At 36.1% G+C, this 72,089-nt stretch overlaps 1 protein-coding gene across 1 annotated transcript; it reads right to left on the bottom strand.

Annotated features, from left to right (window-relative positions):
- Nucleotides 1–20,309: 20,309 nt before the first annotated feature.
- On the bottom strand, nucleotides 20,310–57,481 carry LOC128046804 (platelet glycoprotein 4-like). The gene is given in 15 exon segments (XM_052639014.1): nucleotides 20,310–20,430; nucleotides 22,899–23,063; nucleotides 23,887–23,941; nucleotides 24,514–24,587; nucleotides 25,747–25,865; nucleotides 26,869–27,056; nucleotides 29,884–29,953; nucleotides 33,613–33,659; nucleotides 35,405–35,496; nucleotides 40,004–40,183; nucleotides 40,605–40,752; nucleotides 43,723–43,883; nucleotides 50,860–50,997; nucleotides 51,505–51,570; nucleotides 57,353–57,481. Coding segments are annotated over 14 exon segments (1,632 nt in total). The 3' UTR covers nucleotides 20,310–20,430.
- Nucleotides 57,482–72,089: the final 14,608 nt, after the last annotated feature.

Raw genomic sequence — 72,089 nt, forward strand, 5'->3', positions numbered from 1 at the left:
GTTGGCAGACCTAAACTTCTCTTGAACTTTTGCAAAGCTGACTTAACTCTCTAAGAGAAGAGGGGGAGAAGTCATTTTTATGATCTAGTATTTATACAAGGCTTCCCTGGTGGCTCAGATGGTAAAGAATCTGCCTGCAGTGCAGGAGACGGGTTCAATCCCTGGGTCAGGAAGATCCCCTGAAAAGGGAATGGCAACCCACTCCAGTATTCTTGCCTGGAAAATCCCATGGACAGAGGACCTGGAGGGCTGCAGTCCATTGGGTCGCAAAGAGTTGGACACGACTGAGTGACTGATACCTTCACTTCACTTCAATCTTTATACACATCCATATGTAAACTAACACTCAAGTATACATCCTTGTATATACATGCAAACTTGTGTGAATGCAGTTTATATTTTTGTGTGTTGCACCTTGTGATCACTTGCTTCAAAATTTTTATATGTAAAGGAAATTTTTGTCTTGACTGACAAGTTTCTGGTGCTTTAGGCACCCTCTCTGACTGTTCCCATTTGGAGCTTCACTGTTGCCAGCTGAAGTTGCGGCTTATCCTCAATAATTTGCATCCAGTTACTTTGGAGTAAAGAGGCTTCTTTTTTGAGCCAACATGTAACTTCTTTATCTTCCTTATATTGTACCCATTGGTCTGGAGCTTCTGAAATATATGAAATATGCAAAAATAAAATATAGAAAAGAAGTACTTAATGTTTTTCTGTATTGACTTTCTCATATTGGAATTCTATAAGTTACTACCCAAAATATTTTTAAATATTTTATGTTTTTCTGATGAGACTTAAACATTCTACATTTACATACAATTAAAATATCTTATTTTGTTATACAGTTTGATGCATTTCTTAAGCATTCATAAAAAAGGTTCTTGTAACCTTCTCTGCAAACAGCGTGCAGAAAATCAGCAGCACCAGTGTAATTTCCTTGTACCATCAGCCACCCACTTGCCCCAGTGCTAACCTGGTAAATGACTGATCAGTTCTCTGTGCCTTGCTCTTTTGCCTTTTGTAGAATGTCATATGGTAACTAAAGAGCCTCTTGATGAAAGTGTAAGAGGAGAGTGAAAAAGTTGGCTTGAAACTCAACATTCAGAAAACTAAGATCATGGCATCCGGTTCCATCACTTCATAGCAAGTAGATAAGAAACAATGGAAACAGTGACAGACTTTATTTGGGGAAGCTCCAAAGTGACTACAGATGATGACTGCAGACATGACACTAAAAGACACTTGCTGCTTGGAAGAAAAGTTATGGCCAACCTAGACAGCATATTGAAAAGCAGACTTTACTTTGCCAACAAAGGTCCCATCTAGTCAAAGCTATGATTTTTCCAATGGTCATGTTGGATGTGAAAGTTGGACTACAAAAAAAGCTGAGTGCTGAAGAATTGGAGGAAACTCTTGAGAGTCCCTTGGACTGAGAGGAGATCCAACCAGTCCATCCAAAAGGAAATCAGTTTAGTTCAGTTCAGTTCAGTCACTCAGTCATGTCCACCTCTTTGCGACCCCATGGACTGCAGCATGCCAGGCCTCCCTGTCCATCACTAACTCCTGGAGTTTACCCAAACTCATGTTCATTGAGTCAGTGATGCCATCCAACCATCTCATCTGTTGTCCCCTTTTCCTCCCACTTTCAATCTTTCCAAGCATCAGGGTCTTTTCCGATGAGTCAGTTCTTCATATCAGGTGGCCGAAGTACTGGAGTTTCAGCTTCAGCATCAGTCCTTCCAAAGAACATCCAGGACTGATCTCCTTTAGAATGGACTGGTTGGATCTCCTTGCAGTCCAAGGGACTCTCAAGAGTCTTCTCCAACACCACAAAAGCATCAATTCTTCGGTGCTCAGCTTTCTTTATAGTCCAAAACTCACATCCATACATGACCATTGGAAAAACCATAGCTTTGACTAGATGGATCTTTGTTGGCAAAGTAATGTCTCTACTTTTTAATATGCTGTCTAGGTTGGACATAACTTTAGGTCCTGAATATTCATTGGAAGGACTGATGCTGAAACTCCAATATTTTGACCACCTGATGCGAAGAGCTGACTCATTGGAAAAGACCCTGATCCTGGGAAAGATTCAAGGTGGGAGGAGAAGGGAACGACAGAGGATGGATGGTTGGATAGCATCACCAACTCGATGGACATGAATTTGAGTAAGCTCCAGGAGTTGGTGATGGACAAGGAAGCCTGGCGTCCTGCAGTCCATGGGGTTGCAAAGAGTTGGACATGACTGAGCAACTGAACTGAAGTGAACTGAGAATGTCATACAAGTGGATATTGTCATACAATATGTGGGCTTTTGAGAATGAGATTTTTCACTTAGCATAACACATTTAAAGTGTACCCATGTTGTTGGGTGTATCAGCATTTTCTTTCTTTGCTGAGTGCTGTTTCATTGTCTAGTTAAACCATGGTTGGGTTATGCACAGAATGAAAAAGAATACATTTGTATATTCTTTTTTAGATTCTTGTCCATTGTGTATTTTTACAAGATACTGAGTATAGTTCCCTGTGCTATATTGTAGGTCCCTATGTTTATCTATTTTATTTATAGTAGTGTATATGTTTTAATCTCAGATTCCTAATTTGTCTCTTTCAATTTGGTAATCATAAGTTTGTTTTCTGAATCTGTAAGTCTATTTCAGTTTTGCAAATAAGTTAATTTGTGTCAATTTTTCATATTTCACACATAATCAATGTCAGGTGAAGCTTGTCTTTCTCTTGTCTGACTTACTTTACTTAGTATTATAATCTCTTGGTCCATCTATGTTGCTGAAAATGGCATTATTTCATTCTTTTTATGTCTGAGTAATACTCCATTATGATTTTATATCACATGTTCTTTATGCATTCATATGTTGATGAACATTTAGGGGGCTTACATGTCTTGGCTATTGTAAATAATCCTGCTATGAATATTAGGATGCTTGGGTCTTTTTAATTATAGTTTTCTCTGGGTATAACCCCAGCAATGGGGTCACTGGATATATGACAATATATTTTTTCTTTTAAGGAAACTCCATATTGTTCTCCACAGTGGCTGCATTAATTTACATTTCCATCAACAGTGTAGGAATTTTTATCCACACCTTATTCAGCATTTATTATTTTAGATGATGGACATTCTAACTGGTATGGGCTGATACCTCACTGAAGTTTTGGTTTGCATTTCTCTGAAAATTAGTGATATTGAGCATCTTTTCATCTGCCTGTTGGCCATCTATTTGTCCTCTTTGGAAAACTGTCTATTTAGATATGCTCATTTTTTGATTGGGTGTATAGTTTTGTTTTTTGATATTGAATTGAATGAGCTGTTTGTGTATATTGGAAATTAATCCCCTGTCAGTTACATCATTTGCAGATATATTCTCCCATTCATAGATTGTCTTTTTGTTTTGTTTATGGTTTATTTTGCTGTGCAACAGCTTTTACATTTAATAAGATCACAATTGCTATTTTTGTTTTTATTTCCATTACTCTAGAAAGTGTATCTAAAAGGTGTTGCTGTGATTTATGTCACAATATTCTGCCTATGTTTTCCTGTAGGAGTTTCATAGAAGCCAGTATTATATTTAGGTCTTAAGGCATTTTGACTTTATTTTTGTATATGATGTTAAAAAGTGTTCTAACTTCATTATTTTATACATAGCTGTCCAGTTTTCCCAGTACCATTTGTTATAGAGATGATCTTTTCTTCATTGTATATTCTTACCATATTTTTTGTAGATTAATTTACCGTTAATTGGATGGGTTTCTTACTGGGCTTTGTGTTCTATTTCATTGATCTAAGTATCTGTTTTTGTGCCAGTATCATACTGTTTTGATGACTATAGGTTTTTAGTATTGTCCAAAGAGTTGACTCATTGGAAAAGACTCTGATGCTGGGAGGGATTGGGGGCAGGAGGAGAAGGGGATGACAGAGGAGGAGATGGTTGGATGGCATCATTGACTCGATGGACGTGAGTCTGAGTGAACTCTGGAAGTTGGTAATGGACAGGGAGGCCTGGCGTGCTGCGATTCATGGGGTCGCAAAGAGTCGGACGCGACTGAACTGAACTGAATTGAAAGTCAGAGAGTCTGACTCTTCCATCTCTATTCTTCTTTCTCAAGAGTGCTTTTGCTATTTTGGGGTCTTTTTGTATTTCCATACAATTTTTTTAAAAATTGCTGTTTCTGTGGAAAATACCATTGATAATTTGATAGGGATTGCACTGAATCTCTAGACTGCCTTGGAGAGTACAGTCACTTTAACAATATTAATTCTTTGAATTTAAGAACAAGGGGTATCTTTCTGGTTGTGTCTTCAGTTTGTTTCATCAGAGTTGTATTGTTTTCCAAGTGCAGGTCTTTTGCCTCTTTAGCTACATTTATTTGTAGACATTTGTTCTTTGTGATGTTATGGTAAATAGGATTATTTCCTTAATCTACCTTTCTGTTATTTTGTTGTTACTGTAGAGAAATGCAACAAATTTCTGTATATTAGTTTTGTTAATGGTAATTTTACCAAATTCATTGATGCAGATGGACATGATACTGTAGATAGAAAATCCTAAAGTTGCCACCAGAAAAATACTAGACCGAGGAATATTATATTCATGGATAGATAAGAGTATTACCGTGATTTTTGTTAAAAGGTCAGTAAATAGAGGCAAGCAAAATAGCAGCAGCCAACAGTACTTTTGAAAAACTGCAATTGGTATTCTTAAATAGAAGAAACTCATGGTCATAAAACTTAGGGAAATGCTGAACAGTAAATTTTTCTTCTTGGAAATTTATAGCACATTGAGAACTTGAAAATCATTCCACGAAGAAGTCAGTTTAATATCCCTAACCAGAAGTTTATCAGATTTTTTATCATAGAGCTAAAAAGGGTAAACATAATGATAACCTGTCACACATGGCTGGGTAAGGTATGCAACTAAAGGAAATAGTGCTCTTGGGCTTAGGGTTGCTGCATATTCTGCTGGTGTGCCAGAAGGAAAGGCCCTAACTGCTCATATGTGGGCCTTTTCTTGGGCTTATGTTTTCAGTGGTGAACCTGAAAGAATGAGATAATGTCTTACTCCTGCCCCCAAACCATCAGAGGCATTGCTTACTGCTTGCTGTGAAAGTGGTGGATCCCTCAAATTTAGGCTTCATGAGTCTCACTATGTGCACGGCATCCATTTGACCCTGTTTTGTCTCCCCTGTGAGACAGACGGTCCAAGGATGTGACAGCAAGTAGGCTGATATTTATGGTTTTTATAGCTGTAACAAAACTTTTTGTCTTTGTCCCAGGAGTATCATGTGTCTTCTGCCAACATCCATCTATAGTTTAGACCAACTTATTAGCTTGTAACTAGGGTAACTTCAAATCCAAGATGTACAATATATAAGAATAAGGCAGTAATAATAAACTTACAACTCTCTGCATAAGTCAGTTAATTTGAGTAGTTTTTCCAGGGCTACCAATTTTGACAGGAGAGAAATATGAGTTACCTGACAATCAACTCACATTTACTACCTACCGAGGTTACAGCTTTCCAGGGTGTGCAGTGGTAAAGAATCTGCCTGCCAATGCATGAGATGCAAGAGACACAGGTTTGATCCTTGGGTCAGGAAGATCCCCTGGAGTAGGAAATGGCAACCCACTCCAGTCTTCTTGCCTGGTAAATTCCATGGACAGAGGAGCCTGGCAGGCTGCAGTCCATGGGGTCACAGAGAGTCAGACATGACTGAGCAAGTGGGCACCAAAGTTACTGGGTCTTAGTTAGCATTTACTTACTCTGTTTCATTCACTGTGGAAAACACTTGACATACATTATTAAATTAATCAAAGATACTCCATGGTTTAGGTATCAGAATTTTTATTTTACATGTAAGGGAACTAACACACTGGGCTTAATTAATTTTTGCAAGGTCATGAAAGTGGTAGGCCTTACCTACCAAAGTAAGTGATAGGCCTTGAATTCAAATCCCAGGCACCAAAACCAAATTTCTATCCATCACATTTAGAGAAAGAAGGTTATAGGAATTTTAAATTTATTCACAATAGAAAAAATGTTTTCACAAAAATAATAAAAACTAAATTGAAGATTTTTTTTAAATATTAAAAGCCCAAGTTTGCAAATGTTTACCATAAAAAGAAAAGCAAAATAAAATGTTATTGTCCAATAAACATAAATAATATATGAGAAGAGAGCAAAGGAGTTTTGAAGTCACTTTAGTCATGTCTGACTGTTTACAACCCTATGGACTATATGGGATTCTCTAGGCAAGAATACTGGAGTGAGTTGCCATTTCCTCCTCCAGAGGATCTTCCCAACCTAGGGATCAAACCCACGCCTCTTACACCTCCTGCGTTGACAGGCGGGTTCGTTACCACTAGCACCACCTGGGGAGTCCTAGCAAGCACTCTACCTGATATCTAACAAGTCACTTTAACTTCCACTCTTAGTTTCATGTCCTTGTTATTTATTCTATAGTAGCTGAGGTAAATACACTGAAGAATATTGTACAGTTGACATACAGCCGTGTCTTCATATCCTTGGGTTCCCTAAATGCAGGTTTTACCAGACTTGGAATTCAGTTTGTGCTTGGTTGAATCTGGAGATGTGAAGGGCAGATGCTTGGTTGAATCTGAGGATGTGAATGGCAGCTATGGAGGCCCAATTGCACTATGCCATTTTATGTAAGGAACTTGAGTCTCCTTGGATTTTGGTATTCATGGAGGTCCTGGACCAATCCTGTGCAGATACCTAGGGTATAACATAACCTTAGTTTCCGGTGTACAGCAAAGATTTGGTTTATATGCACTGTGAAATAATCACTAAAATAAGTCTAAGTAGCAACTATCACTGTAAATACAGTTCTTTATTCTTGTGATAAACACTAAAGGTTTACTGTCTTAGCAGCTTTCTAATGTGCAATACAAGATTATTTACTGAGTTGTTGTATTGTACAATATATACCAAGGGCTTAATTACTAGAAGTTTGTATCATTTTGACACATTTTGCTGACTCATCTACCCCCACTCCTTGCCTCTGGCAATGAGCAATTTGTTTTCTGTATATCTGAGCTTGACTTTTTTTTCTTTTGTATTCCACATATAAATGAAATCATACTGTATTTGTCTTTTTCTGTTTGACTTACTTTACTTATGGTCCTCAAGGACCATCCATGGTGTCACGAAGGTCAAGATTTTACCTTTTATGGCTATATGATAGTCTGTTCTAGATAGATAAATCAATTGATCTGTTGATTGATTGATTGATCTTGGTTATTGTTAGTAATGCTGCAGCAATATCGGGAATGTAGAAATCTTTCAAAATCAAGGTTCTTGTTTTCTTCTACTACCCAGGAGTGGAATTGCTTGACCTTATTGCATTTTTAATTTTTTGAGAAACCTCCACCTGTTTTCCATCACGGCTGTTGTTCAGGCGCTCAGTCATGTCCAACTCTTTGCGACCGTATGGACTGCAGCATGTCAGGCTTCCCTGTCTTTCACTATCTCCTGGAGTTTGGTCAAACTCATGTCCATTGAGTTATGATACCATTCAGTCATTTCATCCTCTGTTGCCCCCTTCTCCTGCTGCCATCAGTCTTTCCCAGCATCAAGTTCTTTTCCAGTGAGTCAGCTCTTCACATCAAGTGGCCAAAGAATTGGAACTTCAGCTTCAGCATCAGTCCTTCCAATGAATATTCACAGTTAATTTCCCCTAGGATCAACTGGTTTGATCTCCTTGCTGTCCAAGGGACTCTCGAGTCTTCTCTAGCACTACGGTTCAAAAGCATCAATTCTTGGGTGCTCAGCCATCCTTATGGCTCACATTCATACACAACTACTGGAAAAGCCCTAGCTTTGATTATACAGACCTTTATTGACAAAGTGAGTTCTCTGCTGTCTAGGTTTGTCATAACTTTTCATCCAAGAAGCAAGCGCCTTTTAATTCATGGCTGCAGTCACTGTCCACAGTGATTTTGGAGCCCAAGAAAATAAAATCTATCACTGCTTGCATTTTCTCCCTCTCTGTTTGCCATGAAGTGATGGGACCATATGTCATGATCTTAATTTTTTGACTGTTGAGTTTTAAGCTAGCTTTTTCACTCCTCCTTTCACCTCCATCAAGAGGCTCTTTAGTTCCTCTTTGCTTTCTGCCATTAGGGTGGTATCATCTGCATATCTGAGGTTATTGATATTTCTCCAGGCAGTCTTGATTCCAGCTTGAGCTTCATCTAGCCCGGCATTTCACATGATGTACTCCGCATGTAACTTAAATAAGCAGGGTAAAAATACACAGCCTCTACATACTCCTTTCCCAATTTTGATCCAGTCCATTATTCCATGTTGTTCCATGGTAGGTATGCCAGCGTATATTCTCAACAACAGTACACAAAAGTTTCCTTTTCTCCATATCTTTCCCAGAAGTTGTTATTACTCTACTTTTGATGACAGTCATCCTAACAAAATGTGCAGCAGTGAGATCTCATTGTAGTTTTTATTTACTTTAACCTGATGATTAGTGATATTAAATATCTTTGCACGTACCTGTTAGGCCATTCATATGTCTTCTTCGAAAATGTTTGTTCATACCTGCCAAAATTTTAATCAAATTTTTAAAGCTATTCGGTTTGAGTTCTATATTCTTTATATATTTTTCATATTAATCCCTTGTCATATATATTTGCATGTATTTTCTTCTACTTAGCATTTTGCCTTTTTATTGTTTTCCTTTGCTTTGCAGAAGCTTTCAAGTTTGATGTAGTTCTATATATTTTTTTTTGCTTTTGTTGTAAAACTTAAAAAATCATCACCAAAGTTAATATCAAGAAACTTATTGAATATGTTTTATTCCAAAAGTTGTATGTTTTGAGGCTTAATGTTCAAGGCTTTAATGCCTTTTGAGTTAATTTTTCTGTATGGTGTATGATTGTGGTCTAGTTTCATTCATTTGCATGTGACTCTCCAGTTTTTGCAGCAACATTTATTGAAGAGACTGTTCTTTCACTGTTATATATTCTCCACTACTTTGTTGTAAATTAATTGATCATATACACATAGGTTTATTGCTCCTCTCTCTGTTCTATTCCATTAATATGTGTCTTTTTATGCTAATAACAGCCTGTTTTGTTTACGGTATAATACAGTTTGGAATCAGTAAGTATGATGCCTCCAGTATTGTTCTTCCTCCTCAAAATTCCGTTGGCTATTTCAGAGTCTTTTATAGTTTGGTAGAGGTTTTAGGATGATTTGCTCTATTTACGTGAAAAATGCCATTGGAATTTTGATAGAGATTGCATTGAATCTGTAGTTTGCTGAGTAGTTTGAACATTTTAACAATATTCTTTCAATTCATGATCATGGAAGATCTTTGTGACTTATTTATTTCATCATTTCATTTTTTAGTGTGCAGAATTTAGGAGAAAGAATTTCTCTTTCACCACCTCAGTTACGTTATTCCTATGTGCATGGTTCATCTTGAACCAATTGCAAATGGGATTGTTTTCTTAGTTTTTGTGTCTGAGAGTTTTTTATTAGTGTATAGAAAGGCAACATTTTTGTACTTTGGTTTTGTATCATGCTACTTGATGGAATTTTTTTACTAGTTCTAACTGTGTTTTTCTGTTTTCTTTATTTTTTGGCAGAATCTTTAGGACTTTTTGCCTATAATATCGAGTCATCTGCAGAGACAGTCTTACCTCTTCCTTTCCAATGTAGACATCTTTCATTTCTTTTTCTTATCTGATGGATGCAGCTCAGACTTCCAGTACTATGTGGAATAACAATTGTGGGTGGTCACCCTTGTCTTGTTACTGATCTTAGAAGAAAGTTTTTCAGCTTTTCACCGTGGAATATGATGTTAGCTGTGGGTTTGTCATAAATGGCCTTTATTATGTTGAGGTACGTTTCCTGTAATTCTGTTGGAAGTTTTTAATCATAAATAAGTGTTGAATTTTGTCAAATGCTTTTTGTGTATCTATTGAGATAATCGTGACTTTTATTTTTCAGTTTGTTAGTGTGGTGTATAATATGGAATGATTTGTACATGTTGAACAATCCTTGTGTCCTTGAAATAAGTTCCACATATTCACAGTGTATAAGCATTTTAACGTGTTGTTGAATTTGCCTTGTTAATATTCTGTTGAGAATTTTGCATCTGTGTCTACCAGGGATATTGATCTATAATTTTCTTGTGCATTTCTTATGTGATGTCGGTACGATAGTTTTGCTGGACTTGTAATATGAGTTTGGCATGTTTCCTCTTCTGTTTTTGGGAAGAGTTGAGAAGAATTTATATCAATTCTTGTTTGAACATTTCATAGAAATCACCAATGAAGTTGCCAGATCCTGAACTTTTGTTTGATGAAAGGTTTTATATTTTTTAATTCAAGCTGTTTAATAGTAATTGGTGTATTCAGTTTCTCTGTTTCTTTATGATTCAGTTTTGGTAGGTTGTATGTTTCTAGGAATTTACCTTATTTCTTTTAGGTGATCAAATATATTGACATATAATTGTCAACAATAGTATCTAATTAACCTTTGTTTTTCTATGGTGTCAGGTGTAATATTTCCTCTTTCACTTGTGATTTTATCTGAATTCTTTCATTTATTTGAATTTGTTTTGGTGCATGTACCCAAGGTTTTTTTGTTTTGTTTATATTTTTGTCGAATCAGCTTTCAGTTTTGCTGATCTTATCTATGTCTTTTAGTCCCTATTTATTTCTGCTCTATTTTTATTTCTTTCTTTCTGCTAACTTTGAACCTCATTTTTTTCATTTTCTAGTTCCTCGTGGATGAGAGAAACATTGGCTTTCAGATCTAGTTGTATTGTGTGCTCATCTCTCAAGGGTAGTTACTAAATGTTAGTATGCCTGATGTGGGCCTTAGACTTTTTCCTCCTTAGGGGATGTTCCAGGTTAGATTTAACCTTGACCATTTCTTGACAATGGCAGGATTGTTTTGCAGCCTCTTCTACCTGCCCTGATGTGGAATTTTTCTCATTTGTTCTATGTGTCAGAAAACTTGCTCAGCTAGTTTTTAGTTTTTTCGGAGAAAATCGTTCTTTACATTGCTGTAGGTTCGAAGTGTCTGTAGGAGAAGGTGAGTTCAGGAATTTCCTGTGTTGCCAGCTTCAGCTGGAACCAGAGTTAAATATTCTGATAACATAAATAATGAAGCAAAATAACAGATTTCAGCAAGAAATTATTTTTAGAAAAATTTCTGAATCCTTGTCACTCAGCTGTCCGTTCAGTTGATTACTCCACTGATTCCCCTCCTGGTACTTCTCTAAACATGCTGCTCACGTGCTGGTGGCAGGGCTAGGGTGGGAAGGGAACGGGGACAAGCAGGAGGAAGTTAACTGCTAATACAGATAGGTTTCACAATCTTATGGGGCCTTTAATTTAAAAGGGTTGTTAAGATATCTGTGGAAAATATACAACATAACAGATGTTAATATTTCAAAAAAGTTTCAGAAATAAAGAAAAGTTTTAGAATCCTGCTCCCTGATCTCTATCAGAAAGTGAAAATATTTAATAATTTATCACAATCCAAATTTCCATTTTAAGAAGAAGTCGTCTTCTTAAAAGAAGAAGATTCCTATGAAGGTTCCTATGAACCTTCCATAGAAGGTTCCTATGAAGTCTCCAGCAATTAAATTCTGCTCTTTAATACTTAGGACGTGGAGTTATACCAACTACGTATTTCCAATCGTTCATGTAGGCCTGTCTTTCCATAATAAAACATAGTCCTCAACTGTGTAGCATGAATGTGGTATTAGCAGTAGTAGAACAGTAGCTGTAACTGTGGCTCTATGAGCCTAGGTAGGTCCGAGCTCGGTTCTCTCCTCTGCACTGGCCTTATTTATGCTTCTATTACTGTACAGAGGCTCATTCTTCCCTAGAAATAAGCCCTTGTCTTTGTATTCTCCTCTCTTGCCTCTAATGCTTCTTCCTCTCTAGACATTTTCTATGCATGCAATTCAGCCTACTGTTTTACCCAGAGTAAAGTTCTGTTCAGTTCAGTTCAGTCACTCAGTAGTGTCTGACTCTTTGCGACCCCATGGACTGCAGCACGACACACCACCCTGTTCATTGCCAACTCCCGGAGTTTACTCAGACTCATTTCCATTGAGTCGGTGATGCCATCCAACCATCTCATCCTCTGTCGTCCCTTTCTCCTCCGCCTTCAATCTTCCCGAGCATCAGGGTCTTTTCCAGTGAGTCAGTTCTTCGCATCAGGTGGCCTAAGTACTGGAGTTTCAGCTTCAGCATCAGTCCTTCTAATGAATATTCAGGACTGATTTCCTTTAATGGACTGGTTGGATCTCCTTGCTGTCCAAGGGACCCTCAAGAGTCTTCTCCAACACCACAATTCAAAAGCATCAATTCTTCGGCGCTCAGCTTTCTTTATAGTCCAAAACTCACATCCATACATGACTACTGGAAAAACCATAGCTTTGATTAGATGGACCTTTGTTGGCAAAGTAATGTCTCTGCTTTTGAATATGCTGGCTAGGTTGGTCATAACTTTCCTTCCAAGGAGCAAGCATCTTTTAATTTCATGGCTGCAGTCACCATCTGCAGTGATTATGGAGCCACCAAAAATAAAGTCTGACACTGTCTCCACTGTTTCCTCATGTATTTGCCATGAAGTGATGGGACTAGATGCCATGATTTAGTTTTCTGAATGTTGAGTTTTAAGCCAATTTTTTCATTCTTCTCTTTCACTTTCATCAAGAGGCTCTTTAGTTCTTCACTATATCGGAGGTCATTACTATTTCTCCCAGCAATCTTGATTCCAGCTTGTGCCTGATCCATCCCAGCAGTTCTAATGATGTACTCTGCGTATAAGTTAAAAAGCAGGGTTACAATATACAGCCTTGACATAATGCACTCCTTTTCCTATTTGGAACCAGTCTGCTGTTCCATGTCCAGTTCTAACTGTTGCTTCCTGACCTGCATACAGATTTCTCAAGGGGCAGGTCAGTTGGTCTGGTATTCCCATCTCTTGAAGAATTTTCCACAGTTTGTTGTGATCCACACAGTCAAAGGCTTTGGTGTAGTCAATAAAGTAGATGTTTTTCTGGAATTGTCTTACTTTTTCAATTATCCAACGAATGTTGGCAATTTGATCTCTAATTCCTCTGCCTTTTCTAAATCAAGCTTGAACATCTGGAAGTTCACGGTTCATGTACTGTTAAAGCCTGGCTTGGAGAATTTTGCGCATTACTTTACTAGCATGTGAGATGAGTGCAGTTGTGCGGTAGTTTGAGCATTGTTTGGCATTACCTTTTTTGGGATTGAAATGAAAACTGACCTTTTCCAGTTCTGTGACCACTGCTGAGTTTTCCAAATTTGCTGCATATTGAGTGCAGCACTTTGACAGCATCATCTTTTAGGATTTGAAATAGCTCAACTGGAATTCCATCACCTGCAATAGCTGTGTTTGCAGTGATGCTTCCTAAGGTCCTCTTGACTTCTCATTCCAGGATGTCTTCCTCTAGGTGAGTGATCATATGGTCATGAAGATCATTTTTGTATAGTTCTACTGTGTATTCTCTCCACCTCTTCTTAATATCTTTTGCTTCTGTTAGGTCCCTACCATTTCTGTCCTTTATTGTGCCCATCTTTGCATGAAATATTCCCTTGGTATTTCTAGTTTTCTTGAAGACATCTCTAGTCTTTCCCATCGTATTGTTTTCCTCTATTTCTTTGCATTGATCCCTGAAGAAGGCTTTCTTATCTCTCCTTGCTATTCTTTGGATCTCTGCATTCAAATGGGTATATCTTTCCTTTTCTCCTTTGCCTTTCGCTTCTCTTCTTTTCATAGCTATTTGTAAGGCCTCCTCAGACATTCATTTTGTCTTTTTGCATTTCTTTTCCTTGGGGATGGCCTTTATCCCTGCCTCCTATACAGTGTCACAAACCTCCATCCATAGTTCTTCAGGCACTCTGTCTATCAGAGCTAATCCATTGAATCTATTTCTCACTTCCACTGTATAATTGTAAGGGATTCGATTTAGGTCATACCTGAATGTTCTAGTGGTTTTCCCTACTTTCTTCAATTTAAGTCTGAATTTGGCAATAAGGAGTTCATGATCTGAACCATAGTAAGCTCCCAGTCTTGTTTTTGCTGACTGTATAGAACTTCTCTATCTTTGGCTGCAAAGAATATAATCACTCTGATTTCAGTATTGACTATCTGGTGATGTTCATGTTGTAGAGTCTTCTCTTGTGTTGTTGGAAGAGGATGTTTGTTATGACCAGTGCATTCTCTTGGCAAAACTCTATTAGCCTTTGCCCTGCTTCATTCTGTACTCCAAAGCAAAATTTGGCTATTACTCAAGGTATTTCTTGACTTCATACTTTTGCAATCCAGTCCTCTATAATGAAAAGGACATCTTTTTTGGGTGTTAGTTCTAGAAGGTCTTGTAGGTCTTCATGGAGCCATTCAACTTCAGCTTCTTTAGCATTACTGGTTGGGGCATAGACTTGGATTACTGTGACACTGAATGGTTTGCCTTGGAAACGAACAGAGATCATTCTGTCGTTTTTGAAATTGCATCCAAGTACTGCATTTTGGACTATGTTGATGACTTTTGTTGACTATGATGGCTACTCCATTTCTTCTAAAGGATTCTTGCCTACAATAATAGATATAATGGTCATATGAGTTAAATTCACCCATTCCAGTCCATTTTATTTCACTGATCCTAAAATGTTGACGTTCACTCTTGCCATCTCCTGTTTGACCACTTCCAATTTGCTTTGATTCATGGACTCAACATTCCAGGTTCCTATGCAATATTTCTCTTTACAGCATTGGACTTTACTTCCATCACCAGTCACATCCACTACTGGCTGTTGTTTTTGCTTTGGTTCTGTCACTTCATTCTTTCTGGAGTTATTTGTCTACTCTTCTCTAGTAGCATATTGGGCACCTACTGACCTGGGGAGTCCATCTTTCAGTGTCCTATCTTTTTGCCTTTTCCTACTATTCATGGGTTCTCAAGGCAAGAATACTGAAGTGGTCTGCCATTCCCTTCTCCAGTGGACCACATTCTGTCATAACTCTCCACTATGACCCGTCCATCTTGGGTGGCCCTACACAGCATGGCTCATAGTTTCAGTGAGTTAGACAAAGTTGTGGTCCACGTGATCAGATTGGTTAGTTTTCTGTGATTTTGGTTTTCATTCTGTCTGCGCCCCCAGTGGAGAAGGATAAGAGGCTTATAGAAGCTTCCTAATGGGAGAGACTGACTGAGGGGGAAACTGGGTCTTGTTCCTATGGGCAGGACCATGCTCAGTAAATCTTTAATCCAATTTTCCTTTGATGGGTGGGGCTGTTTTTCCTCCCTTTTATTTACCTGGAGCCAAACTATGGTGGAGGTATTGAAGATAATGGGGACCTCCTTCAAAAGGTCCCATGCAGGCACTGTTACACTCAGTGCCCCTAAGTGCAGCAGGCCACTGCCAACCCACACCTCCGCTAGAGATTCCTGGACACTCACGGTCAAGTCTAGGTCAGGCTCTTGTGGGGTCACTGCTCCTTTCTCCTGGGTTCTGGTGTACACAAGGTTCTGTTTGAGCCCTCCAAGAGTCTATTTCCCAGGTCTGTGTAAGTTCTGGCAGCTTTAGGGTTGGGCTAAAGCTCTGTGGCTATTAATATATTCCTTATAGTTTATGTGATATATAAAGCTCCAGGGTCCTCAAGAGTGCCTTTATTCCAATGCATAATTTCCATCTCAGATAAACTCTGGTGAGTATCTCCAGAGTTTAGTATCTCTGCCCTACCCGTGACCTATCTCCTACTTTACATACAGTAAACATGGATATTTGTCATGTATATTGTAAAGCAAAGCAAATAACACATTTCAGAAATCTTGAGAGTACAAAGTTACTGCCACCTCACCCTCTACTCTGCCATATAGAACCTATAAATTCCTGTTACCATCTGAATATACTCAAAGAATGCTCTACTACACAATTGTACTGATCTCACATGCTAGTAAAGTAATGCTCAAAATTCTCCAAGCCAGGCTTCAGCAATACGTGAACCATGAACTTCTAGATGTTCAAGCTGGTTTTAGAAAAGGAAGAGGAACCAGAGATCAAATTGCCAATATTTGCAGGATCATCAAAAAAGCAAGAGAGTTCCAGAAAAACATCTATTTCTGCTTTATTAACCATGCCAAAGCCTTTGACTGTGTGGATCACAATAAACCGTGGAAAATTCTGAAAGAGATGGGACCACCTAACCTGCCTCTTGAGAAATCTGTATGCAGGTCAGGAAGCAACAGAGCTGAACATAACAGCTGACAACAGACTGGTTCCAAATAGGAAAAGGAGTACGTCAAGGCTGTATATTGTCACCCTGCTTATTTAACTTATATGCAGAGTACATCATGAGAAATGCAGGGCTGGAAGAAGCACAAGCTGGAATCAAGATTGCCAGGAGAAATATCAATAACCTCAGATATGCAGATGACACCACCCTTATGGCAGAAAGTTAAAAGGAGCTAAAAAGCCTCTTGAAAGTGAAAGAGGAGAGTGACAAAGTTGGCTTAAAGCTCAACATTCAGAAAACGAAGATCATGGCATCTGGTCCCATCACTTCATGGCAAGTAGATGGGGAAACAGTGGAGACACTGACAGACTTTATTTTTTGGGCTCCAAAATCACTGCAAATGGTGACTGCAGCCATGAAATTAAAAGATGTTTACACCTTGGAAAGAAAGTTATGACCAACCTAGCCAGCATATTAAAAAGCAGACATTACTTTGCCAGCAAAGGTCTGTCTCGTCAAGGCTACGGTTCTTCTAGTAATCATGTATGGATGTGAGTTTTGGACTATAAAGAAAGCTGAGCACTGTAGAACTGATCCTTTTGAACCGTGGTGTTGGAGAAGACTCTTGAGAGTCCCTTGGACTGCAAGGACATCCAACCAGTCCATCCTAAAGGAGATCAGTCCTGGGTGTTCATTGGAAGGACTGATGCTGAAGCTGAAACTCCAATACTTTGGCTACCTGATGCGAAAAGCTGACTCATTTGAAAAGACCCTGATGCTGGGAAGACTGAAGGCAGGAGGAGAAGGGGATGACAGAGGATGTGATGGTTGGACAGCATCACCGACTCATGGATGGACAGGGAGGCGTGTCCTTTTGCAGTCCATGGGATCGCAAAGAGTTGGACATGACTGAATGACCGAACTGGACTGAATTGCACCATTTGGAAATAGCATTTACAAGCTCAACAGGCAATGGGCAAAACTTAGTGAAATATTTATAGAAAATTTTAAAGTCTGCTGGATTTCCCCTCATCTCATTATACTTCTGTAGTTTTGCTCTCTTTATCTTTTTAGTCAGTCTGGTGATAGATCAAACTATTACCGTGAACAGGTCAAATAAACCTGTGACACAGGTAATTCAGTTTCAATCTTTCTTAAATCAGGACTCTTCCAATTTCTTATATATATCTTTGGGATCCTTTGAAACTACAAGTTCTGATTCATTAGGTCTGAGTTGGCAACTGAGATTCTGCATTTTTAGCAAGTTTATAGGTAATGCTAATGTATCTGACTCGGATTTCACACAGTTGAAAAACAAGACTTTAAATAAAACATTTATGTCTGTCCTAACTATGTCACAGTTCTCTTCTTGAGAGTGTAGAATGGAGCATTTCTGAAATATTTGCATATAAGCTTACTAGCATCTGAGAACAGTTGGGAAAATAAAACAGGAGTTAATATGTCAAAACTGGTATATAGACAGAACAGCAAATATACAATTATAGTAGCATATCAAACAGTATTGAAGTAAAGCACATTTAAAATTATAAATGGAAAGCAAATCATTTTCTAATAGAGGGAGTTTTTATTTTCACAAATATTTAAAACTGCAGCTGCCTTTGAGATAGGAAAGGAAAAAGCAGAGTATGCCTGTATGTATTTGATATCAGTATTCAACACTAACTCCTTATTAGTTCATTAGTTAAGCTTACTGCAAATAATTCAGAAAAGCAAACAGGTAATCCCATTTGTATATGCAGAAATATGTAATAGACAGTGATTATTTAAGTGGAGTGGTTATTTAAAGTTGTAGATGGGCCTGAAGAGGCAGACAAAGAGAAAGCAGTCACAGTGTATCTGATATATTGAACTTCAACCTGAAACTCTGAACTGACCGTTGAAACACACCTGCAACAAACTCCAGCTCTAAATATGGTCAGTGTATAGTTCAGACGTTGATAATGGATTATGATAGACAGGTTAATACATGTGTAAAATTCCAAATGCAAATATCCAGCATTTTCACAAGAACAAATTTTCATGGATAACCAGCTTTCCTTATTACTACACCTTTTTCTCCTTTAAATTATACTACTTTTCCTGAAAACTGAAAGTCATGTAGATTGTTCTCTTTCTTCACATTCTTTTCAGCGCACACCCATTTTAAGATGCTATAGATTCCTAACTTAGGTTAACTCCTTTGCACATGCTATTCATTTTCAAACTTCAGTTTTGAGCAACTATAGTTTAATAGAGATTAAGCATACTTTAGAATGCAAATATGCCACTTTACCAAATAGTACAGATTTTCTATGGAGTAAAGAATGAAGATTCATCCATCTGTACATCTACACTTTGCCTTGGTCAAACAAGTCACATGTTTAATACATTTTCAAAAATGCCACCCCCAACTCAGCACACGCACATTCACACAGAAACATACACACATCCAAATCCATTTTTCATGTAAAAAATCTATGTCTCACGTATTAAAGGAAGTATATTTTCTATTGGGTATTTTTCATGTATTTTGCTAATGTTTGAGTATGAGTTCTTGTTCCTTTTATAAATAATATATAGAGTTTAGAGAAAACATGGTGAGGAATGATAGAGTTTAGAATATGCATGTATTTACCTATAGACACATAAGTGAAAATCATTTTCCTGGTACCTACATACAATGGTATGCATTTCATATGAAAATTTAAAAATGAATTATTGATTGGTTATGCAGTTCTGCCATGAGGTAGATATGTAATTTTCATCCACTTCTTTTGAAGAGTTTCTACTTTACAGCATCCAGTCCTACTTAGTTTAAGAAGTAAAGTTTCCTTTGTATTTCTCTTAGACTAGAATGTCCACAGATATCCTAATGCAAAGAGAGTAGACTTTTAAGTATCTGAAGAGAATATCTTGGTTCATACATTGGGAGGTTACTTTTTCCCTCCCAATTAAATGCAAGGACATTACATCAATATGTTTTGAGTATCTTCAGATTTTCAAAATATCATTCTGAATTGGTGGTATCTCAGTGTGAGGTTTTCAGGGTTTAGCCTGGCAGCTAACATGAGGAAACTAAATTATTCTGGATTTTATTATCCAAGCAAAGTAGTTACCAACAGTTTATGCTATAAACCTGTGTTTAAAACACAGAGAAGAATGTGGTCTATCTTCCTTTCTATGGGGAGCCTTTTTAGGAGGACTTGTGGTCTCAACCAGTAGTGAACCCCTGCTGAGGAAAGCAGGGTTTCCTACCAACATGTCATCTAATGAAAATGAAAGATCCTTCATAATCTAGGTTTTAAGTCCTGCGACTCTAAAGCATGGCCAAGTATCTTTTTATTTCATTTTCCCCAAACTGGCTCAAAAATTAGCTAAGGAAAAATCTTGTTAAGGTTGAATTTAGAAATAATATTTCAGAAGGAAATAGAGATTCATAAGAAATAAAAATTCAGATAGAATAATCAGATAGAAAACTAGAGTAAATGTTTTGTGACACAACAGGAATTGCACAAAGCGCAAGATTTTGAGAAACAGCATCTTTTAATGTTTGAAACCAGTCTTTCTGGGGTGACTAAGAAAGCAAGAAATATTACAACAAATAACTCTGAATGCACATTATGTACTTGATGATCTTCCACACCATAATATCTGCGTTATCATTTACACCTCTTAGTAATAGCACAGCATTCTGAAGTTTCCAAGCATAAGCTGTATGCAGCTGAGCAGAAAGATGAAAATTAGCTCAGATTTCCAGAAGAGCTGGGCTTTCCTGGTGGCTCAGCGGGTAAAGAATCCATCTGTAATGCAGGAGGCCTGGGTTCAATCCCTGGGTTGGGAAGATCCCATGGAGAAATAAAAATACTGGATTGTACCCAAGCCACATCTGTAGAAACTGAAATCCATTCCATTGTGAACATGTTGAATTTTAAAAGGTGCTTTTGTGGTTGTTCAAAGTATGGATTTTAATGACATTTTAATAATCCTTTGAAATGTGCTACTGCTCAGTGCAAAAAAAAAAAAAGTGACACAAGTTATTCAACCATAAGGTATATTTTGCAAAAATAAAGCATATTAAATCTTCATTTTGTAGGTCGATATTAATAATGGTCCTGATGTAAATGGTGCACAAAGACTCATTTGCTTCCTGGAAAGGAAAAGAAAGGTAAGTTCTTACTGGAGAGCTGTGGAAAAATGAAACAGGTAATGTTTAAATTCTGTACTGAAAGTGTCATATTTTCTAGTGATTAGCCCAATTTCTCAAGCTGGAGAGAAAAATTCTGTGATGCACTTTATGGATAAAGCAATTATTTTCCTGTTCCAGGGAACATGGAAGTTTCCTCCCCAGCTCTCAAGAGCTGCACACAGTCAGATAAGGAGGGTCACTTATTATATCTGCTCTGCATGAGCATTTCCACTCCTTACTGTCCCTTCAGACCATCCTCCGTTTAGTTGTGTATGTACTGCTACTTTAGAAAAGACTGTTGGCTTGTTCTCTTTGTGATCCATTGAGTAAAACCACACCTTCACTCTACCATCTTTGCTTTATTCCCACTAGTACATCCATCTCCTTCTTTTTGAATTATCTATAAATCTTCCAAAAGGCATAATTATTGTGATATTCAAAACTGAGGCTTGTTTAAGAAAATCTATTATCTGGGATTTTTCTAAATCTAGTAAATAAGTTAATCTACATAAAAAATTTTCTTCTCTATCTGTAAAGAAAAAAAAAAGATCTATCATTGTGTAAAAAGCAATAATTTTCCTTGTAACAATCAGATGTTAAGGCAAACCAGTATATTAATACATGTTGAGAAAGGAACTCTGGGAAGTTTTCAGTCTTTCGCCTTCATATAGCCAGGTACAAAACCATGATAACTGATGTTCAGGGCTCATTAAGCACTGATGAAATTGTTCATGTAGTTTCAGTAGAGAACAATATAGAAAAAAATTTACCACTATTGTACTTCATTTTGAAAAGCATGTTTTTCCACTTGAACAAACTTTTATTATATTTTAATTTTTCAGTGGATGATCTTTTTGTTTATTATATAAATTACTTTGTTTAATTATTAAATAAAACAAGTAATAAAAATAAAACAAGTAATTTTAAACAAATTACTTTGTTTAATTATTATTAGACTGATGACAGGTCTTAAAGGTGATGCAATATATCCTTTATGTGTTACGATGTGAGTGTATTAGTTTAGCATTTTGAATACATTCTTATCAAATGGATTGTAGGCAGAATTGTCCTGTCTTCTTTTTAGTAAGTAGTGACAGAAATCAGAAAGAAAGATTGAGGTGCCTTCCTAGGCTCAAACTCAAAATCTCATAATCCAAAAAAAAAACTGGTCCAAATTTTCCATTTAATTTTTCTTGACATTCACTTTGACTGATATCACACTTTGAAAAATGGACAATTTTGCTCTGTTTAAATTTATGACTTTCTGAAATGACTCCATAATTTACAATGGATGCTAATGAATCCTTGCTTATTGGAAACTCATAAAATATTATTAGGGAATAGCTGTGATAATTCATGTAAAATCATTACCATGACTTTGGCATATACTAAAAGCTCAGTAATTATCAATAGCAGCTCCAGAATTTCTACATAAGACAACTTAAAATACGCACTTGGACTGGAAGCATATAGCAACAAGACTTGTTTTAAGTTATGGTTTTTCATAGCAAGTAAATTGCTTTTACTTTGATTGTATATATTTTTTGATGTTCCTGGAAAGATGGCAGATAGAAACTATGGGTCACACCTATGCCATGTATGATTATTAAAGAAAGGCTTAGGGAAGATACATTCAGGCATTCATTCCTCTGTGTATAAGAGGGCATGTGCCTAAAGCACATCTAAAGCACAGGGGCTTAAAACATCTCTATAGTTTTTGCCAAAACTCAAATCTGTCTGTATTTATCTGATTTTTCCTTTAAGCTCTGAGTAATGTTATTTTGTTACAAACATTGTTTGTCTTCTGTTTTCTTGTACTGTTATATTCAATTTAAGCTCATGTATTGTAATCATTCATTAGGGCTTCCACATTACATATTTGTGGTGCACATTGTGATTTTGGATAGCATGTATATATGCAACAATCCTGTTCATATTAATACGCTATTTTCATTTTAAAGTGGCATATTTTATCTTATTTTATCTCTATCATTTATTGTTTTCATTTGTCATTAATTTTTAGCTTATTTACTTTTCCTTTTTATTTTCTCTTCCCTTGTAAATTCCAGTCTCCCCAAATATCCACCATCTTCAATTTTACATAAATTTCCTTAGTGACCTGTTAATTAGCTGTAATTTTAATATAATTAACTAGCTAGAAATAAGAAGTACATATATAGCTTTTGTGCAATATTCTTTGTCACACATCGTGTGACAATTTCCTATTTTAGCCCATTCCTCCCGGATTCATTGATGTTTTAATTTTCATTAAGCTTCAAAACTTCAAGGACGTATCAGAAATGATAGTTGGCCAGACATGTACAGAAATATTTACAGCCTAACTTGTAACCCCTTTTTGATGAAATAGCAAGTAATATATAAATGAATGTTACTAAAGCCATATATATATTGTTATATATTTTACTTACTTATTTTGCATTCTTCAGTCTACATGAACAGTATGATATTGTAAAAGCAATAAATATCACTGCACCAACACTCATTAAGATCATTTCTATCAGGGCAAGGAGATTTATTTTTCCAGTCACTTGATTTCTGAACATTTCTGCCTTCTCATCACCAATAGTGGCAGTCTGCAATCAAGATAACTATTAGCATTATTTCATTTCATTAGCTTAACAAGTTACTCAAAACTCTCCACTTTTGTATCAGTCCTTTATGAAAACACTGTGTTAGTTATCTTCATAAGAAAAGCCAATGAAAGTCCTTTTGTATATCAAAGAAGGCAATAAATGTAAAGGTTGAATATTTAGAAAGAGAAATACAATTTTCCTTCCTTGAACATGTTATATGCACTGACTTTATTGATTTATACAACAGTCTCATGGAAATATCTTTAAGTTTTTCAAAGGATGTTTCCTAGTGACAGAGGGAAATGGCAAAGGTCGATAGTTTCTTTCCTCTAAAGATTTCTGCAGTGCTTTTCCTAATTCTGTGGTTAATGGACTCCATGATTTGTACTAAAAATATCTTGTCAGGTACTTGGATAAACTGCTGACATTTATTCTTACTTGCTCATCATAAGCTTGACTTGCTGTTATTAGCACTATAATATTCACAGTGAGTTCTTGGAGTTACATATATCCATGCCTCTTTCTTAGCACAAGTAGTATGATAAGAAAAATGTTTTCTAGTCGTATTATGAAACTAATCTAAAATTTTAGGAAGTACTTCATCTTCCAGAAATAAAAGCACTGGAAACTAATGTAAACTTTGATATTTCTGTGTAACTTGGTTCTCTGAAAATATTTATATATTTAATAATATATAAACTCGCTCATATAAGTAATGGAACATATACAACTTCAAATTCTATACATGTATATTCTATTTTCAAACTTTGAGAGCTTTTTCTATGTTTATCATTTTTGGTGACTAACAGATAAAAATACTAACCTCATTAAGCCAAAGAATAGGCACCAAATAGTTCTGCTTCAGACCCTTTAATGCTCTGTAATAAACATTGAAAATAACTATGAACATATATACTAAAATAATACAAATATTTAATACAAATGTTAGTAACTGCTAGTGTAAATAAGTGTTCAGAAATTTCTGAACATTTTAAAAAATTCTAAAAAATTACAAATTATTAAGTTTCTTGTTCCCTGTAATGAATCATTTAAATTTTAATATGTCTGTTTCTCAGACATCTTTCATTCTTATAAATCTTTCTAATACAGATTTCTAACTAGATTGACTTTTTGTAAGTACATATTTTCCCTTTTGATAATTTATACCCAGTAAACTTGAATTTTAAAAACAATTGTTATGGAAGTATTTGGACAACTAGCAAAATGAGCAGTGTCACCAAATGCTAATACCAGAATATGTATAAATACCATTTCAATAGGTACTAGATATAATTCTAAATTACAAAGTTATAAGCATTTAGTAATTATTTCATGATATTAAGCCAAAGAGAAGTTTTAATTTTGTACTATTTCTGCTTAATTTCATACATATATTCACTTTCTGACAAGAAAATACTAAAAATTTAATGAACCTGTTGAAGAGACTCACACAATATTTTTTGCTGGCTTAACTAGTATATTGATCTGCAGCCGTTGTGCAAATTGTAGAGTGAATCCAGTTATCTAAAAAGAGAGAAACTAAAAGAATCACCAACTTCTTTTAAATAATTCACTTACAATAGCCAAAACTTATTGTTATAGAAATTAAGGGGAAACTGTAGTACTTAAAACTTATGAAATTAATTAATTAATTGAACATATTAAATCTTATGTACATAAAACTTCATTATTACATTTTTATGTGTATATGCACGAGTGTATACACACATGTGTATATATGCACACACACACACAATTTCTTTGCTCAAACTACTATCAAGGTTTTCGTTAGATCTGTGATATTTATGTGATTGGTTTTGGGAAATCAACAATAGTAGTGAACTCATATAGTCAGTTTAAATCCTGAACTATATATGGTCAAAAATATATTCAGTCAGAACCTGTGTATCATCAGTATAATTACAGCATTACTTCTAGTATTATTTAAAATGAAATGTGGCTACTAAAATTCTGGCATGCCATTTAACTTTTGAAAAGAATATTTGAAATAAATTAAAAGTTGAAACTGTTACAGTACAGGAAACGGAGTAGATTTTTCTAGATGCTAAGTATATCTTGCTATAAATGCACATATACCCATAAAATCTTTCAGTTCCTTGCAATCTACAGTGTCCCCTCATATAAGCAATAGTCCCAGTTAAGTATAAAATGAGCATAAGATTGTAATTTATACTAAATTGTTTTAATTCAATTATAATAATAACATCATTTCTATTCATGAATTATGAACAATTAAAAATGCTTGTAAAATTTTATATGTTGAAAACATAAAATAGAGTTACTTTGGCATTTCATAAGCAACAATAGGAAGATAGCCAACATTATTTTCCTTAAAGTAAAAGTAAGTAAATATACACACATCATTCTATGTAGACTAGATAACCAACAGGAGTCTACTATATACCACAGGGAACTAGACTCAGTATTTTTTAATAAGGGAAAAGAATCTGAAATATATATATATATAAATATGACTAAACCACTTTGCTATACACCTGCAATTATATGGCATTGTAAATCAACTATAATTCACTAAAAAAATTAATTTATCTAGATTGTGATATAATAAATATCATAAATATGATTAACAGAAAGAAGAAATTTTAATTTTTCTTTCAGTAAAATGTACTAAACCAATCAGATCAATAATATATTTGCTTACAGGTTCAACATCTAAGTATGTGCTATGTTCCTCTTCATTTGGACGTAAGCCTTCAATAGGTTCTGCAATTTCAGGACTTGCATGTAGAAAATGAGGAAGTGAAATGTACACAGGTCTTCCTGAAAACAGTGTTTAAGAAACATTTGGGATAAATTATTTTCCTCATTTCATATAGCACTCAGAAAAGATTTCCTTGAAAATAAAGCTTTTTAACTTAAAAAAATAGAAAAAGAAACATAGAGTTGCTTTGAATAGAAATTGAGGGATAAGGGTGAGGGAAAAGTATTACATCTGATCACTTTTGATCAGAAATAAAACATAAACTTCAGTTGTTTATCCCTTAAGTGTTTATTTTCAATATATAAAGCTTAGCTACTGAACACATAGTTATTAATACAACCATATACCTTCATGTTTCAGGCAGTAATATGTCTCTGAGAATTTATTTAAGAGGCTTTTCTTTCTTTATTATCACCTACTAGGCTTTTCTTTCTTTATTCTCACCTACTCCAACATGAAGATGAGCAAAACGAGAGAGACTCCCAATTTATTGATTGAATCAACTTTTGTTTCAGAGACATCTTGAAATATGCTTACTTTTATTTACCATTTCCTAGCGTAAAAAAGTTAGAAAAATGTCAGACAGATAAGTTGGGATGCTCAGAGTATTCTGAGAATTATTATCAATTTGCTCTATATCTAAAAGGAGCAGAGATTCTGTACAGAAAAGGAAACCGTCAAAAATGAAAGGCTGCCTAATGAGTGGGAGAAAATATTTGCAAAACACATGATTAACATCCAAAATATACAAGGAATTCACACAACTGAAAAAATAACGCAATTAAAAAATGAGCAGAGGACCTAGAGAGACATTTTCCAAAGTAGCTCAGGGAAATATCAGTGTGGTTTTATCTAAATGAAATTTTGCAACACGGAAACAACTGGGGCCTTGAAAGTGGGACAAAAATGAAAAAAAAAAAAATCCTACTATTACCCTTACTTTCTGCCCTTACTGCTTTCTCACTTTAGATTTCTTGTAGAAAAGGAATCCTGAGTGAAGTTTACATTTTAAAGAATATTGCAGATTAGGCCATGAATTGTGACATGAGAACTTTTGCATACCTTCTTTGCATTTGCTAATATCTAGCACACCATACAAGGTGCAATCCTTGGAGATAATTTTTTCTGTGCAGAAACAATGGTTGTCTGGATTTTGAAGTGGAGATGCAAAAACTCTGGATGGAAGAACAAATCTATACACAGGGATTCCTTTTAGATTAATTTCGGCTCCAAACACAGCATAAAATGACCTAAACACAGATAAGAAAGAGCTTCATTTGGGGAACCTCAACTTCATTCTGGAGATTTTTTTTTAAAATTTATATTATTGCTTTAAATTAGAAAATCTTGATATAATCTTGTTAGAATTCTTGCTTAATTCCCTAGAAAAAAAGTTCTTGTAATCCTCTGTCCATGGAATTCTTTCAGGCAAGAATACTGTAGTGGGTAGCTATTCCTTTCTCCAGGGCATCTTCCCAACTCAGGGATCGAACCCGTCTCCTGCATTGCAGGCAGATTCTCTACTGTCTGAGCCACCAGGGAAGCCCATTTTATGACACACCAGGGCTCAATACCTCCCTGAGTATGAACTATTTTTACCTTTGTTTTCAAGTGAAGTGAAGTCGCTCAGTCATGTCCGACTCTTTGCAACCCCATGGACTATATCCTACCAGGCTCCTCTGTCCATGGAATTTTCCAGGCAAGAGTACTGGAGTGGGTTGCCATTTCCTTCTCCAGTTTGTTTTCAAACTCTTCTGAAAATAATTTTTGTTTCAAAATTACTATGGAGTAGTTATATTGAAGGCATTTTCAGAGCTACTTTCTTATATAGATTAAATATTTACGTGACTGGACTTCCCTTGTGGCTCAGGTGGTAAAAAATCTGCCTGCAGTACAGGAGACCTGGGTTTGATCTCTGGGTTGGGAAGATCCCCTGGAGGAGGAAATGGCAATCCACTCCAGTATGCTTGCCTGAAGAATTCCCTGGACGGAGGGCTACAATCCATGAGGTTGCAAAAGAGTTTCACATTCTTTTTCAGATTCTTTTCCATTATAGGTTATTACAAGGTATGGAGTCTAGTTCCTGTGTTACACTAGGACCTTGTTGTTTATTTTATATAGAGTAGTATGTCTATGTCAATTCCAGACTCCTAGTTTATCCCTCTTCCACTTTCGCCTTTGGCAACTGTCAGTTGATGTTCTATGTCTGTGAAACTGTTTCTGTTTTGTAAATGAGTTTATTTGTACCATTTTTTAAGATTCCACAAACAAGTGATATCATATGATATTTGTCTTTCTCTGACTTACTTCACTTAATATGGTAATCAGTAGATTCATCCATGTTGCTGTAGATGGCATTATTTCATTCTTTTTATGTCTTGAATAATGGTCCCTTGTATATATACACCAGGTCTTTATCCATTCAGCTGTTAATGGGCATTTAGGTTGCTTGCATATCTTGCCTGTTATAAATAGTGCTGCTAAGAGACTGGGGTGCATATACCTTTTCTAATTAGAGTTTTTGTCTTTTCTGGGTATATGTTCAGGAGTAAGATTGCTGGCAACTCTATTTATATTTTTTAAGGAACCTCCATTCTGTTTTCCAAAACTGCTGCACCAGTTTACATTCTCATCAACAGTATAGAAGGGTTCCTTTCCCTCCACATCCTCTCTAGAATTTATTTGTAGCTGCTTTGATGATGGTTATTCTGACTGGTGTGAAGTGATACCTCACTGCAGTTTTGATTTGCATTTCTCTGCTAACTAGCAATGTTGAACATTTTTTTCACATGCCTATTAGTCATCTGTATGTCTTCTTTGGAGAAATGTCTATTTAGGTCTTCGGCCCATTTTTTGATTGAGTTGTTGTTGTTTTGATATTGAGCTGTGTCAGCTGTTTGTATCTCTTGGAGACTAAACCCTTTTGAGTTTGATTGTTTGTGAATAATTTTTCCCAGGCTGTAAGTCCTTTTTAGATTTTGTTTGTGGTTTCCTTTGCTATGCAAAAGCTTCTGAGTTTTATTAGGTCTTATCTGTTTGTTTTTGCTTTTACTTCTATTGCCCTGGCACACTAACCTAAGAAAACATTGCTGCTATTTATGTCAGAGAATATTTTGCCTAGGTCCTTTTCTAGGAGTTTTATGGTGTTGTTTCCTATAACTAGGTTTTTAGGCCATTTTGCATTTATTTTTGTGTATATTGTGTGAGTGTATTCTAGATAAGTTACTTTGTTTTAGACTTTTCTGATTTTTGAGGGAGACCTGTATTGCTATAAACATCCGTCTTATGACTGCAGTTGCTGCATCTCATAGACTTTGTTTGGTTATATTTTCATTGTCATTAGTCTCAAGGTATTTTTAATCTCCTCTGATTTCATCATAGATTTTTTTTTTTTTTAGTAGCATGTTGTTTAGTCTCCATGTAATCATTTTTTCTCATTTCTCTTTTTGTGGTTGATTTCTAGTTTCGTGCCATTGTGGTCATAAAAGATGCTTAAAGTAATTTCTAAGCATCTTAGAAACTGTTACATTTTTTGGAGCTTATTATATGTCTTAGTTTGTGGTCTACCCTTTAGAATGTTCCATGTGCACTTGAAATGAATACACAGTAGTCTGGTTATCTTAGGATGTAATGTTCTAAAAATATCAATTAAGTCTAATTGCTCTGTTGCGTCATTTAGTATCTCTGTTGCCTTATTGATTTTCTGTAAGAACAATCTGTTCCTTGATGTCTGTGAGGATGCTGTGAACACACTGAGAATGAGGCTGCTATGGTGGGGCCATGCCCTACCATTTTACTAGTTTAGCAAAAGAAAGAGAATGTCTTGCTTAGAAATGAAAAAGAAGAAAATGATTTGCATTATGCAAAATATTCTTCTATAACTTTCAATTTTTTAAACAGCTTATTAACATATTATGAATTCTATATTTATTTTTAATACATCAAGAAAAAACTTCCTAGAGAATATATTTTATTTTTCTCAAATACTATGATTATTAAGTATGAACTTCTGGGTCTGTGTTTTGTCACTTGGTGAAAGAATTCTGACTTACAGAACTATATCAGTAACTGTCTTACCTGCAAATGTCAGCGGAAAAGAATTGTAGTACCTGATTCTTCTCAATGAAAGGTGGAAATGTGGCTCCGTCTATTTAGAAATCAAGCCAACGGCAAGGGATTAGGTGAAGTATGTGTCCTAGAAAAATCTAGAAATCTTGATTTTAGCTTGGTTAAGAGAAATATGCAAACTGTACATATAACATTGATATTCTCCAGTAGCCACATTTAAAAAATAAAACAAGTATCAGGTATATTTTATATCACCCACCATATCCAAAATATAATTTAAACTTGTAATCAACATAATAATTAACAAAACTCCAGATCTAATATTTACTTACAGCCTATCTCTATTTGTTCTGGCTGCTTAAGTGTGAATATGGCTAGTAGCTACCATATTCAACAAGTCTATATACTATACACATTCACTGGTATCCATTCATATTAACTTTTCCTACCCCTTAAAAATAAAGTTTAAAATGTGTACAATGGCAAAACCACAGGTTGTTAAAACTTTGATTGTGTTTACTTTTTGAAATCCCTACCATGTATGTAGAGTAGCACTTTTCTTACCTTGAGGTTCATTTGGAACTCCTGTTTGGTAAATGTTGTTCTTACTTTAAATAGTGATTCATTCATCTGCCCTAACAGCAGATTAATATTTTTAAGTCATTTATTTAATTCTCTCACTAAATAGAATTTCCTGAATATGTTGGGGGGAGCACACATGAAACTAAAAAGGACATTTGTTGAGTTTATTGAATCTCTGCTATGGTTATGAGGGCTTCCCAGGTGGCTCAGTGGTAACGAATCTGTCTGCCAACCAAGATATGTGGATCCGATCCCTAGGTCAGGAAGACCCCGTGGAGAAGGAAATGGTAACCCACTCCAGTATTCTTGCCTGGGAAATCCCATGGACAGAGGAGCCTGGCAGGCTATAGTTCATAGGATTGCAAAGAGTCGGACACAACTTAGCAAGTGAACACTATAGTTATAATCCATGGCATACAGTGGGTATAAGAAGAAATAGCTAGACAGTTCTTCCATTTACTCCACAAATGAATATCACCAAAATGAGCCACCACTGAATGTGTTTGTTCAAAACAGTAAAACCTATCCTTCAATTATGAATACATGCTCTTTTTTGGTAGCTGCACTAACCTTGTGATCTTATTACATTATACTTCCACTCCTGTGATAAGTGAAATGCAACAGATGGTCACAGTGAATTAGATCATGATATTGAGAGTATGGAATATTGAAAATTAGCTTAAATTCCCAAGATTGTTCCTGAATGGGCATTGTCTATGACTGCCTTCCCAACACCTTAGTCATAAAAGAAAAGAATGCATTGAAAATCTGTAAAAAAACAATCATGAAATATCATTGAAGATTATGTCATAGAGACCAGCAATTACAGTGGGTCATGATCATAAGATAACTGATGTTAGCCAGGCTCTCTTTCTTTAGTACATTCAAATGTAAATCAATATTATCAGTTTATATCTCTTTAAGTTTGTTGAAGAAGGTAGAGGAAGTACTTCAAAATCATGATTAAAACTCCTTAGAGCCTTTTCATTTCATTAGTCTCTTTTCCTAGTGCAGTAACCAAGAATCTCTCTCACAGGGTTTCATCAGAGACCCTGGCCTGTCTAATCAACCTTTGCTCCTAGTTAATTTTACTGCTATTTTCTTCTTTCTTTTAACTTTGTGCCTGATGCTCATGTATTTATGTTATTATCATTAATAAGTCCACTTCCCTGGTGGCTCAGATGGTAAAGCATCTGTCTACAATGCAGGAGACCCGGATTCGATCCCTGGGTTGGGAAGATCCCCTGGAGAAGGAAATGGCAATCCACTCCAGGGCTATTGCCTGGAAAATCCCATGGACAGAGGAGCCTGGTGGGCTACAGCCCACGGGGTCACAAAGAGTCAGACACGACTGAGCGACTTCACTTCACTTCACTTCTACCTGCTTTTTAAAAAAATATCTTTGTTTCTTAGTTTTGGACAAAACAATGTTTAATTTTTTCTTAAACCCATAAAGACCCCTTTACTATTTAGGAGAAGCACAGTATATTTCAGCTTCCCAGGTGGCTCAGTGGTAAAGAGTCTGCCTGCAGTCCAGGAGACACAGGTTTGATCCCAGGGTCGGGAAGATCCCCTGGAGAAGGAAATGGTAGCCCACTCCAGCATTCTAGCCTGGGAAATCCCATGGACAGGGGAACCTGGAGGGCTACAGTCCATGGGGTTGCAAGAGAGTCAGATAGAACTTAGTGACTAAACAACAGTATATTTCTGTCTCTATCTGAGGGTACAGTATGAAGTTTATGCTTATGAAATTACTAGAGTTAGTGGTATTGGTACACTTGACAATTTATTGGCAGAAAGAGCTACTTAGAAAAGAATTTCTTCATACACTTCATGACGCAAAGTGCACTACAAAGCAAAGTTAACAATGGTTTTGCTGGTTTTTTCCTACGAGTGTTAAAAATTAAGTAAAGTAGAAAATTAAGTAAACATGCAAAACTCATCAGCACATTTGCAAAAGTAAACATTTCCTATGTTTGCTTTTTATTCCCTACCTTTTTCTAACTTTGTATTTAACATTTTTCATCTCTATAATATTACTTTCCTATAAAGTATTGCCTAATTGACTTTATAAACATTATACTGTTCTTCAGGGCTTCCCTAATAGCTCAGTTGGTAAAGAATCCGCCTGCAATGCAGGAGACCCCCGGTTCGATTCTTGGGTTGGGAAAATCCCCCAGAGAAGGGATAGGCTACCCACTGAAGTAGTCTTGGGCTTTCCTGGTGAGTCAGCTGGCAACTCCACTGGGAGTTGTTGGTGGACAGGGAGGCCTGGCATGCTGTGATTCATGGGGTAGCAGAGTCGGACATGACTGAGCGACTGAACTGACCTGAACCATACTCTAATAAATCTAAGTACATAGTACTTTTTCCTAACTCTAATTCAGAGTGTTAATTTTTGCATACATTTCTCATTGTTAGGTTACCAGTAACCTTATTTTTGTTGCTGTTGTTCTTTTCTCTCTCTTTCTGACCATCTTATTCAAAATAGAACTCTGCTTGAAAGTTCACTGATTCTACTTCAGCTTGAAGTCTTTGGAGGCATAACTTACCTGTTTTAATTATGTTGATATTTTAGTTCATTCAGGTTTAAGTGATTATCTATACAGTATTTACAAAGGTGTAATCACTACTCTAAACCTCTCTAATGTTTTACTTCTGTGGTCAGGAAGGAGTTCATTACGTGTACAAAACAAACATTTCCCCAGAAGGCAGTAAAGGCTCATCCTGATGGCTAATTTTGAGAAATTTCATCATATTACACATACATTTTCAAAGCCTACATAAAAATAGAGACTCTGAATTACATTGTAGGGATACAGAGATATGTAAATGCATACCCTCAACCCCAAGAACATTGTAAATAGGGAAGTGGATTTTGGAGAAATAGCGGTTGGTTTCACTGTGATTATTACCATAAACCATATGCTCTTTTGGGCTTCCCTGATGGCTCAGACGGTAAAGAATCTGCCTGCGATGTAGGCGACCTGGATTCAATCTCTGGGTCAAGGATATCCCCTGTAGAAGGGAGTGGTTACCCATCCAGTATTCTTGCCTGGAAAATTCTTTGGACACAGGTTGTAGTCCATGGGGTTGCAAAGAGTTGGACTGGACTAAGTGATTAACACTTTCTTTTTCACTTGCATATGCTCTTACCTGTACCATTAATCATTCCACAATAACTTGGCCAATAGGAGAGATGCCTTAGGAATAAAAAGGAAATAAGAAAATGATCATTTGAAGAGCACCTTTCTCACATCACTTTTTCTATTATTATGATTCAGTAAGTCTGCTAAAATAATAACTATTGATTAGCCTATATGTGACAGAGAAAGAGAAGCAGATATTGGATCAATGGAGATTAGAAACATGGATAATCAATTTATACTTTCCACTTCTTTTAACTCTTGTGTGAACTGGCATTTAAATAGGGCAAAGTTTATTAATTTATACTCTGGTACCTATGTAAATTATGTATATAGATATGGAAACAATGAAAACAATAGTGGTGATAGTTCCTCTGCATACTCAGACACTTTTTGGTGATAGGAAATGAGTTTTTCACACTCCTAACATATCATCCAGTAAGATGTCAAGGCAAGTTGTTGCTTCTTTTTTAAACAGAATAAGCTGCTCAGTCTGCCATGTTTAGTCTTGCCATAGTCAGTTAAAGTAACCTTGTCCTAATCTCAAACTCTTGTGAAATTCTTACTCCAATTAGGAGCACTTAGTAATTCTCCTCAAAATCTCTCTCTAATATTGAAATGGAAGCAATGCTCACTTTCCTCTATATACAGACACCGATGTGATTCCCCTAAAACGAGTATTTAGAAATTTTTTTTTTCCTCCATTAGACTTTTCTATTAAAAAAAAAAAAAAACAGTGTGATTATGGTCTCTGTAGAAGAAAAAGGATTCCATGAGTATTTAACAGTTTTATGCAATCTTTTAGATAACTGAGTGTCACATAATGATTAATCTATAAAAATATTTTCATCTCTTTTGATTTTGATTACTTTATTCTTTGTCAGGAAATCACTGATCTAAAACTAATTTTAACTTTGAAGAGAAACTTCTGTCTCCCTTGATATTTATTGAGGTTCTTCCTGTTTTAGACACGATGAATTAGGTGTACTCCAGATAAATAGGCAGGAGTTAGGGAAAAGTAGGAAATCATGGCTGTATGAACATATCTCATTCTATTACTACTTCACAGGAGGTGTGCTTTTTATTTTTCAAGTTTAATATGTCAGTTTTAGAACAGGAAATAATAATTCCATTTTGTGTTGATGAATATTTTAAAAAGCTGAGTTATCAATAAAATCGTTTTGAGAAAATTTTGAAAGAGAAAGTCATGAAAGCATTGGCATGGATTCATTAAGCTGCCATATTTATATACATACTTTGTCATGTCCTGGGAATGAGCAGTTTTTATATTTCATGCTCAGTTCAGTCGCTCAGTCGTGTCCGACTCTTTGCGACCCCATGAATCGCAGCTTGCCAGGCCTCCCTGTCCATCACCAACTCCAAAAATAAAACATCAGTAAGATATACTGGATGCTAAAATGATGAGTTGACATATTGATTTTCTTCCTTTTCATTTGCAGTTATGTAATTTTAGGGTGTATGATAATACCAGTTATGCAGCAGAGATGGAAATAGTCCCTTTAGATTTCTTTATGTAAGAAAACTTGTTCATCAAGATCAGTCCTCCAGTGGGGCTGATACTCAGCACCTATGCACTAGTGTGATCAGTTGTCACAACTAAAGGGTTAATGCCTGATAGACCAGGAGTTTCTAGGGCTGAGAAATAGGCAGCTCTGTTCCATAGGTTGATGCCTGTGCCTTACCAGTTGGTAAATAAGTTTCTCGTCTGCCTTAGAGTATCCTAGTCTCACACACACACACACACACACACACACACACAAACACTTTGCTTGAATACTTACTTTTTGCCTTTATATGTGTCAATTCTGGCAACTTTGCTTATGTCATCTTTTCCACTGAAAACTTTATAAACTCCATCTGCAGTATTGTTGTACTAAAGAGATTCATACAAGAAAAAATTACTTCTAAAACAAGCCATGCTTTCCAAATTATAAAATATGTAATTAACTCACTTTTGCATTTCTCAGACATTGGTTGTTCACGACTATTTTGTGTGATTTGAAATATATAAGCAAATAAATTTTCATAATTACTGATTTTTAGTATTTTTATAAAAACCAGATATAGAAGGTGCCTAGAAACAAGTGCTAGATGCTGAGACAAAGGAAGAAAACATATCAGAAGCTGACATGATCCAACTCCACTATTTACTAGCATGTGAGATGACTGCAATTGTGTAGTAGTTTGTTGTAATTCTATTCTTTGTTGTAATTAAGCCAGAAAGGCCATTTTGATCACTAGTCCTGTTATATTGAGGTGAGGGGATAGGGAAAAAATCCTACGAAACCATGTCATATTTCTAGAAATTTTCTCTGTTATGATCTTTGAAAGTGGTTACTAAAAATCACGATGGTGTGATCACTCACCTAGAGCCAGACATCCTGGAATGTGAAGTCAAGTGGGCCTTAGAAAGCATTACTATGAACAAAGCTAGTGAAGGTGATGAAATTCCAGTTGAGCTATTTCAAATCCTGAAAGATGATGCTGTGAAAGTGCTGCACTCAATATGCCAGCAAATTTGGAAACCTCAGCAGTGGCCACAGGACTGGAAAAGGTCAGTTTTCATTCCAATCCCAAAGAAAGGCAATGCCAAAGAATGCTCAAACTACCGCACAATTGCACTCATCTCACATGCTAGTAAAGTAATGCCTAAAATTCTCCAAGCCATGCTACAGTAATACGTGAACCATGAACTTCCAATTGCCAACATCTGCTGGATTATGGAAAACGCAAGAGAGTTCCAGAAAAACATCTATTTCTGCTTTATTGACTATGCCAAAGCTTTTGACTGTGTGGATCACAATAAACTGTGGAAAATTCTGAGAGTGATGGGAATAACAGATCACCTGACCTGCCTCTTGAGAAACCTGTATGCAGGTCAGGAAGCAACAGTTAAAACTGGACATGGAACAACAGATTGGTTCCAAATAGAGAAAGGAGTATGTCAAGGCTGCATATTGTCACCCTGTTTATTTAACTTATATGCAGAGTACATCATGAGAAACGCTGGGCTGAAAGAAGCACAAGCTGGAATGAAGATTGCCTGGAGAAACATCAGTAACCTCAGATATGCAGATGACACCACCCTTATGGCAGAAAGTGAAGAGGAACTAAAAAGCCTCTTGATGAAAGTGAAAGGAAAGTGACAAAGTTGGCTTAAAGCTCAACATTCAGAAAATGAAGATCATGGCATCTGGTCCCATCACTTCATGGGAAATAGATGGAGAAACAGTGGAAATAGTGTCAGACTTTATTTTGGGGGGCTCCAAAATCACTGCAGATGGTGACTGCAGCCATGAAATCAAAAGACGCTTACTCCTTGGAAGGAAAGTTATGACCAACCGAGATAGCATATTCAAGAGCAGAGACATTACTTTGCCAACAAAGGTCCATCTAGTCAAGGCTATGGTTTTTCTAGTGGTCATGTGTGGATGTGAGAGTTGGACTGTGAAGAGAGCTGAGTGTCGACGAATTGGTGCTTTTGAACTGTGGTGTTGGAGAAGACTCTTGAGAGTCCCTTGGACTGCAAAGAGATCCAACCAGTCCATTCTAAAGATCAGTCCTTGGGTGTTCTTTGGAAGGACTGATGCTAAAGCTGAAACTCCAATACTTTGGCCACCTCATGCGAAGAGTTAACTTATGGAAAAGACTCTGATGCTGGGAAGGATTGAGGGCAGAAGGATAAGGGGACGACAGAGAATGAGATGGCTGTATGGCATCACCCACTCGATGGACATGAGTTTGAGTGAACTCCAGGAGTTGGTGATGGACAGGGAGGCCTGGTGTGCTGTGATTCATGGGGTCACAAAGAGTCGGACATGACTGAGCAACTGAACTGAAAGATTAGATGGTCTTCCCAGGTGGCACTAGTGGTAAAGAACCTGCCTGCCAATGCATGAGATGTAATGAGAGGTGGGTTTGATCCCTGGGTCAGGAAGATCCCCTGGAGAAGGGAATGGCAACCCACTCCAGTATTCTTGTCTGGAGAATCCCATGGACAGAGGAGCCTGGTGGGCTACAGTCCATGGGGTCACAAAGTCAAACATGACAGAAGTGACTTAGCACGCATGCAAGCACACAAAGATAAAATTGTTGTTGTTTAGTCACCCAGTTGTGTCCAACCCTTTGTGACCCCATGGACTGTAGCACGCCAGGCCTCCTTATCCCTCACTCATCTCCCAAAGTTTGCCCAAGTTCATCCATTGCATTGGTGATGCCATCCAACCATCTCATCCTCTGATGCCCTCTTCTCCTTCTTCTTCAACTGTTCCCAGCATCAGGGACTTTTCCAATGAGTCAGCTGTTTGCATCAGATGACCAAAATATTGGCATTTCAGCTTCAGCATCCATCCTTCCAAAGAGTATTCAGGGTTGATTTCCCTTAAGATTGGTTGGTTTGATCTTTTTGCTGTTCAAAGGACTTTCAGGAGTCTTCTCTAGCACCACAGTTCAAAGGCATCAATTCTTTGGCATTCTGCCGCCTTTGGAATCCAGCTCTCAGAACTGTACATGACTACTGGGAAGATTATAGCCTTGACTATACAGACCTTTGTCAGCAGAGTAGTGTCTCTGCTTTTCAACACACTGTCTATGTTTGTCATAGCGTTCCTGCCAAGAAGCAATCACCTCTGATTTCATGGCTGCAGTCACTGTCTGCATTGATTTCAGAGTCCAAGAAGAAGAAATCTGTCACTACTTCCACTTTTCCCCCTTCTATTGCCATGGAGGAATGGAGCTGGATGTCATAATCTTAGTTTTTTTTAATATTTAGTTAAGCCGACTCTTTCACCCTCATCAAAAGGGTGTTAGTTCCTCTTCACTTTCTGCCATTTAGAATGGTATCTTCCACATATCTGAGGTTGTTGATGTTTCTCCCTCCTATCTTGATTCCAGCTTGTGGAATCCAGCCTGGGATTTCTCATGATGTGTTCAGTAAATAGGTTAAACAAACAGGGTAATGGCAGACAGCCCCATCATACTTCTTTTTCAATCTTGAACCAATCAGTTGTTTTATACAGGGTTCTGACTTGCTTCTTGACCCCCATCCAGGTTTCTCAGGACAGGTAAGATATTGTGATCCACACAGTCAAAGGCTATAGCACAGTCAGTGAAGCAGAAGATGTTTTTCTGGAATTCCCTAGCTTTCTCTAGGTTCCAGTGAATGTTGGCAATCTGATCTCTGGTTCCCTTCCTTTTCTAAACCTACCTTGGACATCTGGAAGTTCTTGGTTCACATAATTCTGAAGCCTAGCATGCAAGATTTTAAGCATGACCTTACTAGCATGGGAGATGAGTGCAATAGTCTGATAGTTAGCACACTCTTCAGTTAGCTCCTTCTTGGGAATTGGAATGAGGATTGACCTTTTCCAACACTTTTGGCCACTGCGAGGCCTTCCAGATTTGCTGACATATTAAATGCAACATCTTGATGGCACCATCCTTTAGGGTTTTGAATAGTTCTGCTGACATCGATGACATCCACTAGCTTTATTAATAGCAGTGCTTCCTAAGGCCCACTTGACTTAAAGATTGGATACACAGGATTAAAAACAGGATTAGCCAAGGAAAAAATTAAAAGTCTTTGTGTTAAATACTAGTAACTGAATTTATTATCTCTTAATGCTTTCTTAATTGATATATAACCTTGCATTTCTAAAACCTGTAGTAAAATAGCAACGATGAACTGGAGACTATAACTATTTTGTATAGTGACAAGCGTCATCATAGTCAAAATTTCAATTCAGTAGTCAGATTAGCCTATTTATAACTCAAAACATTAAGGAACAACTAAGTTCATCACCAAATTCACATTTTTTCTTAATTTCCATACTGTCATTTCATCACTTTAGTAGATTACTAATCAGCTATTAATAATTCTATGAAAATATGACATGCTGATATATCAGGCTCATTGTGCTCAATTTTGGCTAAGTTTTAAATATTCGTTTAAACAAATTTGTAAGAAGTCTAGAGGAGGAAGAATGACATGATGAATATATTCAACAGAAATAAATTAAAATGTGGCATTACCCTTGATTTTTTAAGATGGGAAGTCAAAACTGAAAGATTGCTCAAAGCCTTAGCAGCTTGCAATCTAATTTTAGACAGCTGTATATTTATCAGAGTAGAAACTTGATTAGATGTGGGTTTCTTAATTTTAAATTCAGTTGTTAAAAATTAATTTGTTTCATGCAGATAAGTTAATTTTCCCAACTAGGAAAGCTAAATCCATGTGAATAGAGATTTTAAAAACTTACAGTTATGTATTCCCAGATCATAAATAGGGTTAACATACTAAATGATAAAATTATGAATTGCCAATGCCATTATATTTATATAGTTAGAGTCTAGCAGTATTGATGTTCATATTTGTTACTCACAGGATAAAACACACCAACTGTCGTAGGAATAGAATATGGAACCGAACTCAAGAATGGATCCTTATAGCCCCACAATAGTTCTTTCAGAGTTCTCTTTTGAAACATAAAAGAGTTTGAGTTTTTGATAAATACATTGAGTATTATCTGAACAAATGTGCTTGGATAGAGATGGGGTGTAGCCTATAAAAAAAAAAGGCATGGTGTAAGACACCAGTTGCAGTATTGATTTTTTACAAGAAGTGGATAAATAGTACATCTAAGTTTAATAAAACTTTTAATTGTATCTCTAAAATTACTGCCAAATCTTTGCAAGATTAAAAGTGTAATGTTTCTTCTATTACATTTCTGTCTTGGCATGAGCCACAGGAAGAAGACTTTCAGTTAAATCCTACTTTTTTAAATGATACACTTTAAATGGTCTTCTCAATTCAGTTGATTATTCTATGATCTTGTCATATTTCCAGATGATTGTAATTCAGAATGTCATGAGAATACATTTTCATCAAAATTCCAAATGATATCTGATGATAGTTCTAATCATGAAATTAATTATAGAGGATTCTAAAGTATTACACAGTCAATAATATTGTTGTCTACTCACTGCTACAGCCAGGTTGAGAACAGTGAATGTGTCATTCTCTGTTCCAACTGACAGTGAGGGTTCAAAGATGGCACCTTTGGGCCGTAGGAAAGAAACTGTATGGGTCTTAGAGTCTTGGGTTATAATATCCTTGGCTAGATAACGGACTCTGAAAAACAGAAGTAAAAAGAAAATTCAGAAAAATCATTGTCACAAATGCCATTCATTCATGCAGTAAATAAATTTTTTGAGTATGTAGATGGTCAGAAATTAGGCTAAACAAGTAAGTTAAAAAGATATATATGCCAGATGCTGAGTCTTGCAAATTAGAGAAGATCGGGGAGAGCTGTCTTAGTTGTGCACAGCAGGGAAGAAAGAATGTGTGTTTTTATAGGAGTTTACATAGACTCTGTGGGAAAACACAGAACAGGTACAGACCCAGGCTAGGCATGATTATGGTGGGGATAATGGACAGGATACAATTCCATATAAGTAGGCTGAGGGACAAATAGAAGTGTAGTTAAGCAAAATAGTGTTGAAAATAGCATGTATAAGACGTAAGGACATGGTGTAATTTTGCATATGCAGATGTTTCAATATATTTGGTTTACAGAGTCAGAGTAAGGAGAGTGGTGGAAATAAGATTACTAAAGTAAACAAGACCTCAAACATAAAATGTTGTACCCCATACTCAAATGTTTAGTTTTTTATCCTGAGGTCAGGAGGAGACAGTAGAGAAGTTGAAGGAAGGGACAGTAAGAGCACGTTTCCTTATTAGATCGTCTGTTCATAGTGAACAGACTTTCCTGCACCGACTTTTTCATAATTTCCAGCATTTTAATGAAAACTAAAAGTATCTAATGAAATATAATTTCCACTTTACAGGTCAATTTCCCTCCATCCCTTCCTCATATATTGTATATTTATTAGTTCTGAGCTTCTGGCTCTAACATCTCTAGGCAAAGTACCAACCACTTTATAGGAATGTGGTGAAGGGTTGTTATTATGGAAACAAAATCTTTTGCAATTAACAAGATATTTACTGAGATGAAATAAGGTATACATTGCACTGTCCTATATTTGACTGTCTATTATTTGAGGTTAAAATAGGTATCTATTATTATCTAAGATAAAGACTGAAACAAAATCATGGGACTGAAATGCTTAAAATATAACAAATAAAAAAATCACACATTTCAATCAGGTATAATAAAAATGTAAAATTCATGTAAGGTAGGTATTATGAGTGTTTTTTATCCCCAACCACAGTGCCTGGTACTTGCTAAGTTTTCAACAAAAACTTTTTGAACAAATAATTAATGTTTTACATTATCTCAAAAAAGAACTCAGAAAAGATAGAAATACATTTTACTGTTAATATAATTTCTTCAAGGTTTTATCATTTACTTTTCTCCGAGTCCTGTAAACATGCAAATAATATAAAAATCTGCAACAGCATCCAGGACAATCTATTATCAGTCAATTACTGTTTTCTCTTAGATAGTTGTATTTTAAATTTAGATTATCTATTATTAACATTTAAAATTAAAGTGCTCTAATTTTCAGGAATATTTATGTGTTATAATAATTGAGATGATAGTAAAACAACTGTGACCAAATTCTAGTTTTACTTAGTTGTACTTACAACACTGTACCAGTATATGGCACTCACTAAGAGAAAAATCCTTTAAACTGAGGCCTGTGTTTAGAATGTACTTTTAGAAAGAGAACATAATCACTCAATTTTTGGTTTAAAAATTAGAATACAGGGAATTCCCTGAAAGTCCTTTGGTTAGCACTTAGCAATTCTACTTCAGTGGAGCACAGGTTTGATCCCTAGTCAGTGAACTAAAATCCTAACCCTTGGCTAAGTTTAGTCTCTTTTCTTACTTTCATAGTTAGAAAAGTCAGTCTTGTAATTTAGATAGGAGAAAAGGTACACAAAAATCATAGAGTTATCAGTTCCTAGGTCTTTGTGAACATGGTAAATCATTTCACAGCTCCTGGAATGAGTTTTTTTAATTTACAGGATGAAACTTTCTGGCAAATTATTTCCCATTAGTGCTGATACCTAAGATTCTTTTCAAAAGTGTGTTAAACTGTTAAGGCATGCAAAATAAAGGTACAGCTTATTCAGTCTCAGTACTGGACAAAATGAAACTACTAACTGAATAAAAGTACCCTTAAGACCTGGAAAATAGTTTAAATAGAAATCCTTAGCAAGTATTATAGTTATGTAAAATCAGTTTAATGCTGTGATTCTCAAATTTGAGTATGTATTGAAATCCCCAGAATATTTGTCAAACTCATTACTAGGCTCAAAACCAAGTATATCTGATACATTTGGTCTAAGGTGCAGCCTGAGATATTGCATTTCTACCTAATTCCCAGGTGGTGTTGATGTTGCTGGTCCAGAAACCACAGTTTGAGAACCACTCATAGAACCTACATTTTAAGTTTTAGGATTTTAAAATACTCTGGTTTTTAAATTTTTGATAGATTTTTAAAATTTAGCTCGCATATGTTAGAGCTGTTTTTTTAAATTTTCTGTTTTACTTTATTTTTTAATATTTATTTTATATAGGAGTATAATTGATTAACAGTGCTGCGCTAGTTTCAGTTTTACAGCAGTGATTCAGTTACATATATACAGACAGACAGACACACACACACACATATATATAATATATACACTTCTATATGTATCTATTCTTTTTTCAAATCCCTTCCCCATGTAGGTTATGACATTATATTGAGCTGAGTTACCTGTGCTATATGGTAGGTCCTTGTTTGTTATCTATTTTAAATACAGCAGTGTGGATAGGTTGGGAGTTTGGAATTGACCTGCAGATGCTGCTAGAGTTGAGAACAAATGCCGCAAGGGTAAAACACTGGTAACTTCTTAAATATAGAGCAGTTAATTGATGCTGGTAAATTAATAATAAAATCTGTATTTCTTTTACTCATTAAATCCTTAGATTAGGGTTTTATTAATATATAGGCAGAAACAAATATTTCAGTGTATGTTAATGGCAAGAAAGTAATAAATACATTTCAATACAGTGACATTTGTCAAGTGGAAGCTTTTTCAGAAATACCTGTCTTCAAGGAAAGAGTGCCATGTATTTTGGGGACTCACCTGTACGTGTAAGGACCTCTTTGCTTAACTTTAATTTTGCTGCTATTAACTGCCACTTCCTCTGGATTCTGCACATCAAATATCCAAAATTGTCTGTAAACATTAGCACCTGCTTTAACCCAATTTTTAAAAGCAATTGTACCTTCTTCAAGGACAGATTCCTGTGAAAAAGAAAACAAGTTTGGGTTACTTCTTTGTAGTCAATACGGGCACTTGTGGGAGCTGCAAACCTTTATTAGTCAATGAAAGGACTAAGCTCAAGTACTTGCATGTGAGAACTTCGGCAACCTGCCACATGAAACAGAAGTGTTTTCAACACATGATGGGTGGCAGTCTCTTCTGGTTGATCTTTTACAAAGAGAATCAGTGTGTAATATTGTACACATGTCTGCTGATTGTAAGGCCAACCACTGGCAAGGTTTAGAGTGATCTTATTTCAATACTGCAATAGTTTGTAACAGTTTATTAAGAAAATTTTATTAAACCTATCCAAAAAGTTCTTACCAGGTTAAACATTAACTTTTCTACCCTCAGCAAGTTGAACTGAGGAGGAAAAATAGAAATGAGAAAAATCTAGTGATAACTGGAAGTATTTTCATTTTTCATGCTGTCACAATCATTTTACATTGTGTACATTGGGGCTGCTACAGCGAGTGAGACCCTCTTATGTTTTACAACCAATTTTCCTTCAAAAGTGCTCAATCGTATCTTGACATCTTATTTCTATAGTAAGCCCAAAATAAAGACAAAATTATGTATGGAAAAAGTATTATGGCTTGTTTAAATGTAAAGATGTTGTGAGGATGTTGAAGCTGAAATCAGTCCTAAAGAAGAATTAGATGTTACTTCCCATTTCAAGGAAGCACATGGACATATACATTATTATTTTCAAATTGTAAGAATCTTAAAGACTAATAACAATTGTTTGTCATGACCCCAACGCACATATCTTATTAAATGTTCTTAATTAAAGGAACTTCTAAGTATTTACAGAATTGAAAAGGAATTGTGGTAGAATATACCCAGAAGGACAGAAAATTTATTCATTCTAATACTTATACATTGAATATCAAAACACAGTATAAGCATATCATGTTTTTCCTTCTGAAGGCTATGAATTATTTTTCCTTAATAGTTCATTTGTAGATTTTTTTTTTCAACTGGGAAAGTGGAAATACAAAACTGAAATGTATGCATTGAATTATCAGATGTTAGAGTTAGGGTCACCTAATCCCATCCATTTTTTAGGGGCCTATAGAAAACAGATATCTGATTCAATCCTGTATGACAACTTAATAGTAGATAATGGAGAATGTGAAGAATGGAGGAAAACAATAGAATGTAAAAGGCTAGAGATCTCTTCAAGAAAATGAGAGATACCAAGGGAACATTTCATGCAATGATGGGCACAATAAAGGACAGAAATGGTATGGATCTAACAGAAGATGTTAACAAGAAGTGACAAGAATACACAGAAAAACTATACAATAAAGATCTTAATGACCTAGATAACCATGATGGTTATCTAGAGCCAGGCATCCTGGAGTGCTAAGTCAAGTGGGCCTTAGGAAGCATCACTATGAAAAAAGCTAGTGGAGGTGATGCAATTTCAGTTGAGCTATTTCAAGTCCTAAAAGATGCTGCTGCTAAAGTGCTGCATTCAATATGCCAGCAAATTTGGAAAGCTCAGCGGTGGTCACAGAACAGAAAAAGGTACATTTTCATTCCAATCCCAAAGAAAGACAATGCCAAAAAATGTTCAAACTACTGCACAGCTGTACTCATCTCACATGCTAGCAAAATAATTCTCTAAATTCTCCAAGCTAGGCTTCAACAGTACATGAACCGAGAACTTCCAGATGTTCAAGCTGGATATAGGAAAGGCAGAGGAACCAGAGATCAAATTGCCGATATCCATTGAATCATAGAAAAAGCAGAGAGTTCCAGAAAAACATCTACTTTATTGACTATGCCAAAGCCTTTGACTGTGTGGATCACAACAAACTGGAAAATCCTTAAAGAGATGAGAATACCAGACCACCTTCTGTGCCTCCTGAGAAATCTGTGTGCATGTCAAGAAGCAACAGTTAGAACTGGACATAGAACAACAGAATGGTTCCAGATTGAGAAAGGAAAGGAGTATGTCAAGACTGTATATTGTCACCCTGCTTATATAACTTCTATGCAAAGTACATCATGTGAAGTGCCAGGCTGGATGAAGCACAAGCTGGAATTAAGATTGCCAGGAGAAATATAAATAATCTCAGATACGCAGAAGACACTGACCCTTATCACAGAAAGTAAAGAGGAATTAAAGAGCTTCTTGATGAAAGTGAAAGGAGAGTGAAAAAGCTAGCTTAAAACTCAACATTCAAGAAACTAAGATCAGGGCAGCTGGTCCCATCACTTCATGGCAAATGCAGAAATAGTGAGAGACTTTATTTTCTTGGGCTCCAAAATCACTTCAAAGATTGACTGCAGCCATGAAATTAAACGATGTTTGCTCCTTGGAAGAAAAGCTATGACAAACATAGGTAGCATATTAAGAAGCATAGACATTACTTTGGCAACAAAAGTCCGTCTAGTCAAAACTATGGTTTTTCCAATAGTCCTGTATGGATGTGAGAATTGGACCATAAAGAAGTTTGAATGCCAAAGAACTGATGCTTTTGAACTATGGTGTTAGAGAAGATTCTTGAGAGTCCCTTGGACTTCAAGGACATCAAATCAGTCCATCCTAAAGGAAATCAATCCTGAATATTCATTCGAAGAACTGATGCTGAAGCTCCAATACTTTGGCCATTGTTGCAAAGATCTGACTCCTTGGAAAAGACCCTGATGCTGGGAATGATTGAAGGCATGAGGAGAAGAGGACAACAGAGGATGAGATGGTTGGAGGGCATCACTGCCTCAATGGACGTGAGTCTGAGCAAGCTCCGGGAGTTGGTGATGGACAGGGAAGCCTGGAGTGCTGCAGTCAATGAAGTCCCAAAGAGTAAGACACAAATGAGCGACTGAACTGAATGGAGAATCAGGTCTTTCACTCCAGTGTCGTGCTGTTCCCACCAGTAAACCTTGACTACTGTTATTATACAGATTCTATCCACCCATTAGAGGGGAGACTTCTGATTTTATTTACTTTCTTAGATTGCTTTAACTACTCTGTTCTTCGCATTACTGTATAAACCAATTATGTGGCAATAATGCATGTAAAATTATAAGTTCTTTTCTTGCTGTTTTATCATTTTTATGTTTGTTCTCCATCCAGGGAAATTAAAGCTTCTTAAAAAGCAGAAATATACTGAAAATACTTTTCATCTTCTCTCCTGAGTACCAAAATATTCTGTTTGCAATCAGTTGCAAGCAGTTTCTGTGTTCAGAAAATTTTCTTATATGTGTATGCATTATGAACATGTATGTGTGTGCATTTGGAGAGAAAGAAATTAATTCATTTCCTTGTATTCTGTAGTGAATATCATAGGGAAATTTTAAAAATTATGTAAAATTACTTTTGTTATACAATAATCTCTAAACATTTATCAAATGATATAAACAATGTCAAGGTCATGAATTATCCTTCATAAAAACTGGCAAAACTTTGTCCTTTTTCTAAAGCCCTTTGGCAGTTTCTGCTTTCCACATTCATGGCAACTCATACCATTGACTTTTAGTTTATTTAGCAAGATTGTATAAACCTGCCGTCTCCACATAAATTTGCTAGGAATCATAGTCTAAAATATTGTTAGGAAAAAGTTTCTACCATGCAGTCCTTAAAAAGCTGCTTAGAAATAAAGTAAATATATATATATATAAATTAATCAATTGTTTTAGGCCATATCAAATGCTAGAGTTAGGGTATCATCTTTTAGAATTGAAAGGAATCATAGAGTCCCAGATCTATACTTTAAAAGTTAGGTAACATCATGAGATGATATTCTGATCTGTTAAAATTAGGTACTTTAATTCTACTTCCTTTTTTTAAAAATGGTGTTTGTATGCAGATAATAACTTTCCCAATTTGGTATTAGTCCATTTAATGAAGCTAGTAATGGTAATGATTTCAATGGTAAACAAAAACTGACCAGTACTAAAACTTGTATATATTTGTAAAATAAACAGCATAAACTAAGTGCTCTTGAGGTAGAGGTAAGCACTTGGCTCACTGTGGTGGTGATGGCTTAGTTGCTAAGTCATGTCCAACTCTTGTGACCCCATGTGCTCTGGTCTGCCAGACTCCTCTGTCCATGGGATTTCCCAGACAAGAATACTGAAGAAAGTAGCCATTTCCTTCTTCAGGGATCTTCCTGACCCAGGGATCAAACCCGTGTCTCCAGAATTACAGGCGGATTCTTTACTGCTGGGTTTACATATAATTCAGAAATGCTGCTCCTACTGTTGGCCAGTTTCTCTGACCTTTTGTTTCTACATTCAGACTCTCCAGAAAGCAAACCTGCCGTCCAGTTTTATATGTAATCTCTACAGTAATGATAAAATCTATCTGAGCACCAACCTTTGAAATACATACTGATGTTCATATCAAATTACTTGTAAAACCGCTCTTTTATTCTTCCAGGGAATACATTTCCTTCAGTAACTCAGTTGGATATCTTACTGCTTGCAATTTTTACTCCTCCCTCTCCCTGTTTAATCCTTTTATCCCAGTGCATCCCATCACCCATCAGTTCTGTGTATTCTACCACACTAGACCAGAGTGCCTTTTGTTAGTGCAGACTGACAGTAGTTACTGCAGAATGAGCAGTAATCTTTCTAAAAGGGAGTCTTAAATGGCATGAAAAAGAGCCACAAAAACAAGCCATGTAGAGGCTAAATAATATGCTTCTTAACGACGAATGGATCTCTGAGGAAATATAAAGTCACCTGAAAACAAATGAAAATGAAAGCATGACAGTTCAAAACTTAAGGGATGCAGCAAAGCAGTTCTAACAGAAATTTTATAGCTATACAGGTTTACATCAGGAAACAAACAAACAAACAAACAAAAAAATCTCAGTTAAGCAACCTAGCCAGACACCTAAAGGAGTTAGAAAGAGAGGAATAAACGTTTACCCAACGATAGTAGAAGGAAAGAAATCATAAAGATAAGAGCAGAAATAAATGAAATAGATACTAAAAAAAAAACCAATGAAACTAAAAACTAGCTCTTGAAAACAATAATTAAAAATGATAAGCCTTTAGCTAGACTTATCAGAAAAAAAGAGAAATGGCCCAAATTAGTAAAATCAGAAATGAAAAAGAAGTTACAACCAACACCACAGAAATACCCCAAATCATAGGAGACTACTATGAACAACTATATACCAATAAAATGAATAATCTAGACTAAAAAATGGAAAAATTCTTAGAAAGAGACATTCTCCCAAGACTGAGCCAGGAAGAAATAGGAAATATGAACAGACCAATTACCAATAATGTAATTAAATTAGTAATTTAAAAATTTGCAACAAAATTTGAGGATCAGATGGCTTTACAGGTGAACTCTACTAAACATTTACAAAATAATTGAAACCTATCCTTCTCATACTATTCCACAAAATTGCAGAGGAAAGAGTACTTCCAAACTCATTCTGTGAGGCCAGCATCACCCTGATACCAGAACCAGACAAATATATCACAAAAAAAGAAAATTGAAGGCCAGTATCTCTGATGAACACAAATAATAAATGTTGGTGAGGATGTAGAAAAAAGGGAACCCTCATACATTGTTGGTGAGAATGTAAATTGATTCAGCAAGGGTGGAGGTGTCCACAAAATCTAAATAAAGAACTCTATATGACCCAGCATTTCCATCCCTGGATATGTATTCAACAAAAACACTAACTTGAAAAGATGCATGCTCCCCAATGGTCATAGTTGCATTATTTACAGTTGCCAAAGTATGAGAGCAACCTACACGTCTGCCAGTAGATGAATGGATAAAGAAGATTTGGTATCTATACGCAGTGGAATATTACTCAGACATAGAGAAAGAATGAAATTTTGCCAATTGAAGCAACATGGATGAATGTGGATGCCATTATGCTAAGTGAAATTAATCAGACAGAGAAAAACAAATACTATATGATATTAGGAAAAGTAAAAGCGTTAGTCACGAGTCATGTCTGACTCTTTGCAACTCCATGGACCGTCGCCCACAAGGCTCCTCTATCCATAGAATTCTCCAGGCAAGAATACTGGAGTGGGTCGCCATTCCGGTCTCCAGGGTGTCTTCCCAACCCAGGGATCAAACCCGGGTCTCCTGCATTGCAGGCAAATTCTTTACCATCTGAGCCACCAGGGAAGCTCGTGATATTACTTATAGTGGAATCTAAAAAAATACAGCAAACTAGTGAGTAAAAAAAGAAACAGATTCGTGGACATAGAGAACAAAGTGGTTACCAGTGAGGAGAGAAGTTGGGGCAACATAAAAATAGGAGAAAATGTTTATTATGGAATTACATAAAATCATGGGTGTTCTTTGGAAGGACTGATGCTAAAGCTGAAACTCCAGTACTTTGGCCACCTCATGCAAAGAGCTGACTCTTTGGAAAAGACTCTGATGCTGGGAGGAATTGGGGGCAGGAGGAGAAGGGGACGACAGAGGATGAGATGTCTGGATGGCATCACTGACTCTATGGACATAAGTTTGAGTGAACTCTGGGAATTGGTGATAGACAGGGAGGCCTGGCGTGCTGCAGTCCATGAGGTCGCAAAGAGTCGGACACAACTGAGCAACTGAACTGAACTGATGAAATCATGTATGTGAAGCTTTAGAAAATTTTGAAGTACTGAAGAATTTAAAGAATCTTTCTTTCAATAAAAATGGTATATATGTGTACAAAAAAGCATATCAACATAATCTTTGAACATAATTAAAAGCCACTACTTCTACTTACCTGCATACCTATAATAGTTTTTTAATCAAAAATTGGATATTTACATTTAAGATGACAGTGCATTAGTATAGAATACGAATCATCCTATGACCATTTCTCTATAATATAGAGTTTCAGTGGTTTATTATGTTGGAGACCAAAAATTGCCAGTTAAAGTGAAATACAAAAGAGGCACCCTAAGCAAAATGGGGATAAAAATGGAATGAATCAAAATGACGAGAAATATTCTTGATAGTACTTGTACCTTTTTAACTGTCTTCTCAATAAGCATGTCTCCAACTGGCATTAGAATCCCTCCGAACAGAGCCACAACTGCACCAATGACAGCACCAGTGATGAGCCCACAGTTTCGATTGCAGCCCATTATTCTTGCAGGGAAATTCTAGGTAGAATGAGTAGATCCTATTGTAACAAAGAATATATTATTCTAATATTTGAAAACATGTTCATCTGAGATATTTTGGTTGCAACAGCATTTTTCATTATGGGGTTGACCTAACATTGATAAATGGAATGTGTTTTGTAACTTACAAAATTTCCCTACTTCAAAATGCCCTGACAAAGGAAAATAAAAATGCCAACAGAATGGATGCTACAGACACAAAAGACAGAAAAAACAATTTTTTCCATCTTGTGAAGATAATAAAAATTATAATTTGTTGTGATCTCAGGTTTTCCCTCCCCAGCTTTGTTGTGGTAGAAATACCACTATGATGATTTTATGACTATTTCTGTCCACTTGAAGAACTATTTAGTTTTTTTTAAAGAATTAATTGCATAGATAAGGAAATAAGAAAAATTAGATTTTCCCCAAAATGTAGAAAGACAGAATTATAAGCAGTTTTTCATGGCAATTTATTTATTTTTTATCCATTATGATTTCCCTCACCTGTGCCTAATACCGAAGATTCTTCCACTGTATATTAGGATGAACAAATGGATTCACACTGAGGTCCTGATGAAATGTATAGCATCGTTAGTGTCACATGATTTTTCCAACGTAAACAAACACCACACAAGGTGAAACAAATGATTCATTTTTCCTGTGGAATTTGATGTGTTCCTAAGCAGTTAGAGTGGGGTTTTTAATTAATTTCTTGGGATGGAGGGTTACCTTTTATGGCTTTGGCCAGGGTGGTCATAATGCGATGAAACAAGTTATGTAAACCTGATAATAATGACTAGATAATTCTCAGGAAGAATCCCCTTTGCTAAGTATAATTGTACATCCCCTTACAGTTTTCATGGAACCATAAAATTAGTCAATATTAATGTCGTTTGCAATTCTGACAGATGGAATATGAATTGTTCTAAACATTACTGAACTACTGTTTCTAAAATTGTATATATGTGAATATTTGCCTGTTTTTGGACTGTATGCTGTCATAGTCGAGAATATACCAGACCTATCCCTGAATCATTTCCCTTTACTCAAGCAGCCCCGTGGACTACAGGGAAGGGTCCCAAGGACGTCCACTTTATGATCCAGGGAACAACAGGCTCTTCAGTGTCTTCCTCTCAAAACCTGAGAACTCATTATTATGACTTTCAAGGACCCTGAGCCCAGAGATATATATACCCGACTGGGTACTGCCTAGGTTCTGTCTGCTTTGACCTAAAATTGTAGTGAAATAGTTCACACAGCACACTGCTAATAAGTCAATTGCAAGAAAACAGTAATTTATTCTGTTGAATTGCATGGTTAGACAGTTACTAGTCTAACACTGGTCTGGATCATATAAACAAAGAAAGAAGTTTTGCTGTAACATTCCTGCATACATATACTGAAAGGTGAGATTGAATTTATCTACTTTTTCAAATTTTGAACTCCCTGACTACTTTGTTACCTTGATATAACTTTACATTTTTTTTTTTAAGAATAGACAAGATATTTCGCATGAGTTTTGTCCTGCTCTATCAGCAGCTTTGCTCGCTATGGTTTCACTTACCCAAGGTCAAATAAGGTCAACGGAGTGTAACTGAAACCATAGAATAAGGGGAAGTTCTACTTATGGCTTGGTGCTATCTGTGATTTCAGCCACATGAAGGTTTTAGAAGGTATCTGCCCACACCTCTGGAAAAAAGAGGGACTGCTGTACTTGTGTTCATTTATTATGCTTCAGTATCTTGTCACCACAAGTGAATGTTGCCATTCTAATCGTACTTTAACCTTATACTTCATACTACAAAATTCCAAACAGAGTTGACCCTTGAACAGCACAGAAGGGTTACAGACACGGACCCTGTACAGAGTGGAAAATCCTGGTATAACAAACAGTGTAGCCCTTCTTATCTGTGGCTCTGCATCCATGCATCCAGCCAGCTACATATTGTGGATCAGGTAGTACTGTGATATTTACTGAAAAAATTCTGTGTGAAAGTACACCCACAAGTTTAAACCTATTATGTTCAAGGGTTGCCTGTAGTTTTAATTCACCTGCAGCAAAAGAGGGACAAACACATTATGCAAGACATACCCTGAGGACATAAGAGAAAAGTTCAGGTTACTCAGCACATTCTACTCAGCTGCTTTTCCACTAATTTTATATTCAAAAAGCAGTGTTGTTTGTATCCACTCTTCTCTCAAATGCAGCTATACACAGCATTAATATTTCTGCCTTACATGTTTGGTTGTCTTAATAATGTAGCTTCTTACATATTGAATTTTATTTTACTTGCTAACTTTAAATTAAGTTTTGTTCATTGTTATTTGTTTGTCATAAGAAACAGTAAGATATAGATATCTGTAGCAATTTATTGCTTGCTTAAAGTGCTTAAATTTAGGAAACGAAGAATAATCACAGGTTTGGGAACGAAAACCAATTATTTGGACTTAAGTCAGGAAGGAAATGGCAACACACGCCAGTATTCTCCCTTGGAGAATCCATGGACAATGAAGCCTGGCTGGCTACAGCCCATGGGGTCGCAAAAGTTGGACACGTCTTAGCGACTAAACCACCACCACCAGGTCAAGAAGAGAAAATAAAGAGGCAAATTTGATCTATAAGGTATAACTATCTTATACCTTTCTTGAGTCTGTAGGGAGATTAGCTCTACCATTTCAGAGATTATACATTTTATTCCTTTTGTAGAATTCACGAATATATCTACATGTGAGCTATCTTTGAAAGAACTAAGAGCTTCTCTGGTTTTTCTTTTCTGTCAAATCAATGGAGTGTTTCTGGAATGAACTTACGAGCATTATGACTTTCCACTGTGTTAGAAATCTGGTGGCAGAAACTGAGACTGAGCTATAAGAAGCTTCTCCAATGAATAGGTCAGAATATTAGAGAAAGTTGCCTGAAAATCTGTAATAACTCAGATATGTGGATAGTGCTGTGTTCCCTGGGAGATGCCACCAAGGAAAAGCTTGAAGTGAGTGTTAGTCACTCAGTCATGTCCAACTCTTTGTGTGACCCCATGGTCTGTTCATGGGGTTCTCCAGGTAAAGATACTGGAAGATCCCCTTCTCCAGGGGATCTTTCCAACCCAGGGATCAAACCTGGGTCTCCTGCATTGCAGGCAGATTCTTTACCATCTGAGCTACCAGGGAAGCCCAAGAACAGTCTTGGCCAGAGGTGAAATTTCCTGGGTTGTGAACTACAATACTTTAAAACAATTTTGGGTTACAAAAGCACATACATGTGCCATCAATGAATGCCAGGACCTAGATGACCCAGTTTTAGAGTTTTGGTTATGATTACTGCAACAAGCAGGTGGAGTATGAATGATGAAAGTTCCTTTTCACACTCTTACATGGTTTCTCGGTGTGTTTACAAAGCTATGATTCCCTAGCCATGGATAAGATGTAGATTCACATCCAGCTAGTTAAATCAGTCGTTTAAATCTTGTGTTTCATCATAAGGAAACATAAGGTCATTAGACTAATACTTATTTTACACACAATCCCAGTATATAAAGGTAGTTAAAAGAAAAGCTATTCTGGTCAAAGTATGGACTCTAAGTCATTTCCAAAGAACCCAAGGGCTCTGTGGAAAATGTTTAAATAATTAGGTTAGGGGATCTCCAACACCTTTTCTCATTGAAATTACCACAAAGCTTCCAATTTACTTGTGCATTTCCATGCTATCAGAATATATGGAGCTAATATATAATAGAAAAAAAAATAGACATAAAATAATATACTTCACTAAATGATACCTCTCACATATTAGAACTTACAACTGTTTTGGTGACAGTCTTAAAAAATTAAGGCAAATGCATTGGATTTCATGTAGTATACTAAAGATTCTTCTTATCTTATCTTTTAGATAAGATAACAATCTTATCTTTTAGAGTACTTTTGGAATACTTGATGACTGGGACTGCTATAAGCTTGAAGTGATTCCCTTAGAGTCATACTGGTTTAAATAGAACTATTTGAAGCCATTTTTGATGTATCCAAGATGGAAATACTGTTATCTTTTTTTTTTCCTACCTCAAGTTTTTTTTACCTTAAGTTGTAAGATACTATACAGTCTGCAGGAATTATACTGATTCTGGGCTTTGAAGTCAAGTAATTTAGGTCAATTCTGGGTCTTAATATTATATAGTTTCTCTGTGGCTCAATTTTCTCTAACTGGATATAATATATATCATGTAAGCTTTCAAATGTCAGTTCAGCTCAGTCGTGTCCGACTCTTTGTGACCCCAAGGACTGAAGCACGCCAGGCTTCCCTGTCTATCACCAACTCCCAGAGCTTACTCAAATTCATGTCCATTGAGTCGGTGATGCCATCCAACCATCTCATCCACTGATATCCCCTTTTCCTCCCACCTTCAATCTTTCCCAGCATCAGGGTTTTTTCAAATTTCAAATGTCAAATCAGGTTAAATGAGATAAAAATTCCTATCACACCACGTTATTTTTATTTCAAATGTTATTATGACATATTATTTTAAGCAATCATAACAGTAAAATATTATTGCATATTGACCAAGTATTATTTTTTAAAATCTAATAAACATATTTTACACAAGTAGGAATGATTATTTGCAAAACACGTGAGACGACCATAAAATCTGATGAGATGATTTGTCCTTTATATATACAGAAACTATCATGCAAATAAAATTGCAGCTTCTAGCTTAGAACAGTGCTCTTTGAAACTTTCAGGTATGACTTGGGCCAGTGAACCAAAAAAAAAAAAAGAAAAAGAAAAACACCTTGTGATTAAATCAGAACATAGAGAACCAATTCTTCAGGACCAAAGAATCCATGATTCAAATATATTTGAATAAACTTTGCCAAATATTTTCATTTGAGATCCTCTCAGGCTAATCTGCTCTCTGGTGATTATATATTGGATTTATCTTTCTGGTCTTATAATGATTCTGGTAAATGAAAAAAAAAATTATATGTATTTTTCTTCTCAAAACCCAGTTGACCACTGGACCTTCCGGATGACAAAATTTTTGCAGTTTTTTGATCATTTTTGAACCGATATTAAAAGCAATGTTTCTTTTACTATTTTAATACCACATAGTGAAGGAAAGACTGAAAAGTACTTGCAAAATTTTTGAAAATACCTTTCAATATATAACTTGATAATTCCAGAAACTGAGATACAGAAAATTTATGCCACTACAGTTATGTATGAATTCCATTACTAATTAAATTATAACTTTAAATTTCTTCAAAATGATTTATTCTTATTTAAACTTGGTATCAACACTCAGGAAAATAATGCACTGATATTTGTCATAAGCTTCCTAAATAGCTAAAATCATTCATTCTGATTTGTTTTTATTATGTTACCAATTTTATATAATTTATATAAAATTATATAAATTATATAAAATTATTAAATTTAGAATCATTATTTGAAATTAATACAATTTACCATTCCCAGTACAATTATAATAGCTTTGTTCACTTAAAAATAACATATCCAAGAACACATTGCATTTTGCCATGTAGACAAATGTCAGATTCACCAAAAATTGGGTAATTCAGATAGAAAGTTAAACTAATAACTCTAAAATAATAAGTAGTTAATAATTGCATAGAAGAAAGTATGTTGCTATAAGAGTAACAAATCATTTATAAGAAATAATTCTATATTTATTTTTATTAATGCTGATTTTCATTCATAATTTAAATGAAAAATCATGTATAAATAGCTTAAGTAGACAATGAAAGTTCTGTAGTTAATCACATTGGATAGTATATTATTTTAAATATTCACAAATATGTACAGATAAACATAAGATTTTAAACAAGCAAAATGCCATAGACTAGTGGACAAGGTCTTAATAATTTTTTTACAAATAAAAATTAAGAAGATTGATAAGTTATAAAACAATACAAACCTAATTTTTTTTAAAAAGCCTGATGACCTTAAGAAAATTCCTGCTTGCTATTCTTGTTCTGTAACTTCTTAAGAGTTTTTATATAGTAGTGTCATCTCCTACAATTTGGAAGATAGAAATCTTTTATTAATAAATGAAAGAAACATTGACTCACCTTTAAAAAAGGTTATAAAGGATTTTTCAGTCAAATGCTCCAACATTTGAACAGTTAATTCTTAGTAGGACCAAATGATATTCAATTCTTAGTCGGACCAAATGATATTCCCTAGAAAACCCTACACTGAAATCCTGATTTCAGTTTATGATTACATAAAGTTTGAAAGTTTAAATATGCTTTAAGGAAAAAAAAGAGAGAGAGAGACAATGCCACATCTCAGTGAGTGTTTCGTTGCAAGAGAAATTTAAAGAAAAAGAAAGAAACCCACATTCATCTCAGTACTGATATGGATCCTTAGAGTCTGCTTTTTGTATTCTGGTGAAGATCCATTGCCCATATCTGAGATCCTCTGCAGCTCTTTGTGTGCGTGTATCACACACCTTTTCCATCCAGGCATATCAGAGAGACAAAAAGAACTAACTTGCCGAGTGGCCTTTAATACACTTTTACTACACAATCATTATTTCAGATGATAAACTAAGACCTGGGGATGGATAGGAAGTGCAGATGAAAGAATTATCAGTCTGACTTTCCTGCATGATATAACTTGAAAAACTCATTTCATGAAGTTTAAATAAAGTACACTTTCCCATACAGCATTAATCGAAAGGGTGTTGAGGCTAATAACTGCAAAACAAAACTGGAGACTGTCAGTCAACAAGGATGACAAACAAACTTTAAAAAAGGAAATAGCCTATTGTTCTAACTGGAAGTTCTTCACTATCATTTTCTGTTAGTTTTACAGAAGTTTCATGACCACAGAAAAATTCTGCTATGCAAACTAAAAATCATTAAATTTATCTTCAATCTTTTCAGATAAAAAGACAATCATCACATAACACTTAAGTAATTCTACTATTTAGGGTGAACTTTTAATTAAAAAAAAAAAAGTGTATACATAAGTTACTTTAAAATAAAGTCATTATTGTAAAATCTGACCAAATAAAAGGCCTTGCACTTTGAGAGAAAGACCCTCCAACGTGGCGCTAGAAGTAAAAAACCTGCCTGCAAGTACAGGAAACATAGGGGATGAGGGTTCGATCCCCTGTGGGAGGAAATGGCAACCCACTCCAATATTCTTGCCTGGAGAATCCTATGGATGTAGGAGCCTGGCAAGCTACAGTCCTTGGGGTTGCAAAGAGTTTGCCCATAAACTTATATCCATATATATATGGACTAGTGCATACAGTGAATCATAACTTCTGCTACTTGCCTCTTTTAATATCAGGTACTTGGAGATATTCTCATATTATGAGTAGTGTTAACTTTTGTTTTCAATTATAGAAAAATAGTCCATAATAAAAGTGTATTGTGTTTTAAATAACCCATATCATATCTAATGGAACTTTAAAAACAATACTAAAAATTCATACGTGTGGTTTTATTTATGTACTTGGGCCTAGTAAACAGCAAAAGTGAAATTTCTAGATCAATAATACATACTTTCTTTAGGTAGAAAGAGTATTAGCAAATTTCTTTTTATACATATACCCAGCAGTGTTTGCAAATGCCTGTCTCAATAAATCACACACACTGGTTCATACTGAACTTTATTTTTTATTGGTAAATAATTTAGTGAAGTTTAACCTATTAATTATATTGGCATGTATTTTAAAGTAATTCTGCTAATCTACTTGCTCATCTTTTTTTTCCTTGGGGTTAATTTGTCCTTATTAATTAATAATGAAATAGCTACTCTTTTAACATTTGACCCTTTAAAAAAGATTTTTTTAATATTTTAAACTTTATTTTTAAGATTATTTAAATTTTAATTTTTATGAAATTTAATAAATAAACTTTCTTTTATAAACTTTAATAAACTTTCTTCTAGCTTTTGTATGGTTTCAGAAAATCCTTTAGGTCAGTATTTCTCAATCAGCTGAATCATGGACTTTATCCCTTGTGAAGTGAAAGAGGAAGAGTAAAGTACATTGTGTAATTGTAAATATTACAACATATTTAGGAAGCAGATGACAGATGCATAACAAAGAGTTCTAGATGGGGGATCACAGAGTCCAATTTCTGACCACAGCTCTATTAATAATAATAGGTTTTGTGAACTGAGCTTCATACAGTCATCATATTCCTGATTTTCTTTCTTGTTAAAGAAACTGACCATAGAGCCTACCTACAGTCTCAAGCTGAAGATTAATTCATAAGGTAGATTTAAATTTAAGATGTAAAGATGAATACAGATTTTATATAGTAAACATAAATGTTTAAGTGATTCATTCTTTTTTTGTAGTCTAACAAATGAAAAGAATTTTAATATGCTTTGCAATTCTAGATTGTATGGGCAGTCAAAGACCTATACATTTTAATGATGATATGGTCACAGAGTTAACATGTATTGGGAGCTTACTATCTGTCAATTATTGAAAAAAGTGTTTCACATAAGTTATCTCATTGACCTTGTATGTTCTTTAGACAACTAGTTGAGATCACACAACTAATATATGCCAAAACAAGGATTAAAACCCAATCATCTGACTGAAGAGCCCATATACTTTTCTAAAAGAAAAAATATACATATACACATATATAAATTAGTTCTTGGTCAATACCTAACTTTACATATTCTTTTTAAGACATTTGTACAAACTGAATAACAGTTTTAAATAACCTGATGTTAGAAAGTTATATCTAAATTCAACAGACAAGAAATAAAAATGAGTATATTCTGTATGTGGCAAGTAATAAAATTATTTTGAGATTAAATAAAACACATTTTATCCTAAAGACCTGTAAAGTACACATACACTGTAAAGTATTTCACAGTATTAGTTACCAGTATAAAACAATAAGTTAAAATTTGTGTCATCACTTTTATCCTTGGGGTAACTAATCATGGATATTTACACACACATATTTGTGCATATGTGTGTATAGTACACATAATTATGTGTGTATGTATCTATATATGCATGAACACCTATATTTTCAATCACTGCCTTGTTCATTTACAGAAGTATTAAGGCAGCAGTAGGCTCTACCTGATTCATATTGTGAGTAGGGGCTTCACATGCAGGAATAAAAATAAATATATATGTACACAGTTTAAAAAGAGAATATTAAATACACAAAGCATATTAAGTACACAGTAATGCCAGTGAAAGCTTGAGATATTAAAATTGAGGTTTCTATACAACTTTTAAAAGAAAATTTCAAGGACATTGCTAAAGATAAAATGCATAATATCAAGGTCATTCAAGTTTAGACTTAAGCCATGTAGTCTAATGAATAAAAACACAGGATGAAAGTAAACCTACTTCATCAAAGATATAAAATAAACTTACCCATATATTTCATAGAAGCTGTGGTAGGAGCTGTGTGTAAAAGACAGATTAAAGCGAGAGAGCCTCAGTATATGTGGATAGCTCTCATGTGGGCAGAGTTAGATCAATATGTAATTTCAAAGGCTACCTAAAAATCTTGGCAGACATCATCTTTACTTGTTTGCACAGCTGACTCAACTCTCTAAGGAGAGCAAAAAAAATCATTTTTATGTTCTTATCTATATATACATACATATGTATGTGCACACATATATCCACACGTGTGCACATGTATGCATGCTTATGTGTGTGTATACCTTGTACTTCCCTTTGTCTATCTGCCTCAAAATTTTATATGTAACAGGAAATTTTTTTTGTCTTTTAAACTTTTTATTTTTTATTTGGGTATAGACCATAAAGATACAATGTTAATTGTTTGATAGTTTCAGGTGAACAGGGAAGGAACTCAGCCATACAGGTACATATATCTATTCTCCCCTAAACTCTGCTCGCATCCAGACTGTCACATAACATTGAGTGGAGTTTCATGTGCTTTACATTAGGTCCTTGTTGGTTATCTGTTTTAAATAGAGCAGTGTGTACATGTGTACATGTCCATCCCAAACTCCCTAAGTATCCCTTCCCCCATCCTTCCCCCAGTTTCTCTGTTGATCTCTTTCTGTTTTGTAAGTACATTCATTTGTATAATTTATTTTTATGTTCCACATATAAGGAATGTCATATGATATTTCTCCCTCTCTATCTGACTTACTTCACCTATTATGACAATCTTTAGGTCCATCCATGTTGCTTAAAATGACATCTCACTCTTTTTAATGGCTGAGTAGTATTCCACTGCATATATGTACCATTTCTTCTTTGTCCATTCCTCTGCTGATGGACATCTAAGTCACTTCCATGACTTGGCTATTGCAAACAGTGCTGCAATAAACATTGAGGTGCCTGTATCCTTTCAGATCATATTTTTCTCTGGATATATGCCCAGGAGTGGGATTGCAGGGTTATATGGTACATCTATTATTTTTGGTTTTTAAGGAACCTCCCTACTATTCTCAATAGTGCCTGTACCAATTTACATTCCCACCAAAGTATAGGAGGGCTCCCTTGTCTCCACATCCTCTCTGCAACAGAAAATTTTTGTCAGGACTGAGAAGTTAAGGTTCAAATGCTTTAGGCACCCACTCAAATAAATGATTCCAATTTGGAGCTTGAATGCTGCCAGCTGAAGTTGAGGGTTGTCCTTGTTTGTGTCCATCCAAGCACTTCATTAGGAGTAAAGAGGCTTCTTTTTTGAGCCAACATATAACCTCTTTATCTTCCTTATATTGTGCCCATTTATCTGAAGCTCTTGAAGTATATGAAATACACATAATCCCTCTATCACTTAGCAGCCCTATTGAAAAGAAGTATTAAACTTTTCCGCATGTTAGCTTTCCAAAATTAGAATTCTGTAAGTTGCTACCTTAAATATTGAGTGGAAAAACTGTGTTCCATGCTTATGTTTAGAAAACTGGATTAAAGGAATATTGGTGGAACATATGTCATGCTCATATGTTTGGTGACTCCTCAGAAGGGCTATTTAGTTTGCAATTTTTCCCAAATATTTACCCAGAGGACCAAATTTTCCCATATAGTATCTGTTATCATACCCCAGAACTAGTGTTCTAAGTTATACCATTTAGTAAATGTTACTATGGGATATTTTAGTCCTTAAATATAAGGTTCTTCAAGGTTTCCAGATTATTACACAGGTAATATATAGGCTGTTGATGACTTCAAAGAGAACCCTAAAAACTTTGCTTTGGGGAAGGCTTTTTATTATTTTAAGGTTTTTTTTTTTTTAATGGTAATATAACTTAGCAAACTCTCCGTGGCTTAACATGACAGTAATTTATTTGTTTCTCATAACACTTGCTGGTGAGGCAGTGCTCCACACCATCACACAGGAAGCCATGCTGATGGGAATCTCTGCATATTGTCAGGTGTAGCAGCAGGTGATAAGACCCTGAGTGCTCTGCAGTGCCTCCTAGAGAGCATTGTGTGGCACTTCCTAGGAAGCATTGCATGCAACTTCCATCCATAGACTCAGCCAGAATTTACTGCATAACTGCTCCTAATTGTAGGGGTCTGAGAGATGCAGGAGAGTGGACAAAATATTTGGGGCCACCTCTGTCTCTGCCACAGCTGACAATACTCCTTATCTCCTTTTTATGAAGAAAATTGCCACGGCATTAACAGATTGATATCTTCTGAATTTCATAATAATCTAGATATTGTACAATGGTGACTAGAGTTTCCCACAGAATGAGGATGCATTCAGTGTAAAGGAAGATTACCATTAGTAAGATATTTCACGTTTAAGGGACGTTTCAGAAAGTTACAGAAGGAAATTGAAGTCATGTTTAGAATTCACTTAAATAGTAGCTATGTAGTTACAGGAAATTGTCATGTGGCACAAAAAGTTAATAAAATAGTGCTGTTACTACTATAATCAGATGATAAAAGTTAGCATGTCAGTGCAAGCAAAGAACAGAGAAAACAACCATTTCAAATACTGAGAACATTTTGTGTACCTTACTCTGCTCTTGTGTTATTCAGCCACTCAGTCGTGTCCAACTCCTTGAAGCCCCATGGACTGCAGCACAGCAGGCTTCCCTTTCTTTAACCAACTCCTGGAGCTTGCTCAAACTCATGTCCATTAAGTCAGTGATGCCATCCAGCCATCTCATCCTCTGTCATCCCCTTCTACTCCTGCGTTCAATCTTTCACATCATCAGGGTCTTTTGTAATGAGTTGGCTCTTCTCATCAGGTGGCCAAAGTATTGCAGCTTCAGCTTTAGACTGACTGGTTTGATCTCCTTGCTGTCCAAGGGACTCTCAAGAGTCCTCTCCAACACCACAGTTCAAAAGCATTAAGTCTTCAGCACCCACCCTTCTTTATGGTCCAAATCTCACATCTGTATATAACTACTGGAAAAATCATAGCTTTGACTAGATGGACCTTTGTTGGCAAAGTAATGTCCCTGCGTTTTAATGTGCTGTGTAGGTTGGTCATAGCTATTCTTCCAAGGAGTAAGTGTCTTTTAATTTCATGGCTGCAGTCACCATCTGCAGTGATTTTGGAGCCCAAGAAAATAAAGTCTGTCATGGTTTTCCATTGTTTCCTATCTCTTTGCCATGAAGTGATGGAACCAGGTACCATTATCTTCATTTTTTGAATGTTGAGTTTCAAGCCAGCTTTTTTCGCTCTCCTCTTTCATCTTCATCAAGAGCCTCTTTAGCTTCTCTTTGCTTTCTGCCATAAAGGTAGTGTTATCTGCATATCTGAGGTTATTGATATTTCTCCTGGCAATATTGATTCCAGTTTGTGATTCATCCAGCCTGTCTTCACATGATGTACCCTGCATAGAAGTTAAATAAGCAGGGTGACAGTATACAGCCTTGACATACTCCTTTCCCAATTTGGAATCAGTCTATTTTTCCATCTCTGGTTCTAACTGTTGCTTCTTGACATGCATATAGATTTCTCAGGAGGCACAGAAAGTGATCTGCTATTCTCATTCTCTTTAAGAATTTTCCAGTTTGTTGTTCAACAGCTTTAGCATAGTCAATGAAGCAGAAATAGATGTTTTTCTGGAATTGTCTTGCTTTTTCTATGATCCAACAGATGTTGTCAATTTGACTCTGGTGCCTCGGTCTTTTCTAAATCTAGCTTGAACATCTGGTAGTTCTTGGTTCATGCACCACTGAAGCCTAGCTTGGAGAATTTTGAGCATTACTTTGTTAGCACGTGAAATGAGTGCAACTGCGCGTTAGATTGACCATTCTTTGGCATTGCCTTTCTTTGGGATTGGAATGAAAACTGCCCTTTTCCAGTTCTGTGGCCACTGCTGAGTTTTCCACATTTGCTGGCATATTGAGTGCAGCGCTTTCATAGCATCATCTTTTAGGATTTGAAATAGTTCGAGTGGAACTCCATCACCCCCACTAGCTTTGTTTGTAATGATGCTTCCTAGGGCCCACTTGACTTCATATTCCAGGATGTTGACTCTCTGTGCATGATCACACCATCATGGTTATCTGGGTCATGAAGATCTTTTTTGTATAGTTCTGTGTATTTCTGCCACCTCTTCTTAGTATCTTCTGCTTCTGTTAGGTCCTTACCATTTATTTCCTTTGTTGTGCCCATCTTTGCATTAAGTGTTCCCTTGGTTTCTCTAATTTTCTTGAAGAGATCTCTAGCCTTTCATATTCTGTTGTTTTTCTCTATTTCATGCATTGATCCCTTAGGAAGGCTTTCTTATCTCTCCTTGCTATTCTTTGGAACTCTGCATTCAGATGTATGTATCTTTCCTCTTTCTATTCTTCCCTCGGCACTTTATATTCCTTTACAGATTAAGGGTATTACAATGATTTTTTAAGACCAGGAAATAAATTGTGTGAAGCAAGCAAAATAGCAACATCCAACAGTATTTTTGAAAAATTCACTTTGTATTTGTAATCGTTATTTTTTAAATTTCCTTTAAAAATTGTTTTTTAATTTTTACAATATTGTGTTGGTTTCTGCCGTACAACAACATGAATCAGTCATATTTATGCTCACCTTGCCTTCCTCTGTCCCGCTCCTGCAGGTCATCACAGACACCAGACCAGGCTTCCTGTGCTGCACAGCGACTTCCACCAGCCATCCGTCTGACACCTGATAGTATATACTCGTCAATGGTATTTTCTCATTCATCCCATTCTCTTCCTTCCCCACTTTGTCCTTAAGTCTGTTCTGTACATCTCTGTCTCCATTCCCTCCCTGCAGATAGATTCATCAGTGCCATTTTTATAGATTCTTCTTGTTTTTCTACATGTCTTGCTGAGTGTGCTAAGAAAGAAATCTCCTAGCTGCTTCTTATGTGGGCCTTTTCTTGGGCTTTTGTTGGCGGTGGTGAACCTGGAGGAATGATATAACATCTCACTCTTGCCCCTAAACCATAACAGATGTTGTTTACTGCTTGCTGTGAAAGTGATGGCTCCCTGAGGCTCAGTCTTCCTGAGCTACAGTATAATCTCACTATGTGCCCAACATCCATTTGAGCTTGTTGGATCTCCATGTGAGACTTGAGGTCCAGGGGAACTGACTTGTGCTTTTTACTGAACTATAATAGAATCTTTTGTCTTTGATCCAGGAGTATCATGTGTCTTTTGCCAGCATCCATGTACAGTTTAAATTAATTTTCTATTTTGTGACTAGGGTAAATTTAAATCCAGGATAAAACAGTTACAGTGTGGTAATAATGAACTTTCAGTGCTTTCCATATTAATTTGAATAATCTTTCCAGGGCTACTAATTTTGACAGAGGAGAAGTATGAGTTACAAGACAATCAACTCACAGATGTTATAACCTATCAAAGTTACAAGGTCTTAATTAACATTTGAGGGCTTACTCTGTATATTCACTGTGGAAAGAACTAAAGTTCTTTAAGTTGTCTCATGCATTACCTTATTTAATCCTCAAAACCTCTCTATGGTGGTAATATGAGTACCCTGGTTTTACAGATGAGGAAACTAAGAAATGAAGGGGTTAATTAAGTTTTATAAGGTCACACAGTAAGTGGTGGGCCTGGAATTCAAACCCCAGGCACCAGAAGCAATGTTCCATCTATGATATTTAAAGAAAGAAGATAAAGGGATTTTAAATTTATTCATAATAGGAACAAGAACAGCTGTCACAAAACATAAAAACCAAATTGAAGAAGGATTTTTTAAATATTAAGAACCTGAGTTTGCAAATGTCTACCCATAAAAAGAAAAGCAAATCTGAATGTCATTGTCCAACAAGTATAAGTAAAACCTGGGAAGAGGGTAAATAAATGAGTTTGGGCCCCACCAATTCAAGATATGGTTAATACTCCTTATTTAATCATTCAGATAGCAGAGCAGTCCCATTCAGATGTTAACATGGATCTCTAACCCCCAAAGTCAGGGTTCTTGTTTGTGTGGCAAAGCAGTTCAGTCAGTTGAAGAGAATCTATTTTGTGTAGCCTCAGTTTTGTATGATATATACTTTACATAGCTGTAATGTGTGTGCTAGTCACTCAGAAGTGTGAGACTGTTTACAACCCCTTGGACTGCCATGCTTCTCCATCCAGGCTTCTCCATCCATGGGATTCTGCAGGCAAGCATACTGGAGTGGGTAGCCATGCCTTCTGCCAAGGGATCTTCCCAATGCAGGGATCAAACCCAGGTCTCCCACATTGCAGGCAGATTCTTTGCCATCTGAGCCACCAGGGAAGTAATGTGTTAGTGTAATTGTAGTGTTCCAGGAAACTATCAGGTTAACCAAGCTACTAAAAATGATTACTCACGATACAAAGATCTGTAAAACTTAACGACCTTCTGCTGCAGGGATCACCAAACCATGAAACACAGGCCAGTACTACTGCACTCTCTGTTTTATAAACAATTGTTTCTTGGAACACAGCCATACCCAATTGTTGAGTATTGTCTATAATTGCTTTTGTGCTCCAGTGACAGAACTGAGTAGGGGTTACTGCCACAGAGGCTGTATGACCTGCAAAGCCTGCAGTATTTCCTGTCTGGGCCTTTACAGAAAAAGTTTTTAAATTCCTATTTCGCTGCCTTAAACACATTTTCATCAATGACAAATATGTTTTGTTTTTAGTGTTTATTGAAATATAGTAGAATGTTATGTTAGTTTCTGCTGTACAACAAAGTGAATCAGTTATATATATACCCACTCTTTTTTAGATTCTTTTCCCATATGGGACATTATAAAATATTGAGTAGAATTCTCTGCTATACAGTAGGTCCTTATTGGTTATCTGTTTTATATATAGTAGTGTGTATATGTCAATCCCAGTCTCCCAATTTATCCCTCTGCCGACTTACCCCTTGGTAACCATAAGTTTGTTATCCTCACATGTAACTCTTATTTGTGTTTTTTATAGATATTAATAAGTTCATTGGTACCCTTTTCTAAATCCACATATTAAGAATATAATATATTATTTAAATATCTTATTCAGCAGGTATATAAAAGTGAGTGAAACATGCTTCTTTATGTTTAGAAGTGAATTGCTTATTGCTAGATTCATACTGAAATTGAAGAAAGTGGAGAAAACCACTAGACCATTCAGGTATGACCTAAATCAAATTCCTTATGACTATACAGTGTAAGTGAGAAATAGATTTAAGGGACTAGATCTGATAGACAGAGTGCCTGATAAACTATGGATGGAGGTTCGTGACATTGTACAGGAGACAGGGTTCAAGACCACCGCCAAGAAAAAGAAATGCAAAAAAGCAAAATAGCTATCTAAAGAGGCCTTACAAATAGCTGTGAAAAGGAGGGAAGTGAAAAGCAAAGAAGAAAAGGAAAGATACACCCATTTGAATGCAGAGTTCCAAAGAATAGCAAGAAGAGATAAGAAAGCCTTCCTCAATGATCAATGCAAAGAAATAGAGGAAAACAATAGAATGAGAAAGACTAGAGATCTCTTCAAGAAAATTAGAGATATCAAGGGAACATTTCATGCAAAGATGGGCTCAATAAAGGACAGAAGTGGTATGGACCAAACAGAAGCAGATGATATTAAGAAGAGGGCAAGAATACACAGAAGAACTGTACAAAAGACATCTTCATGACCCAGATAATCACGATTGTGTGATCACTCACCTAGAGCCAGACATCCTGGAATGTGAAGTCAAGAGGGCCTTAGAAAGCATCACTATGAACAAAGCTAGTGGAGGTGATGGAATTCCAGTTGAGCTATTTCAAATCCTGAAAGATGATGCTATGAAACTGCTGCACTCAATATGCCAGCAAATATGGAAACCTCAGCAGTGGCCACAGGACTGGAAAAGGTCAGTTTTCATTCCAATGCCAAAGAAAGGCAATGCAGAAGAATGCTCAAACTACTGCACAATTGCACTCATCTCACACGCTGGTAAAGTAATGCTCAAAAATCTCCAAGTCAGGCTTCAGCAATACGGGAACCGTGAACTTCCTGATGTTCAAGCTGGTTTTAGAAAAGGCAGAGGAACCAGAGATCAAATTGCAGACATCCACTAGATCATCAAAAAAGCAAGAGAGTTCCAGAAAAACATCTGTTTCTGCTTTATTGACTATGCCAAAGCCTTCGACTGTGTGAATCACAATAAACTGTGGAAAATTCTGAAAGAGGTAAGCATACCAGACCACCTGACCTGTCTGTTGAGAAACCTATATGCAGGTCAGGAAGCAACAGTTAGAACTGGACATGGAACAACAGACTGGTTCCAAATAGGAAAAGGAGTACATCAAGGCCGTGTATTGTCACCCTGCTTATTTAACTTATGTGCAGAGTACATCAAGAGAAATGCTGGGCTGGAGAAAGCACAAGCTGGAATCAAGATTGCTGGGAGAAATATCAATAACCTCAGACATGCAAATGACACCACCCTTATGGCAGAAAGTGAAGAGGAACTAAAGAGCCTCTTGATGAAAGTGAAAGAGGAGAGTAAAAATGTTGGCTTAAAGGTCAACGTTCAGAAAACTAAGATCATGGCACCTTGTCCCATCACTTCATGGCAAATAGATGGAAAAACAGTGGAAACAGTGGCTGACTTTATTTTTCTAGGCTCCAAAATCACTGCAGATGGTGTGCAGCAATGAAATTAAAAGACACTTACTCCTTGGAAGGCAAGTTATGACCAACCTAGATAGCATATTCAAAAGCAGAGACATTACTTTGCCAACAAAGGTCTGGCTAGTCAAGGCTATGGTTTTTCCAGTGGTCATGTATGGATGTGAGAGTTGGGACTATAAAGAAAGCTGAACGCTGAAGAATTGATGCTTTTGAAATATGGTGTTGGAGAAGACTCTTGAGAGTCCCTTGGACTGCAAGGAGATCCAACCAGTCCATCCTAAAGGAGATCAGTTCTGGGTGTTCATTGGAAGAACTGATATTGAAGCTGAAACTCCAATATGTTGGCTACCTGATGTGAAGAGCTGACTCATTGGAAAAGACCCTGATGCTGGGAGGGATTGGGGGCAGGGGAACAAGGGGATGACAGAGGATGAGATGGTTGGATGGCATCACCAACTCGATAGACATGGGTTTGGGTGGACTCTGGGAGTTGGTGATGGACAGGGAGGCCTGGCGTGCTGCGGTTCATGGGGTTGCAAAGAGTTGGACACGACTGAGCGACTAAACTGAACTGAACTCTATTATTACTATACTGAACTTTTTTTTTCATTTCTACAGTGTGACATTTTCAACTAATTGACCATAAATATTTATTCCATTTAATGATGTCAGTGGTTAAAGGCAGAGAGCAAGTTGCTCATTTATAGTTATGTTTAGGGATTTTTTTCTTCCCCTAGGTTTACATGAATTTTCTCACTTATCTTTTCTCATGATATACTTTTACTAACTGTTCATGGCCTTTGGTCTACACAGATCTTGAACTATCTATTTATTTTTCTCAACCAGTTTAAGTCTTTCTCAACCAATTGATTTTAGGCAACTACTAGCAAATAAATGTTGAAAGAAACGTATTTGCCATCTTGGCCTTGTGTGGCATATGGTACTTATAGTTTGTTTTTTATTTTTAATTTGATAAATCTGTTGAATATTTTCTTCATATTTTGCATGCTAAATTATTTCAGATAAACAGACACTTTTTTTTGATCCTAACATAAAGTTGTGTAAAAAATTACCTTGATGCAACAGTGTCTTCCAAGCACATGTCTAGGCATTCTCCCAGTGGTCTTCAAACCAAAAAATCCCCAAACTTTAGATGGTTGAGTAGTATAATTTTTAAATCAATATAAAAGTACACAGTGAGAAATTAGAGGAGAGAGATGTGCTAGGTTTACAAACAAGAAAGGATGCACGCAGGATGAAAGCCTCACTGTACATGAATCCTGAGGCACAAGATCAAGGACCAAGTGAGTCTAAAATACTGGAAGTGCTTGGAGTCAAATTCTACCCTTTTATTGTTGTATTGGAGAGACACAGGAACAAGTATGGCCACAGCTGTAGACAACTAGTGACCTGATGGACAGCATAGTTTTGTTTTTTTTTTACTTGTTACTGACAGCGGACAAATGGGACACCTCTGTGTGTGCATGCATGCTAAGTTGCTTCAGTCGTGTCTGATTCTTTGCAGCCCTATGGACTGTAGCCTGCCATGCTCCTCTTTTCAGGCAAGAATACTGGAGTGGTTGCCATGTCCTCCCCAGGGGATCTTCCTGACCCAAGGATCGAACCTGGGTCTCCTGCATTGCAGGCAGGTTCTTTACTGCTGAATCACTGGGGAAGCCCAGGATACCTCTTTGCCTCCTATAAATGTAGAATCTTAAATGTTTACTGACTCATGTTTATTTGGTGTTTCCATCCCTTCTGTTTTCAACAAATACTCTGCATCTGATGAGTCATACTGGCTTCTACCCTCAGTTTCATCTGTCCTTGTTATTTGTTCTTTGGTTAGCAGAACTGAATACCCCTTTTAAAAAAATTGTACAATTTACACACAGTTGTCTCTCCATATCCATGGGTTCTCCATCTACAGATTAAGCTATGTTTGGGGTTCAGTGTGTACTTGCTGAATCTTGGGATGCAGAGGGTAGACATAGAGATCCAATTGTACTATGTCATTTTATGTAAGGGCCTCGAGCATTCTTGGGTTTTGGTATTCATGGAGGTCTGGGCAAATCCCCTGCAAAATACCTAGGGATGACTGTATAACGTTATCTTGGTTTCAGGTGTACAACATAGTTATACAGTGTGGTGATCACACCACAATAAGTCTGAAGTGAAGTGAAAGTTGCTCAGTCATATCCAACCCTTTGAAACCCCCGGCTCCTCTGTCCATGGGATTATCCCGGCAAGAATACTAGAGTGGGTTTCCATGCCCTTCAGGGGATCTTCCCAAGCCAGGGATCAAACCCAGGTCTCCTGCATTACAGGCAGATTCTTTACCACTTGAGCCACCAAAAAAGACCCTACTATAAGTCTAGTTAAGACTATCACTGTAAATAGTTACAGTTTTTTTTCCTATGATAAAGACTCTTAAGATTGATTATCTTAGCAGCTTTCAAATGTGCAATACATTATTACTAACTAGAGTCATCATGCTGAACATGTTCAAGGCTTATTTTATAACTGAAGGTTTTACTTTTTGACTTCCTTTCCTGACTTCACCTATGCCCACCCCTTGCCTCGCAACCACCAATGTATTTTCTGTATTTATGAGTTTTATTTTTTTTTCTTTTAGATTCTGTATATGAATGAGATCATACCATGTTTGTCTTTCTCTCTTTGACTTATTTCACTGAGCACAATGCCCTCAGGATTTATTCATGTCATCACAAATGGCAATATGTCACTTTTAATGGCTGAATAATATTCCATTGTGTTTGTCTATCTATCACAATTTCTCTGTCCTTCCATTCCTCAGGGAACACTTATGTTGTTTCCAGATCTTGGCTTTCATCAGTAATGCTGCAACAATATGGGGAATGCATATATCTTCCAAAATTAGTGTCTTTGTTTTCTTCAAAAAATGCCCAGAAGTTGAATTCCTGAATCTTATGATATTTTTAATTTTTTGAGGAACTTCCACTGTTTTCCCATGTTGTGTGTTCCAATTTACATTCCCAGCAACAGTGCACAAGGGTTTACTTTTCTCCATATCTTTTCCAACACTTGCTA

The sequence above is a fragment of the Budorcas taxicolor genome, chromosome 4, assembly GCF_023091745.1.
Source record: "Budorcas taxicolor isolate Tak-1 chromosome 4, Takin1.1, whole genome shotgun sequence".
Lineage (NCBI taxonomy): Eukaryota > Metazoa > Chordata > Mammalia > Artiodactyla > Bovidae > Budorcas > Budorcas taxicolor.